A 72089-nucleotide genomic window follows, 5' to 3' on the forward strand; every position below is an offset into this window, starting at 1 on the left:
GGAACAACCGCCAGGATCGAAAGTTTGTACCACCGTCTCAGAATCGGCCCAAACACTCCGAGACAAAATACTATAATATGTAATCATTGCAAAAAACCTGGGCACTTAGTAAAAGATTGCTACAAATTCAAAGCCCGAGCAGACGCTGGGATAATCATACCCTATGCATCGGGACAATTAGGAAACCGAGCACGTCCTTCGGGAGAACGGGACAAGCCTCGAAGGAACGATGCTCCGAAGCATCAGAGTACAGGCGACAACAAGGAGGTCGGCGCCTACGGCAGTAAACAGAACGTGGGCAACGTTCCCCGCAAGACTGGCACCACAACCAACAAACAGTACATTAAAGCCATCGTGCAGTTGTGCAAGGAACAATCGGAAAACGTAGAGAGTCTACAACTAGAGAAAAAGAAAATACGAGACGAATCACCAAAGAAGAATCACCAAGAGTCGGACTTAGATTCGCACAATGACCTCTCCGAATTATTTCAATAAAGCTAAACGATCCTCCAAATACTCCAACTGCACGAATGGTCTCCCCAGACTCAAAAACAAAGACAAGTTTATTACTAGACACCCGGTCAGAAACCAATATTATTAAGAAACCTGCTTTATTCGATTCCTTTTCCGATTCCGATTTACTCGATTACGGCAACGAGCCTAATCACCCTAGGGCAGACAGTAATACAGGTTGCGGGCCGTCCAGTTTTTTTTTTTTTTCTTCATATAAGCCAACGCCCTGGCCGCGCTCAGTGCACTCGTTCCCGTCAGATCACGAAAGTTAAGCAGCGCCGGGCACGGATAGTACTTGGATGGGTGATCGCCTCGGACTCCGTGTGGCGTTGGCGAAACGCGCTGGGTCCGCCGCGCCTCCCGGTGGGGTTCGGACTGCCTGGCACGGGGGCTTCGGCGACGAAGGGCGGTGTGACATGGCCATCAGCGGTGGTATTGAGCGCAGGGGTGTCGCTTGCACCGGTTCCCAGACCTCTCTCGATCGCAGCCTGGACGGTCATCGTGGAGATTTTAGTCGGTTGGAGTCCGACACTACCACGCCGCTTTCCCCAGAAGCGGCCTGGCGTCCGTGCGGATTTCCTCCACGTAAATATATATATAAAAAAAAAGTTATTTTTCATGTAGTTTATGACTCACTGCTGATCGATCAAGACGGAATCTTAGAACCCGAATTTTTCGCAGGATGTAAAGCTCGTCTGGATTATGAGCGAAAGCACATTAAGTGGGGAGACATTTATATTCCCTTCGATACAAGAGAAAAGATAATCGTGCCGAAACGGAGTTCGGTACCATGTTCAATCAACATTGCAAATCCGGAGTTAAACGAGGGATTTATCCCAAAAATCGAGCCAATTAAGGGAGTCTATTTTGGTAATGCAATTGCCATAAGGGTCGTCCCTTAAATACCACATCGAGAAATTACGAATTTACCATACGTACAATGGTAATTAAAGAATTTGAAAACCTCACCTCGCTCCATAGCATGTCGTGCAATGTGATTTCGAAATCTAAAGAAACTAGGTTCGACAAAATAATTGAATTACTACGACTCGAACACTTGAACAAAGAGGAGAGAAAAAACGTCGAAGAATTAATTCGGAGGAATTAAGATAGATTTCATATTCCAGCAGATACGCTGGAAGGAACTGAGATTCTAGAGCATCGAATAATTACAACGGATGATATATCAATCAATATTAAACAGTATCGTTACCGACCTGCACATCGAGAAGAGATAAATCGTCAAATTGAAGAATTACTGGACATTGATATCGTAGAACCATCGACATCTCCGTTATGGATTGTGCCAAAGAAGCCAGACTCACAAGGAAACAAACGTTGAAGATTAGTTATTGATTATAGGAAGCTTAATGATAAAACGATCGGCGATGCTTATCCGCTTCCCAACATCACAGAAATATTGGATCAATTAGGAAGTGCAAAATATTTTTCCACGTTTGATTTGGCATCAGGCTTCCACCAGATCCGAATGGCACAGGAGAATGCCCACAAACCGGCATTTTCAACACCTTATAGACACTTTCAATTCAAAAGAATGCCGATTAAAAAATGCCCCAGCAACATTTCAACTCTTGATGAACTCAGTGCTATCAGGATTGCAAGGAGTAGAACTATTCGTCTATCTGGACGACATAGTACTTTATTCAAGATCTCTTCATGAACATGAAAGTAAATTTAACAAGTTAACGGAAAGATTAAGGCAAGCCAGGTTACGATTACAGCCTGACAAATGCGAATTCGTGCGACACGAAGTAAGTTATTTGGGACATATAATCAGAGAAGATGGTGTAAACCCAGATCCAAAGAAAATCGAGGCGGTATAGAAATTTCCACGACTAAAGAAAGCAAAGAATATCAAGCAATTTCTGGGACTAGCAGGATATTACAGAAGATTTATACCTACTTTCTCCAAAATAGCAAAACCATTAACGCAACTGTTGAAGAAAGACATCACCTTTAAATGGTCGGAAAATCAAGAAAATGCATTTAACAATTTAAAAACAGCATTAACAACAAAACCTATTGTTACGCCATGCGGCTTGCCATAGATTATATTCTTAACTGTCGGTCGCGGCACTATAATGTCGCAGACGGATCGTCGCGGCTGCCCGGCAAAACAAACATTGTAGTGGCAAGCGCATGGTTCATTAAGCAGGGCGACCTCCAGAAACGTCGATTCGTGGCCGTTATTTTATCTGGCGTAAAAGAATGTGGCGTGATCCGAAGGTAGTGGGGGTCGCCTTCCAGAAAAAATCAGAACGTTTCGAGAAGCCAAACAGTCAACACACATCTTATATCGCGCATTACGTAGTCACATTTTCTTTTTGTTGTTCCATTTATATCTTTCTAGTTAATAAGTTGTTGCAATAAACATTAATTTAGTTGTGTTAATTTTGTGAAATTTCATTAAACTACCCTTATTATCATAATCGAAATAAGGGAATCGATCAGTTCGTGGCGTCGATTGTTTAATCGTAACGAGAACTTACAACTCTCGTTGACGTGATATCTCGCGATCGCGTCTCTCCGCGAATGATCGAAACATTTTGGTCCTTCGAGCCGGATCACGTGCCAGTGAAGAGTGCACTTACCAGTGACCACACAGTGCCACGTGACTTTATCAAAACCAGCAGCGGAAGCAGGAGCATCCACTACAGCGAAACCAGTGACGTCAGGCGCGTCATCTTCGAAGAAGCACATCCCATTGGCAAGGGAACGCAACCACGCAGCCTTCCGTCGCAGCTGGACAATCATCAACGCAACGAATTTCACAACTTAACATACACGCGACCTCACGCCGCACGACAGTAAGGTAAGCTCGTTCCTTATTTCGACTATCTCCTATCCTCGGCAACGATGACGAGCGAAGACCAACTCATCTCCCTGCGTCGAAGACGAGGCTACTGTAGCGGCCGATTCACATATTTATCGAATCGACTGGACGAGTACGAGCAATCTGAGAGTCAGCAAAATTCCTTATTAAAGAATTACGAGAAACAACTGACCGAAGTTGCGAGTCAATTCGAAGCGATTCAACTCGAATTAGAAGTATTGGACGAGGGGGAACAAGCGCGCGGCTTCGAAATAAGGGATCAGTACGTCGCGGTAGACACAAGGCTACAAAATCTTCTGAGGAACGCGCAAACAGCTTCGCCGTCGACATCCATAAACCCTCCAACCTGTGCATCATCCGCAAGTTCAAATCCGATATCCATTAAATTACCAGATCTTCGGCTCCCTACCTTTGACGGAAGCTTAGAAAAATGGAACACGTTTTATGATACTTTTTCCTCCACTATCGATAAAAATCCTAGTCTCACTGACATACAGAAATTCCATTACCTGCAGTCCGCCCTGCAAGGAGAAGCAGCCGATTGTTTAAACGCGTTACCCCTTAGTAATGTAAACTACAGTCAGGCTATAGCCGTTCTCAAGGAAAGTTTCGAATGTCCACGATACACAGCTTTCAGTCACTGCATGGCAATAATTGATTATCCAAGGATAACCAAGGAGTCTCCAACGGAATTAAGGCGCTTAGTCCACACATTTAAACAACATATATATGCATTGAACAAATTAGGAGAGTCCTACCCCGATACGAGTGCTATGCTCAACAGCCTCATCCTCTCGAAAATACCACTAAGTATCCAAAAGCAATGGGAAATGACGCTGCCCAATAACGAGGTACCTCCGTACATTCATTTATTAAACTTCCTAGAGAGATTAGCACGAAGCTCTAGACCGATCACCACGGTCAAACAAACAAGAGAATCACCGGAACAAACTACTCCGGTCCGTCAACGCGCATCACGAGGGCATGCACTTACGGCGACACAGGTTACTCCAACATGCCCCACCTGTCAAGGACCACACCCCATTTGGAGATGTGACACCTTCAAAACCAAATCCCTTCGCGAACGCATTCGGGAGGTCAAAAGAGCATCACTATGCCTCAACTGCCTCGGGAAAGGGCACACAACGAAGCATTGTTTCGCAGGATCATGTCGCATATGTGGAGAACGACATCATACAATGCTGCATAGGACAAAACGCCATTCAGGGTCTCGTTCCAGCACGTCCAGCCCGAAATCTTCCCCATTAAATAGCCGATCCACAACACCTTCCTTGCCACCTTGCGTATCACCCACTCGCCGCAAAAAGCACGCAACAGACCACAGATCGGAAACACCACGAACAGCCGCGTCTCCAAGTCCACCGCCCAGTGACAGACGAACACACAACCAATGACGCCGACGATCGACGACTCCGTTGACGACCGAAAATACCAGACCAATAGCATCCGAATTACTGTCCAATGATCTAGTCATCACAGCGCAGATTAATATTTTGAATGATAAACAGCAACCAATCCGTTGTCGAGCGTTGCTCGACACCGGATCCAGTATGAACTTCATTACCGAGGAATTAGCAAAATCGTTAAAGATAAGGCAAAACAAATGTTCGGTCCCGATCGGAGCTCTAGACACCTTGACAACGACCTCTAAGCGACACATCACGACCACGATCACTTCCACTGACGGTACATACACGCGGACATTAACGTTCCTTATCATTCCAACCATATCAACCTTAATTCCCAGCGAACCCATCGATCGTTCGACACTTGAGATACCAAAAAATCTCAAATTGGCCGATCCACGATTTCATTTACCAGCTCCGATAGATGTACTACTAAGCTCAGGTTCAACACTCGCGTCGATGTGTGTGGGACAAGTCAACCTCACGCAGCCAGACGAGCCTGGACTGCGTCTGCAAAAGACGCGATTCGGATGGGTAATCGGGGGGAGTCCAACTTCCCAAACCGCTACAAACATATTTCACACATCCACGACGACTTTACAAGCAGACCTCGCGCGGTTTTGGGAAATCGATGAAGGACCCTCAATTAAACATATCTCAGAGGCAGATCGACGATGCGAAGAACACTTCCAAGCCCACACCCGACGCACCAGCGAAGGACGATACATCGTCGCTCTACCTTTCAACGATCAGCTTCAGTCACTCGGATCCTCTAAAACGCTGGCGAGTAAACGACTCGCCTCACTCAATCGCCGATTCCACCACGACAAACGCTTCGAATCAGAATATCGAACGGTAATACAGGAATACCTGGCGTTGGGACACATGACGAAGGTCAATGACAACCACTCCGACGACAACGGATACTATCTACCCCATCATGGCGTGACCAAAGCATCGAGTCAAACCACCAAACTCCGTGTAGTTTTCGACGGATCGGCACCAAGCACTACCGGAACCTCCTTAAACGACACACTTCACACAGGACCCAAGTTACAGGAAGATTTATTTTATATATTAATTAGATTCCGCTCTCATCAATACGTACTCACCGGCGACATCGAGAAAATGTATCGGCAATTCCTCGTACGACCAGAGGATCGGAAATATCAAAGGATATTATGGCGCAGCGCGAGTGGAGAAACAGAAACATATGAGCTTAACACTGTAACGTTCGGTTTATCCGCAGCCCCGTATCTAGCTATTCGGTGCCTCAAGCAACTGGCAGAGGACGAAGGACATCGATTTCCACGTGCAGCACAGGTACTGCAGCGGGATTTCTACGTCGACGACGCTCTCACCGGAGCTGAAACGAAGGACGAAGCCCTCACGCTCAGAACAGAACTCACCAATTTACTTCAACTGGCCGGCTTAAACATACGAAAATGGGCGTCAAACGATAAGGACTTATTACACGGACTTTCCTTAGAAGAAACAAATCACCAACATTTTTTGGGCGACTCGCAAACCTTGAAGACGCTGGGGGTGTTTTGGAATTCATCCGACGACTCTATTCTTTACTCGGTCGAAGTCAAACCCACGCCCTCTCGAGTCACGAAACGAATCATCAGCTCGGAGATTGCAAAAATTTACGATCCGCTCGGTCTGCTCGCACCGGTGATTGTTCGGGCCAAGATGCTACTTCAACGAATATGGTCGTCGAAAATCGATTGGGATGAATCACTTCCGATCGAGTTACATACAGAGTGGGAAAGGTACTATGCCCAATTACCCTTATTAAACAACGTCAGGTTCCCACGCAAGGCAATAATCGAGTCCGCAATGGAAATTGAACTGCATGGTTTCTGCGATGCCAGCGAAAAGGCTTACGGAGCCTGTGTTTATCTTCGAACCCTTAACACCAACGGCCGTGTTTGGACCCAGCTTTTAACCGCAAAATCGAAAGTCGCCCCACTCAAGTGCCAGACCACTCCTCGGCTCGAGCTGAGCGGAGCACTCCTTCTTACGTCCCTGATGTCAACAGTACAACAAGCCCTATCACACAAAATTACTCGAACTATCTATTGGACCGATTCCACTATCGTCCTCCATTGGCTCAATACATCACCTCACACCCTTAAAACATTCGTCGCTAACAGAGTCTCCGAAATTCAAACAAAAACCAGCATCCGCGATTGGCGCCACGTTCCTACCGACGACAACCCCGCGGACTTAATATCACGCGGCCAAACACCCGAAGAGTTTCTGCGCCCAACCATCTGGCAGCACGGTCCTGCATGGCTCTACCAGTCGGAAGGCTATTGGCCGACATGGGCGTTAACACCGCAAATTGAAGTACCGGAGCAGAAGGGGGCGATTTGTCTGTCCGCAAACCCCGCCGATTACAGTTTGTTGCAAAGATATTCATCCTGGCCCAAGTTGATACGAATCATAGCTCGTTGCCTCCGTTGGAAACAGAAAAGGAACCGAGCGGCACCCCTAACCGTTACTGAATTACGCATAACGCACAATAAACTGATAAAATTGTTGCAAAACATCCATTTCTCCGAGGAAATTCGTACACTCCAAAAAGATCGGAACGCGGCGATAAGGGGTAAGCTCACGCGACTCAATCCGTTCATAGACAAGGAAGGAATATTGCGAGTCGGGGGTCGACTCAGTCATTCGTCGATGACCTTCGCCCAGAAACATCCCATAGTATTACCTAAGTCATCCGTTACAACACGCATCATAGACCACGAGCACAAGATCCACATGCATTCCGGAACGCAGGCTACGTTATACGCAGTAAGACAAAGATACTGGCCCGTTGACGGTCGAAGTCAAGTATGGCGGGCGATCAAAGGCTGCGTCCGCTGCTGCCGCGCTCAACCACCGCCGGTAGAATACGTGATGGGTAATCTGCCGGAGGCGCGAGTAACGGAATCTCGCCCATTTACAAACGTCGGCGTCGATTACTGCGGGCCGTTCCACATCAAGGAAAAACGAGATCGTAACCGTCGTCAGATAAAAGTATACGTAGCCATTTTCGTATGCCTAGCAATTAAAGCGGTACACATCGAGCTCGTTGACGATCTCACTAGCGAAGCCTTCATCGCCGCTCTTCGCAGATTTATCGCTCGACGAGGGTATTGCTCCACCATCCATTCTGATAACGGCACCAACTTCAGAGGAGCAAGCAACGAATTACGAGAGCTTCACGATTTATTACAATCGGACGATCACAAGGAAAAAGTAACCGCATTTTTAGCCGACAAACAAATCGAATGGCGCTTCATTCCCCCTCATTCGCCGCATTTCGGTGGGCTATGGGAAGCAGCGGTGAAGTCATTTAAACGCCACCTCAGGCGTGTAGCCGGCAACGAGTTACTCACCTCTGAACAATTGAATACTCTTATCATAGAAATAGAAGCAGTCCTCAATTCCCGCCCGCTAACTCCTATCTCCACCGATCCAAATGATCTCCTAGTCCTCACTCCCGGACATTTTCTCATTGGCGATTCACTAATGTGCTTACGTGACCGAGATTTCAGAGACATTCCATCGAACCGACTCTCCAGATGGCAGCATATCCAACAGCTTAAACAGCATTTTTGGAACCGCTGGCATAAGGAGTATTTGAACGAGCTAACCAACCGCAATAAGTGGAGCAAGGGTGGACACGGCATCCAAAAAGGCACAATCGTCATCCTCAGAGAGGACAACGTTCCCTCCATGCATTGGCCTCTGGGCCGAGTTATCAAGGTTCATCCAGGCGCCGATGGTGTCATCCGGACAGCTACAGTTCAGACGGCAAAGAGCGTTTTGGATCGGGCCGTCAAAAGGCTTGTCCCACTGCCAATTCAACCCGATCTCGAGAAACCCGAACAACTAGCCACCGAGACGAACTAAGATGGGAACTTCAATCACATCTCGCTAATTTGATCGGTACCCTCTCAACGGGGGGAGGATGTTACGCCATGCGGCTTGCCATAGATTATATTCTTAACTGTCGGTCGCGGCACTATAATGTCGCAGACGGATCGTCGCGGCTGCCCGGCAAAACAAACATTGTAGTGGCAAGCGCATGGTTCATTAAGCAGGGCGACCTCCAGAAACGTCGATTCGTGGCCGTTATTTTATCTGGCGTAAAAGAATGTGGCGTGATCCGAAGGTAGTGGGGGTCGCCTTCCAGAAAAAATCAGAACGTTTCGAGAAGCCAAACAGTCAACACACATCTTATATCGCGCATTACGTAGTCACATTTTCTTTTTGTTGTTCCATTTATATCTTTCTAGTTAATAAGTTGTTGCAATAAACATTAATTTAGTTGTGTTAATTTTGTGAAATTTCATTAAACTACCCTTATTATCATAATCGAAATAAGGGAATCGATCAGTTCGTGGCGTCGATTGTTTAATCGTAACGAGAACTTACAACTCTCGTTGACGTGATATCTCGCGATCGCGTCTCTCCGCGAATGATCGAAACACCTATTCTGCAATATCCAGACTTTTCCCATCATTCAATCTCACGACAGACGCATCAGGATACGCAATAGGCGGAGTATTGAGACAGGGACCGATTAGAAAGGATTTGCCAATCGTGTACGCCTCCAGATTACTAAACTCCACCGAACAAAACTATTCCACCATAAAAAAAGAGTGTCTAGCAATCGTCTACTGCGCGATGCATTTCAGACCATACCTATATGGTAGAAAATTTACTATAGTAACGGACCACAAACCTTTAGTATGGATGAATTCCATTAAGGATCCCATATCGAGAATTTGGAAATGGAAACTGAAATTATCAGACTTCGAGTTCGATATCCAATACAAAGAAGGTCGAACAAATGCAAACGCAGATGCATTGACTAGAAACCCCCCAGTATGTGCCTGCCAATCAGCAAACGAGAAGAAGACTCGCCAGATCGATATCCACATTTAAAAAGATTTCATTTGGATACCTCAACCGAGGACTCTCCCATATTTCAAGTTAAACCACGCGAATTGTCGCAATACGATAAACCAGGAAAGCAAGGAAAAACTACTCGAAAGTATCTCACCATAGAAGAAACACCCGTAAGATATTTTGACCAAGCACTAGCAGAAATCGATGTAAACATATGAGGAAGTAGCCGATCGAGAAATAGAGGACATCGATAGAACAAATGAAGAAGAGCCTTCTATGGCAGACTCTGAACCAATTCAGCAACGAAGAGAAGACGCGAGACCTATGGTACTTTCGGAATTAAAAATTTCGGGAACGTGAGACTCACTTAGGAGAGTGAATGATCATAAAGTAATATTCGTCAATATACAGGGCACTCCGATGGATAAAGCAGCCTTAGAAATGAAGAAAGCAGGGAAACTACCCCATTATAAAGATCTAATGTTGGAAAGAGCAACATTGAATCAAGACTCCGGAAAATACATCGTATCCCTACCCGTAAAGGAAACATTCCTATAACAACAGAAAATTTACTAAATTCATTGAGATCCTTACTGGACGTAGTAAACGAAAAACAATTAACGTCCTTTAACATTAGTAAAGGAAATTTGAAAGAGATACCCTGGCGGCACACAATCAGGAAATTGAAGGAAGTATTTATGGAAAAAAACCATAACTATCACCATCTGCACTGGGGAAATAATCACACCACCAGTTGAAATGCGAAATAATATAATACGAGAGAAACACGAATCATCCGTAACGGGACACAAAAAAGTAACAAAGACTTATCAAAGAATACGACAACATTATTATTGGGAAAACATGAAAAAAGAAATCCAGGAATACGTGAGAACATATAGAGAATGCCACTTAAAGAAATTAACAAGAATAAAGACGAAACAACCGATGGTGCTCACAGACACACCAGGTAAAGCTTTCACAAAATTAGTATGGATATCGTCGGTCCATTGCCAAAGACACAAAAGAGAAATGAATATATATTTCGGAGATGAGAGAATACCGGAGACCTTCCCTCTGGAACTTCGGAAAATTCGTAAAATTGTAATTAAAGTTTACAGTTGTAATTAAGCGATTTGCCATCATTGTACTTGTTTGCGATTTGTGATAATAAACTTGGGCTCGAGGCGACAGCTAGTCGCCGAACGTAGCCGCGGTCACGGGATGAACGCTTTGTCTAACAAAGGTTTTTTTTTATTTTTTTATTTATTTATTTATTTATTAAAATTACAATCAATTCTCGCGTTGAGAATTTTCAGTAATTATTCTGGCGTGGCGCAGTGACATGGCTGATTATTTATAATAAGTTAATACTTATTATAGATAAGTATAATTTATAAGTATTATGAATAAGTGAATATTACTTAATTTAGATAACTAATTGAATCTAGCGTTTAGGTCTAGCGGGTAGTGCCTCTTTAACCTACGAATCTGGTCCGTCGTATCAAGTAGTCCAGTGATTAGGGGGTTTCGGTGTTTGTTGACTCTTTTGCTATATCTGTCGCTATATTTTGCTATTTCCTTTTTGACTGTGGGTATCTTGAGGTCGCGGTGTATTGTTTCATTGGTTACATACCAAGGTGCATCAATTAGGGATCTTAGCGTCTTCGATTGGAAGCGTTGAAGTATTTCAATGTTGGAGTTACTTGCTGTTCCCCATAGTTGGATTCCGTAGGTCCAGACAGGTTTTATTACGGTCTTGTAGAGGCTAATTTTGTTCTGTGTGCTTAGGTTGGAGCGTCGGCCAGTGAGCCAATAGAATTTCTTGAGTTTGTCCTTGAGTTGCTTTGTTTTGTCTGTGATGTGATTATTCCAAGTTAGCCTCCTGTCCAGGGTCATGCCCAGGTATTTGACTGAGTCCTTGCTAGGAATTATTGTGTTGTTAATGGTGACCTGGGGGCAGGTTTTTTTCAGGAGTGTGAAGGTTACATGTGTGGATTTTTTTTCGTTGACTTTGAAGCCCCATTTATGAAACCACTTTTCCATGGAGTCGAGACATCGTTGGAGAGTGGATGAGGCTATTACCGGGTCTGCGTGGGTAGCTAATAGCGCTGTGTCCTCTGCAAATGTTGCTATTGTTATCTCGTTTGATATAGGTAAGTCGGCAGTGAGAGTCGGCGGTAAGAGTACAGTAGGGGTCCGAGGACACTACCAAGCCCGTTCCCTTGGCAGTGGTTTCGCTAGAAAGTAGATACGGACAGAGGGAATCTCATTAATCCATTCATGCGCGTCACTAATTAGATGACCAGACATTTGGTTACAATCTATCTAGTATTTAAATAGTCTAGACTAAGGACAAGAAAGGATGTTCTATTTGAAGTGAATCCTCAATTAGCTTTTCCTCATTTAGCTTTGACGTGACCAAGGCATACACTCTCTCTCTCTCTCTTTCTCTCTTCTCCAGCACTCTTACGATTCTTAGTTTATACCTTAAATTTACAACTTATACTATCCCAAGAAAACTCGAACTTAAATATATGATAGAACAAATACCCCCCTTTTTTGATATTACATCTATGAAACACCAAATTATGGGAGATTTCATACTTCCGAGGTCCCCTCGTAGGATCTCTAAAGAAATTAAATAAACTGAAATTGATAATTGCGTCAATAAATAAATAGATAAATAAATAAATACGTAAATAAATAAATGTGTAAATAAGTAAATAATTAATTAATTGAATAAATAAGTTATTGAATAAATAAGTCAATAAATAAATAAAAAAAATTAGTAATACAATTGAGTGTGATATATTTTAAAACACGGTACGACACATAGACGCACGTCACAATTTTCACGCTCATAGCGTGGTAGTGTCTGTCAAATTGCTCTTAGTTTCCTATTTCATTCCGACATTTTGAGATTAAAGACTAAAAAATTATAAGGATATGGATCGGTATGTTAAAAAGAGCATCTAATAGTGGTATATTTATTTTAACAAAAAGCAACAATTGATACCTGACACTGGCGTATCAAAAATAAAAACTATATATTCTGTCTGTACATTGTTAACACAGTTATAAAATGTTGCAAGGACAAAAAAGGTGTGAAGCAAGACAAATGAAAAAGATCGTTTGGTTCAAACGGTGAGTGAATGAGTCAGTAGAGTGAGCCACTGTAGTGGCGCGTCATACCTAAGAGGTGAATCCACGTGTTGCCAATTTTATCTTTGATAAAGTCATTGACTCCTTGACCTTAACTTTTAAGTTCGGACCATAGTCTTATGTGGTGTCTTCTCAGTCTCATCTTGGCTTCTTCTATGTACGTGTATATTCTTTGTTTCTAGTACGGATGGTAATTTTACAGTTCTTATACATCTTATGGATCAGTTCTATCATTGGGATTGGAATATTGTTCCTTCCCAAACAAGGTTTTAGCGCAGTGCGGTATTGTGTCGACTTTTATATAATCCAACTCATAATCTACTTCATTTTCGATAATTGTTTCCACCTCACATAAGAATGAAATATCAATGAGTTAGATTTGAAGAATTATAACGCTAATGTCAAACAAATAAAGATATTAAATAATAAGGCAGACAGTCAATTCATACTAATCTTTATTAGTATAAACGACATAATTATTACCGTTATTTGAAATAGGAAACACCTCTACCATGATATTGAGAAAAACACTATTTGATTATCAAAATCATACTGCCGTCGAAACAATAGCTTTTGTAACATATATAGGTGAAAGTTGGCAATATATTTCGAGGTCATTGAAATTTTTCAGATTGTCCTCTTTGACAATAATCAGGAATACTTATAATAGATTTGGAATAATATGAGATATTCGTTCTTGTTCCGCACTCACGTAGAATTTCTTATACTTACGCCAGTTTTCTTATCAGTTATTTCAGCATTCCCCGTTTAATAAATCTGTATCTTTAGTGTCATCTTTGTCCTCACCTTGAGAGGATTGTAACGAAAGAAATAATTCGTCAGTGTTTCTCATAAACGGCTTTAATTTTTTATTTACCCTTTTCCACATACTGGAGATCAGTGGATTCGAAATCAATAAAAGCCTACCTATTTGTAATTAAAATATATGTGTAATAATCAATTGTTTGAATCAGTTACAATGACCAACAGCTTTATATTTAATCCTACCGCTCTTGTTGCAAACCATTCATGTTGCAATATTTGAAGATTTTCCGGCGTGATGCAAACGAAACGAATGAATATGTTTATCTCGTGTTTCTGTTCCTTCCTGAGACAATTGCCTGACAATTAGTAACAATGCTTTTTGCACGAATAGCCCATGAAATAATATTTTATGCACTATTGACGTCATTGGATATTCGAATATAAGTGGATATACATCTTTATTGTGTCTGTAGCATAATTTCCACATTTGTTGGAATCAATTTCGTAGCCGCTTCGTATAGCGTTCAAGGTGATTTTCAACTTCTGAATAACAGAAAAAATTGTTTTAAAAATATGAAACAAGGGTAGAAATTCTTTAAAATTAATATATTGTTCAACTATTTGAAAAAGAATATTGGGAAAGGTCGTACCTTTGCCATTTAGTTAATATGTACCTAGTTAATAATCGCAAGTCTAAACCAGTTACCTTAGCCGATAGTTCTTGAAAAATTTGCGGCTTGTGTTCCCACCATTAGTATTTCCTGAAACATTATATTATAAATAATGTTTTATGAATTTCTTTGTATAAAAATTTTCATTTTAATACTGATAAATAATCGTTTTCTGAAGTACTACCGTGTCATTGTTTCGATATATCAACTAACAATCCCACTTTATTTTTCTAAATTGATCTTGAATTTCCTGTTTTTTGGTACTATCTATTTTTTTGTCGGCTTCAATTTTAATTTGCCATTTCTTTACAGGAAGTTTGTACGCCTGGAGTAATAAATTTTCGAACAGACATATGACGACATCGTTTTATCAATTTTATGGCATCTGGTATTTTTTCATTTTGATAATATATGAAAATCTTCACATGTCGCAGCGCAGATGTAACATGTGATTAGAATATTAACACTCTATACTGTGTCCGTGATAACATTATACACTTTTGTATCGAGCATTACCAATATCATGGTGTGTTTTACCAATAATGAACTCTCGACAATTTGGAACAATTAAATTAAATTTTACTACCAATCAAGTATAATACAAAATTTATTTTATTTATATTTAAGTATATAAAAAAATTAATTATACCAACAATTAAGTTAAATTCTGCGATATTTCAGAGTTATTCAAATTGGTTTTTGATCACCTTCAACTTCAGTATTCTTCAACTTATTTATTTGTCGTTATATGTAGTGAGTCTGCTGATTCACTCTCAAATTGGAGGCGTATGGGACGATAATAACGAAGCTAGGACGGTGACGGGTTTTGTCATATAATGCATTTATCAAGCATTTTATGTTGAGAAATGTTAAGTTGGTATGATCGCTGCTTACTACAAGCTAAGTTGGTACGACTTCTAATAGACCACGTTGTTCTATTGACTTGGAGATTCCTGTGTGGTAAGACGTGTCAAAAGACTGAAATATATTGGAGAAAACGAATCTAAGTGAAACGTTATTTTATAAACCCAAAACCTTATTAAATAACATTTTAAAAGTTGAAAAACATATTAGAACTGTGGAAATGCTATTCCTTAACATCAACCGCAAGAAAAACATTGAACTTCGAAAACTCTTTACATCGCAATTTGCATCGTTTCCAAATGATTGCTTGCATTGCATTTGTTGTGATCCATCGCATCCCCATTTGCTTATAAATTCCGAAAAAGCACGTTTACTTCCATGTAAGCTTTCTACTGCTTTGCTTAATTATTGATAAAATATTCTAATAATATAAATACTTGACGTGTGGTGCAACATATCTTGTAAATTTATCTCTACACAAGTATCTGTTAAACGAAATGCTTCTGAAACTGAGTAATAGTCGTTCTTGCTGCTTAAATTATTAACTTCAGTTTTATGCGATTCTTAATTCTTTCGCTCTAGTCAGGGATGCTTTTATATCACAATCAATTTAGAGGCACCTAATTGCCCTGCTTCTCATAACTTAGATTCAGTAGCAAATCTCTTTCACCTTCAGAGTTTTCCTGATTTCTTGTGTTTTCTTTCTGCATTCGGTTAATTTAGTAAAAGATTTTTTGGGCCACCCCTCTTTACGTACTACTTTTGACAGATCCATAATTTGCGTAAGCCAGTATTGATTTTGGCTTACGAATAATTTGTTTTGCCGTTTTGCTCACTGTCATTTTATTACAAATTAACTGCTCAAACATTTTTATTTGTATCCTAAAATCTTCTCTTCTACAACCAAATAATCTTCATGACTTGTTAATACATGTTCCAAGAAATCTAGCTTCTCATCGAAAGTCTCATTCTCATGCTTGTGGATGATTTTATATAACTGTATTACTGTCGTTGTTCTGATTCCCGATAGACCTACTAGAATTTACAAATCCGTGAAATAAGATTTTGAAACAAAAATTGAAATATATCCAATAAAGTATAACATCAAATAGTTCAATGTTGCCGCAGTACGATTTTACTTACTTATTAAAATTTGTTACGTATTAAAATACGCACTTGGTTCGTTTAAATCCACCATTCTAATCACTTAATGTCACAAATAATATAATAATAAAGAATATTGTATAACAAAAAACCAAGTCTCGATATTTCTAATAAAAAGTGGACTTCAATAATTTGTTGCATCATCTGCTCCAACTCTCTTCATTTGTATATTTTACAAGACTAAACTCGAACTAATGCATGACTTCCGAAATGATCTATGACAATCAAGGAACCCCGCTTCTTGTTTTTCCCCCAAAATTCTAATTTTTCAATCAGCGTTGCAATTGGCCTTCTTCGCGTTAAATTGGAGAGGTTAGCAAGAATGTGTACGCGCTTGAATTGCAGCACTTTGAGGAGGCAGAGATATTTGTGCGGTTTTTAATTTACCCTTTGGAGATCCTAATTTACAGTATTTAGTGCAAACAAAATGTGAATTTTAAAAATCATTATTCGAAGAAATTTAATTACGGCAACCAGTATTGTATTGGAAATATTACTACAGAAGAACGTTGCAAATGTGTTGTAAACCAACGAGCAAAGATCTAAACACATCCTGCTTCAGTAAAACATTTACAGGTATTATTATCTTTTGCTATATTGACTTTATGGCTACATATCTTCGAAAAATTAAAATAATGGTTTTGTATATATAGAGATATATGAACATACATTTAAATATCGTCAATTTCGTATATACAGATTCCCAATAATATGGGAATAACTATTCATGGAAATAATTTCCCTCTCTTTCACATGTAAAGGTATTTCATTCATGTTCAACATGACAAGAAAATCGAATTTTGTGAAAAGGAGGCGTCTTATGTCCCTTTTCCCTTGTAATTACCTGAGTAGCTGTTAGTAGTAGCTAGTTACAGCAAATCTTTTTTATCAAAAGTGAGGCTTTTCCCTGTGCAACGCAATAGGGAAGAACACCGCACCTAGCTGCACAAATTTTAAAATAAACATTGAAAATGGAAAATTTAAAATGTTCGATCAGGCACAATCCCAAAAATAAAAAAAATATCAAATATCTAATTCCATCACAAATAATTCACATTAAGCAAACAATAAAAGTTATAAACAGTTTTAAAGAATTTCGAGATTGACTTCTTCAAATCCGTGTACATAGATCCTATAGAAGTTAACGAATGTGGAAAGAAATACTACATTACGCCCCCCTCCCCCCCAATGTAAACCTATTTTTTTTTTCACGTAAAGAAATCCTCATGAACACTCCGCTGCTGCTAATAATCGGTAACAGCAGAGTAGTGTCGGACTCTTACCGACTAAATCTTCAAGATGTCCATCCTACGCGTATGACAGGAGTGCTCCAGGAACTTCTTAAGAATTACCTTTTTGTTACACTCTCCTCCCGCGTCCTCTTGTTTGAGCCAGTCCTAAAAATTCCCTGACAGTAGGGGGGACCATTGCCCCTAGCGCCATCTCCTCTTCTAGTCGCAGTCCGTTGGGACGGCAATGAAGCGGCTCTAGGCCGCCTGATCGCCATCCCCTTCCATGAGTCGCTCAGGCGGGCGACTCTCTCGAGGGGCTTGCCAACCTCGTTCAGCAGGCATATCGGCCAGTACGCCGACGGCGAAGTTGTCACGTAAAATTAAACAGTTCCGCCCGAGCAGTCGAGCTAGACGGACGTAAAATATAGTGCCTCCGACATTGTGCGACAAAAGTAGAGCAACAGAACCAATCAAGGATGGAAAAAATACCATCAATAAGAATACTAAACAAAGGAGAAACATACACTATAAACAGGGCAGTAGACCAACAGAGACCAATTAAAACAACAAGTGAAGTACAGGACTGCTCAAATACAAAAGAAATAGAAATGGAAATAATACAAGAAGACGACGTAAAGAGCAATACCAACAAGGATCTACCACAACATAACGAAAGCTGGAAGACTGTAACTCCCAACAAAAAAAAGAAAAATAAATACAAACACAAATGATAGGAGGACTACAGAAACAGAAAGACAACAATGGCTACAAGAAATTCCTACACAAAACTCCTTTAGCTCACTGACAGAAGAGATGGACACAGACCCTACAGAAACACCAAGAACACACACTCCCAAGCCACCACCAATCTACATAGACGCTAAAATAATAGATCCCCTCATTGATCTGCTAAACAGCACGGCAGGAAAAGAAAACTACGCTATCAAACAGCTCAAACTGGACCAGGTAAAAGTACAAACTAATACCCCAGAAACCTACAGGAAAGTGACAAAAGCGCTAAAGGAAAAAACGCCGGGTATCACACTTACCAACCCACATCCGACAAAAGCTACAAAGCAGTAATCAGAGGTCTACACCCTAAAACAAATACAAACAAAATATGCGCGGAATTGGCCAAGATCGGACACCAGGTAAGGACGATCAACAATATAACCAGATTTGACACTAAGCAACCACTACCGCTATTCCTAATAGAGCCAGCACCGAAAAGCAACAACAAAGAAATATTTGAAATTAAAAAAATCTCAAACACAATAATCACAGTCGAGCCACCCAGACATAAAAAAGACATACCACAGTGCATGCGGTGTCAACAAGACGGACACACAAAAAACTACTGCAACAGAAACCCGGCGTGCGTCAAATGCGCAGGGAAGCGCCTAACAGTGAACTGCCCACTCACGGGAAAAATAAACGACGTAAAATGTCATAATTGCGGTGGAAATCACCCAGCCAGCTACAAAGGCTGTCTAGTAAGAAAGCAACTTCAAGGCAAACGTTTTCCGCCGCTTCGTAACAGGACACATAACAATCTTCACACGCAACAGGACAACACAGAACCTACGTCAACACCAAAAACATAGCACGCAAGGAACAATAACCGCACTAACACCAATACCGCTAGAAACCGAAGCTACGCGGAAGTAGTCAACCGGTCGTCACCCTTAGACAATCAAGAACAGAACAACCACAGCAACGACGCTATAAAAATCAAAGAGTTAATAAAACATTCCATAAAAAAACACCGAAATACTTACAAAAATGATAAGCGAACAGAACGAACTCCTCAGACAGCAAACACAGCAGATAACAGTCATGTTACAATTACTTACTAACATGATGAGCAAAAAATAAAAATAGACACGCTTAAAATAGCAGCCTGGAACTTTAACGGCCTACAACAAAGGGCCCTAGAAACTAAAACGTTCCTGTACAGCAATAACATCGATATACTACTCGTCTCAGAAACACACCTCACAATAAAAAGCTACATAAAAATACCGCACTACACCATATACGACACCAAGCATCCCTCAGGGAAAGCACACGGAGGGACGGCAGTAGTAATAAAAAACGACATTAAACATCACCTACACAGCCAGGTCAGTAAAGAACATATAGAAGCAACCACCGTTACCGTACAGACTAACAGCAACCAACTGCAGTTGTCAGCAGTATACGTACCGCCGCGACACAAAATCACAACGCAAATGTGGGAAGACTACTTCCGACACTTAGGTGACAAGTATATTGCAGCGGCAGACTATAACTCAAAGCACATACTATGGGGATCAGGAATCACCACACCTCGAGGCAGAACCTTGGAAAAATACATCAAAAATAATAACCTCAATATATTATCCACAGGAAGACCGACATACTGGCCGACAGACCCGAGCAAAATACCTGACCTGCTAGACTTTGCAGTTACAAAGGGACTAAACGCAAATAAACTAAACATAGCACCCAGCCTCGAGCTTACCTCCGACCATACACCCATAATAATTATATACAGAAACAAACCAATACTTTACAGCAGCACAGAGAAGCTATGCAATAAAACCACCAAATGGTAAATATTCAAAGAAATAATAGAGAGCAAAATCAGCTGCAACATCCCACTGAAAACACCTGAACACATCGATCAAGCACTAACAACACTCACAGAAACTATCCACGAAGCAGCAAGGGCAACCACTATACCTGAAACAACCAACAGACAAACAAAAACAGTTCCACTAGATATCCTCGAAAAAATTAGAGAAAAAAGAAAAGCGAAAGCAAAATGGCAAAAACACAGAACAAAAGAAAACAAAAAACACCTAAACAAGCTCACAAAAGAAATAAAAAACAAAATAAAAGAGCACAGCAACAACGAGTTCACAAAGTTCATCGAGTCACTATCTGCTCACGAGAACTACAAATACTCCCTATGGAAAGCCACAAAAAAAATAAAGAAGACAACAAAAATGGAACCAGCAATCAGAAGAGCAGACAACACATGGGCAAGAAGCAACGAAGAGCAAGCTGAAGAATTCTCCAACCATCTATGCAACACATTCACCCCAGATAACATCAACAACAGCAACCACAATAGTCATACGGACGAGGATGCGCTAACTACTAGTACACCAACTGACAATCACTACACCATACCCAAAGCAACAGCACAAGAAATCAGAAACATAATTGAGAAAATAAAAAATAATAAAGCACCAGGAATCGACCTAATTAACGGCAAAATCTTGAGAAACCTTCCGCCAAAGGCGATAAGACAAATCACAATAATAGTTAACACAATACTAAGAATACAATACTTTCCAAAAACTTGGAAACTGGCACAAATCATAATGATACCCAAACCAGGCAAGGACTCACACGAAACCAAATCCTATCAACCAATCTACTACTTCCGGTGTTCTCTAAGATACTAGAGAAAATAATTTACGACCGAATAAAATTCATAATAGAGAAGAATCAACTAATACCGGATCACCAATTCGGATTCGGAAACAAACACTCCACAATAGAACAAACGCACAGACTCGCCAATGTAATCTTACAGGCGCTGGAAACAAAGCAATACTGCACGGCACTCTTTATGGACATCGAAAAAGCATTCGATAAAATAAACCACACTAGCCTACTTCAATCAATCGGGAAACAGTTCCCGGGGCAGATATACCAATTAATCAAACCATACTTAAGCAGCAGAACCTTCATAGTAAAAATCAAAGACACATACTCTGAAGCTAAAGAAATCAAGGCAGGAGTTCCGCAAGGAAACGTCCTAAGACCAATTTTATACACATTATACACGGCCAACATACCAACAACTAACAATAGCAAAATACTGACATTCGCGGATGACACAGCTGTACTAGTCAGGCACACTAACCCTGCAACAGCAGTTACATTACTATAAGAACATATCACAAAAATAGAAAAGTGGCCTCAAGCAAAACAAATTGGAGCAAACCCCGATAAATGCAAACACATTACATTCACACTGCGAAAACAGAAACCACCAAACATTATACTAAACGGCACACACATAATACAAACAAGGCAAGTCAAATACCACTTAGATACACGACTCACGTGGAAACAGCATATTAAAGCAACAATAGACAAAATACAGATGGCAAGAAGACAAATGTACTGGCTAACAAGTCGAAAATCCAAACTAAGCATAGAAAACAAACTAAAAATATATAAAATGGTCATAAAACCAATCTGGACGTACGGAATAGCACTATGGGGAAACAGCAGTAATGAGCCATGTAACCAAAATAGAGGCAACGCAATCTAAAATACTCAGAGCAATAGTAAACGCGCCATGGTACGTTAGAAACGAGGACATTCGGAAAGACCTGGGAATACCAACGGTCAAGGAGGAGATTAACAGAAGTGCAAGAAGGTACGGAGAAAGAATAGCAACGCACCCAAACCGGCTGGCAGCGGAAACGGTCGACACGTCAAGCATAAAAAGAAGATTAAAAAGGAAACACCCAACAGATCTCACAAAGGACATAACCTAACAAACACGATGATGGTACCCCGCTGGGGGTAGCCACCCACATGCTATACTAGGATACCGCTATAATATTTTACCAAATGTCCTACTGGACAAATTGTAAAATTTAAATAAATAAATAATTAAAAAAAAACGTAAAATTAAGGCTTAGGTTTTAAATACAAGAAGGTTGACCCGTAACTCCACTTTATGTTTCTTTATTAAATAACACAAGTACAGTTTACGCGACTGATCGGAGAGATGTTGATTGATGAGAGTTTGTAGTTTTCAGTATCGAGGTGCTCTCGTATTATTACAGAGGAAAACTCGGCGCGGGCGTGTCCCTTTTAACTAACAACGCGGATTCATTGTTCACACTTTTCGTTAGGAAAAGTGAGGGTAACGATCCGCCATGCCAATTGGTTATAACGTTAATAAATGAAGATAGGAGGAGGTAGCCTCCTACTAACGTGGCTCATAGGTGACATTGTTTATGAGAAAAACCAGCATTTCCGTTAGCCAAATATTCGGTTTTCCCATTAGGTCTGTTGTGAATTGACGTTACAAAGTCGTCGGTCGGTCCTCTTTACGGAGCAAGACCAGCCTCGCCGTCCGCCATGCTCAGGGGTAGACTCCCTCTCTCAGACATCTCGTGTAGAGGCACCGATGTTTGGGGGGTCTGACCCTATCACTTCTCCCCAGATCCGGCCCGGGATTCCGTCCGGGCCCGGAAGTGTACAAAAGCTACTCAATGCCTTTGTCGAAAATTGTAAATTTTATCCACTGTCCGATTTTATAATCGCACTATTAATATGTATCATGTATTAGACACTAATTTTGATTTCTCGAAGAAAAATTAATGAAACATAGCATATTAATCATATAGAAAATTATATACTGTTACAACTTTTCGATCATACACGATCATATATGCCTAACAACTTCATTTATATAAAATAACAAAGACGAAAATAACAAAGACAATAATTTTTATTATAATACCGAAAATAAAAATTCCAATTTATTCACATTTTGTACAATTGTTTAAACTTTATAGATGTAAATTTTAAGGAAAATGGACCAACATTTTACAACAAAAATGAACAAAACTATGCTAACTTTTACTATATTTTTTATAAAAATAAATATATTTCCAATCTACAAGTTGGAAAGCTGTTTTCACCTGTCCAACATGAACGTCAATATGTAGAAGAAAACATATCAAATAGTTTTTCGAGAACTACATCATACATAACCATTATTAAAATTGGCGATTCACACTTAGCATGTTCCTTTGTAAGTGATATGGAATTGTAAGACGAAAAAATTCAGGTAGAAAAAAATCCAGATTCAGAGATGTGTCGTAATGACATTTACAATAATGCATAAAATGAACCTTCTCGCTAAAATTCAAACCTGATGAACTGATTTCTCGTATGCCGAAATTAAAGTTTGTTTGTGCTGTTTATAAATCATATACATTTGCATAATACATATAAAGAAAAGGATAAGCAATTCAAATCAGACTTATTATTATTTCATTCGCAGTATTAAAGGCGTTATAAGTAGTTAATTTCTCTCGCCAGTATGTACTTTGCCACACACTAACAATATGAATAAATTCTGAATTCAAAATCTGTTCTTTGTGATTGTATTAACCATATCAATAAAAATACAATTTTTACAGAAATGATCTTTTAATACTACTTACAATGAATAAATATTTTACATAATTTAAACACCAGAAAAGAACCTCTTTTACTTATTGTTTAAACAAACTTGTATACGTATATATATGTTTAAACTAATTTGAGTATATAATTTTTATATTATATTAAATCATTCTTTATATGTAATATTAGAAATATTATAAAAGTTATATGATAAATTAGGCGGTAAAAAGTTTTGCAGGGTTGCTGGTACTGCATTAAAGTATGTCCCACTCCTTTCTCGAAAAACTGTCTCTTGTACGGTGCTGGATACATCAGATTGAAAATTTTGGACAGTGCTAGATGGAACAGTTTGTACAACTATTGGTTGAGTTGCTGTATGTGAAACAGTTTGTATTACCTAAAGATGTTAAAAATAAATAAATACTCTGTGATTTTTACATGATTACTTTTTTAAGGAATAACTAAATTATAATTTAATTTAAGTATAAAATAACAATTATGTATGCTTAACCTTAATCAATGCAGTTAAATAATACTATACTATTCCAGTACTATTTATGATATTAAATAATATTATTTTCGTCAGAAATTCTTCTTTTAATTATGGTTTATATATAAGACATAATTTTATTTGTAGCATTTTTAATTAAGTGATTCCTCTAATTTTTTAAAACTCTACAATGGAATTTTATATATATGTACATGGAATTAATGAGATATAATATGTATTGTTAGTAAAATAACATTTATATATCAGTTTGATATTTTAATATCATTTGTGACTGATATTTTCATTCGAAACAATTTCTTGAACAAAGACATCTTTCTGATATGTTACCATTAGAAGTATTTAACTGCATTGAAGAGAATCACGTAGTGTAACATATGTGTACATATTTCAAAGCTACAATCAATATTTAAAGATAAATTCATAATTTCGATTTTGTCTTCTTTCAGTTTCAGTAAATATGTTTCAATATATTTCAATATATTTTAATATTTCTTCTAAAAATTTTAATTTTATTTAATTTTATAAGTAATATCTGTTACAGTAATATCGTAACTGACATTTGTTGAGAATTCTCAATATCTTCCAATATTATTCTTAAACGTTTTGTAGGTCAAACACGATAAAAGCATAGCACATTAACTCTACTACATTACATCTATTATTACAAAATTAACTAATATTCAAACATGCACACATACATATGTAGGGTAACATTTGAAGTTTCACACGCAATTAGCTGCTAAACTATTCCTTACTCAAAAAAGTTTACCAAGCGGAATTTACTTTGTTTCGACGAAGATTTTTGTAATGGTTACAAAACTCGTCTACGTGAACGTTGCTCTTACATTTCAAGATGATCCTTGTCTTTAGAAACGAAACCATATATTTTTACTTAGGTAGACGTATAGCCCTTTTCAAGTTGAATTTATCATCCTATAATATGAAAGCCTTTCAAAGTCATTCAAGATCATTTATTGCCGTTCAAAATTTACCTTTGTTGAATATGGCCAACATTTTCTTTGCTGAAATATATCGCCGATTCGACCCTAAACATAAATCACAATCGCACTAATAATGTAGTTTGTTGCTCTCAATGCCCTCAAAATAAAGTAAGTTCTGGTAGAAGCTTTTTTTTCAATAATTCGACAGATAATTGCATATAAATCTTCAAATGCAACACCCTATATATATGTGGGAAGCATCTGAATGTCCGACATTGCCAAAAAGCAGAAGGTTTTAAGTCATAGTCTCAATAAACCAGGAAATACAAGATGGAATGTATTGTTTAATTATCTAAAACACATATGAAAAACAAAAGCCAAAATGATGTTAAAATGATGTCTTTCATTAATTCTATATATAATATATAAAATTAATTATTTTTACAATATATCTCACAGTCACATAGAGTTTACATAACGATCTATAGATGAAGCAGATGGGAATTATCTTTTAGCGCGTAAAATATATCGATAATCGACCAGAAATAATAAAAGACCGCTGCATTCTGTGGAAATATCAGATCGCAGAGATTTCTAACGATTCGATAAATTCAATCAATCATTTCAGTTCGGATGAACGGATCCGTTAAATAATAAAAATATCATGTTGAACATGCTTTCTATCACTTAAAAAAACGATGCGTAATATTTAGGAAAACTTGGCCGAAATATAGAGATGTGAGTTCGGAGTTGCTTAAACAAGAATGTTGGCGTAGCCCTATAAAAACTGACGCGTAGCCATAGCTATATCGGAGGTATCTACGTGCTACAATTATAAATAAGATGAGTTCAAGAATTAATAGAAATTAGTTATTAATAGAAAGCAGTTAAATTACGACACTTTGGGAATCCTTTGGGATTTTTTACCTCTATGATGAGTAGAATATGATTCAATGAAAAAAAATTTGGCCTTGAAATTCAAGGTATCAATTCAATTTTGTGGCTATTCTTTACATATTTCCACCTATCCAGAAGTGTAAAATGGTACTGTCATGGTCAGGATAAATAATTTATTTATGCCGTGTACATTGACCACGGTATTCTTTAGAAAATATTTCTCTCGTACTTGTTAGCGGTATCATCTGACGAATGTATACAAAAATTATAAGCAGATCTGAAGAGGCATAAATTGACACATATTGATTGAGATATGACACTTCGTAGAAAGATGACCTACATATATAGTAGAAGAATCTTGATACAAATATTCCGAAGAAATCAACGATTCCTCTTCTCGGGATTACTCTAGCAGAACAATCGAATCGAACGACAGAAGAAGATTAATCTAATTATAACGTGTGAGAGGAGAGTATTAATGAAATTGTGTTCTAAGTTGTATCGAGTTTTTCTATTACGCTTCTTGCACTATAATTCGTAACAATACTTGCATTATATTATGAAAATATACAATGTTTTGAAACGATTATTACAAAGTAGTTTAGTATATTTATGCATATATTAAATTAATACGATTTCGCTTATTGAATCTCTGGTTTATAGATTCTTTTTAAAGATGGGAGTGATCAAGGTAATCTTCCAAACTAAAGCGGAAATCCCTGTAATCAAGGAGAAGTATAGAATGATTCGCAATGCTTGTGCGAATATGAAATTGCATGATATAAGAAAAATCGATTTCATCAATGCTTGGGCCCCTAGATGTTTGTAAACTATTGATTTTATTGAAATTGGGTATATTGATCGAAGGTAAAATCTGGAAAGACTACAGAGTGAGAGCTATAGACAGAACCAAAGAAAGATGCAAATAGATTCGTGGCCGATTCGACATCGGTTGAACCTACATTATCCATAGTAGTTTGAGAAACTTCAGTTGATTATTTATAACACTACAGAAAAATGAATATTATTCTTATCCAGCATTAATTTTTTAGGACTGTTTACATACTGGCTGTAGCACCTCTTTGATAATATTCGCGTTTGGTGCGAAATTTAAAGAAAAGGAGGTATAATCCGAATACTGCCTGGTGCGTTCGTTTATAAGCGTAGTGCGCACTTTTCTTCCGGCAAATAAGATCAATAAGAGAAGATAAACACTTCTTGGAAAAAGTAGTACTAATTATGCAGTATTTCGGCATAAAGAGATGTATCCCATAATAAAGGTGATCATATAGTATACAAACTGCATTATCAGGATTAGTGTTTTCAAAATATCGTCCGGAGATCGTACATTTAAGTAATATTATTTACTGACGTTGCGTAAACTGAAAAATTTACGTGAAATAGCATGGTCAAGGCAGGATGTTATAAATCGCATTGGAGTAAGGAATCTTTTGATGAGGATATCACAATATTATTACTGTTAAAAAAAATCCAAGTCGTGGCAAGAACCAATAAAGTTATATATGTGGTTCATCTGAACTAAATCGCATAGACAGATTGTCAACCAAATATTCCCCACGGATAATGCTTCATATAATCAGTTGATATTCAATGTAATATATTACTTAAGAATAAACAAATAAAAATAAATAATTAATGGGTTACTGAATGTTATAACTTCCTTAATTTAGATATTTAAATGCGAAAATACGTTTTTATAGATAATATATATATGGATAATATATAATTATATGTATATATATAATTATATATATATTATTATATATGATAATATATAAATATAAAATTTATATGGATAATATATAAATAATAGGGCAAAATTTTACAATTACTTGTATAGTTTATAGATAAGAATCGGCATGTATTTCAATTTAATATTATTATCACTATTACAATATTTTAACTGTTTCAAAAGGTCCGATGTGCTAGGAAATTAGAAAAATTTGATTGATGGGTTTTGATATTTTCTTGAAGCACACGGACTACTATCTCAAGAATATGTCCTGAAAGATTCAAGATGACTCTGTGTAAATTAAACAAAAAGTTTTTAAAAAGTTGGAATTTGGAACTTACACATTTTTGTCAAAATACGCATTTCCAAAGTCGGTACCCACGACTAATCGAAAACTAATCCGTTCCGAAACTTAAAGGCTTACGTTAGGTATAAAAATTTAATCTTTAGTCGATGAATTTCATTCTTAAATATTTAGTTTTTATTTTATGATCGAAAAATGAATATTTTTTAAAATGAAAATCAGTCATTTGACTTTCAACATCCGTCACTTTGTCCCAAATAAACTTCATGTAAAATGTTTCAATTAAAGATTAAATAAACTAATATATCAGCTATATCTTTCCGAAATTTTAATATCAGATGATTCAGTTTCCAGCAAGAGTGTTCACCGCAAACTACCTTTTTAAAAAGGCCTTCCAGGACATAATTCTTAAATAAACAAATACTTTTACATGCGAATTTAACAAGATTTCTTTAAATGTATCTTTATTAACCAAACCCTTCATGGAAATAAATATATACGCGTTTTCTTGAAAAATACTCCAAAAATCACTTTTTCTTCTCACAACCGCAGAAGGGCCCTTAAATATCAGATAAATATAAACGTTTCAGTAAAATATTAGACGAGTATTAAAAGTACTAGAAGATATGAAACATATACATGTGTGTGTGTATGTGCGCGCGCCCATGTGTATGTATGCAGATGACAGTACACATTTTCATGGTAGCCAGAGGAGGCAATTGCTCACCATCAAAATCATTTTTTCTTAGTGTTAAGCCCACCTCTAGAGTTGGGAACCCAAATATTGAGAAAACTGAAACACATCTATGCATCAAACTAATTGTACACCAGCAAACAACAGAATTAAAAGGCGAGTATCTAGGCGTCATTCTTGACACTAAAGATAATTGGAAATCAGCCATACACGACCGCATAAAAAACTATTTGTAACAATTAGAACTCTTCCTAATAGATAGAGAGAGTCCATTGTCAATCAAACACAAAATACTCCTATACAAAATCCTGACATATGGAACACAGGTCTGGTGTCCAGCGGCTAAAATACATACGCAAAATGATCAACAAACCCGAAACACAAAATACTCCTATACAAAATACGTACAAGATCCGTCGTGGCATACGAAACATAGGTCTGTAGTTCAGTAAAAAATCCAGGATAGATTCCTAAGGATAATCCTGAACAAACCAAGAGACTATAGCTCACGCAAACTACATGAAAAATCTGTCGTACCCAATCTCACTATGCACATCAAAGATCTTACACAAAGGACACTAAACTGACCACATGAAAACTCACTAATAAACTGAATTACCAATATACACGAAATCCCCATCAAATAGAAGAGCAACATCTCATGGTTTCCAAAAACCCTAATCCAGTCTACGTAACTCATGCAAACAGGTTTTTGAGATCTTCTCCTGCGTGACAATAACTGTTACGACCGTTCGCGGAGAGACGCGGTCGCGAGGAAAACGCGTCAGCGAGAGGCGTAAATTCTCGCTACGATTCGGTGAATCGACGCCGCGAAGTAGTCGTTCCCCTGTTTCGGTTAAGATAACAGAGGTGGTTAAATGAATATGACACAGTAGAGTAAGTTATATTTCACCGTTTATTCCAACAACTTATAACGAAGGCAGTTACGCTGGTGCGTATGTACGAGATGAATGAGTGGCTGATCTACGGGTGTGTATACCCGGTCAAGAGATGTTGACTGTTCGAAGGATGTAAAATTAGTACTGTCTTGGGAGACGATGCTGTGTCGGAAGAAAGCTAAGGATGGGTGTGTCTAGCGCACGGGACCATCGGATTTGTTGGTGACGATTTTAGTTAAGAGAGTGAGGGAAATAGGCTTCGTTGTTAATTGGTTAAACGAAGGGTCTTAACCGCCCTCAAGAGAAAGTGGTTAGTGGGAGGAAAGTTGCATCATACGTGAGAAAAACTAACTTTCCCTTGTCAAGCCGTGGTAGACAATAGTCTTTAGAAATTCTTCGGAAACAGACGTTTGTTTGGTTTGAAGGACCTTTACTAGGAAATTCCTGAGATTTATGGAAGATACTTGAGACTATTGAGGGTACGCAGTGAGTATCCGAAGACATCTGGTTGCCATCTTGCCCGCGGTGTGTGGCCTGGGCTAGGTAGAGTGTTACGCGACGTAACAATAACCAAAACGAACCAATAATGTTAGTTCTACTTACACAGGCATTAGGGATTCTAAATTGCCTCAGGCATCGCATTAAACGGACTTAACGGAAGAACCTCGGGAAAGAAACTAAAAACGGTAGTTTTTCTTTTCGTGTGCCTATGGGGTCGTGAATAGCACCTATGACATAAATTCTTAAAATTATGTTTAAAAGACTGTAACGTAATACTATAAATTTTCAATAAACTTTAGTCCATCTTGACCTATCTGAAGTGATTGCACGGCACGTGCAAGACTTGCCCGTTCATATTCATATGCATTGATATGATAATATTATGTGATAATACGTACCAAGTATATAAGCACTTATACATATCATTTCTAAATTACATCTCGAAAATATCAAATGCATAACACGTCTTTGATTAGTAGGCGTGAAAGAAATTGAAGATTCTATAAAGTACTAGTGATTATTGTTAATATTGTTCTTTTATGAACCTTCGAATAAAAAAACAACCACTTTTTATAATCAAGAAAAGGGATGAAGGAGATTGTCAGTTTATTTTGATGTCTAAGGACCCCATATCTTTTTAGCCGCTAAACTACATTCGACGTGACCCTCATCATCATCATTCATTTATTCTTTATACATATAATAATAATGGTATTGTAACAAGGACCCTCCGATATAACGATACGGAATTAAATCCGTTTAGTCTTTCACCTTAGCTACAAAACAAATACTACATATTTATAATAGTAATGATAATAGTATATATGTAATAATAGTATTTGTAACAGAAAAAAAACATTTGTTACTAATAGACACACTGTTTAGATATCAGAATATTCGCATAACAGAACGTTCAAATGTTAGGATATTCAAAGTTTCACTGTACGTGACATTTACACAAGACATTTTGTTGAAACATTAAGAGAACTTTCTTTTAAATATCCATTAAGTGATGTAATGTCAGTATGACAGTTTTCCAACATATTTCTGGCAGACAGGACAGGATTTCTGAAGGAAAAATTTCTAAACCGTTATATTAAGTACAATAAACCGAAATAGCAATTAGCTCATTGGTTCAATTTTGCTCGATTACTTCCTTTTTGTTATCAATAATTGATTTCTTTGCATTGCTACAAAAACTCACAATCTTGAAGATGTAACCGAATCTAAATTCATGAATCCAAGGTGTATCATTTCACAAGATCGTAACATATATGGTTCAACTCATCTTGACATCAGCTATAACACTGCGATAAAAATTATATGTAATTTAAAAGAAACATGCATTAAAAAAGTTTATTTATACCACCCTATTTACCAGCGTGAACAGTTCAACTTTTGTTTTGGACATTTCTTTTTACCTTTAATCCCAATAGAGATATTTACTATTTAATCGAACAGAAATAAAGTCTGTGGAAGCAGTTATAATAAAAAAGTAGGAAAGAGAGATTAGTAAAGTATCTTTAACTGTTGATCGGTCAATTGTAATATGAGATTCCTATGATCACAGATAATAGAGAATTTTGAAACCAATAGATTAGAGGTGTTCGAGAATTAGAAAATGACGAATTAGGTCGGATCGAAAAATTTTTAGGGATCGAGAGTCTGGTTCCTGAAAGTATCTCGAAAGTCGAGAAATTTCCAAGAATTTCAAAAACCTGAGTCACTTTTCGAGACTAATTTAGGATACGTATTCATCCTTGTTGTATTAGTACACTATTTTACTACAATATTACTACAATAGTCGAAACTCCTTTGGTAAAATAACTTTTTTTTTACGTTGATATTAAAATAACATGAAAAGATTACTTTTAATTTATCACACAAGTGTTTATAATAGTTTTAGGCAGTATGGGATTTGCGTAAACGAATCAAATTAAACATACAATGTCGCATGTGAAAGTCTTTTGTCATCTAGTAAATTGTAAGTGATAAATGACTGCTCATGAGAAGTGAAATCATTGATTACAAATGTCAATATAGTATTTGTCCATTCCATAACATGGACATATTCAACAAAACTAATTTCGAAACGTTGTTTGCATTCTTGAAATTTTTGGGAATCCCGATAGTAGGAGTCATGAGATAAAGAGGAGTGATAAACAATGCATACTCGCCTGTATCTCAAGAACGAAAACAGCTATAACGGTACGGGTGCACCTAGCTCGTAGCTACATCGCTCCATTATAATAATCCCAATTGACACAATGGCAAGGAGTATAAAACGAAGTTGAATATGAATGTAATATCAACGACATTCAAGCGATGTGCAACAATCGAATTTTTAACAGCGTAAAACACTGCGCTACCGAAAATTCATCGAATTTCCAACTTTTCCCTAAATTAAAGAAGGCCTTGAAAGGTATTTATTTTAATATGGAGGATGAAGTCAAGATAGCTGCGAAGCATTTTATCAGTAGAGTTCTTCGCTGACGGAGTGAAAAAACTTGTCACACATTGACGAAATGTAGTGGTTTATTGCCAATACATTATCGTTAACCCGACTTGATCTAATTCGTTCCAAGCAATGGGTTCCTGATATTTTCCTTTACAAAAAAACAATTCCTTCTAGATATACTGCTATACTGCAATAAACTGGTTCTGAACTAACATCAAATTATTGCTATCATCGAAAGTTGTAAATTTAATACCAATTCTATGATCTTCCATTCCCATTTCCAGTATATATTTCATTGCCGAATTTCTATCTCCTGGGAATCAATGGCTGAGCACTATCTAACGACCGTAACTAAATCTCGTCGATGTTGAAATAATAAAACCGCAAAATGAACAATCTAACCAAATTAATGTTAACATTGAACAAATTCTACGAACTTTTTACCTTCTACGCTGCACTAAAATAAGGATCGAAAATTGTTACGTGCAAAGAAACAAAATGGGACAAGGAAAAGACGTAACGGTGAAATGGCTGGAAGAAAATGTAACTAAACAGGAAATTCAATAAATTGCATAAAGAAAAGCGAAACGGAATGAAATGCAAAATACATGAGCCTTTTTACCCTATTCAAAGTTCTAACAAATGTCTATAAAATTATAGGAAAAGATGATAAATTACAAACGGTCTGGAGACTTTATTGTTAGTTACAGAGCAATAAATAATTGGATTATAAATAACTTGTAATTTTTTTACTTCGTTAGTTTATAATTTTTGTCACTTCCCATTATTTTGTTCGGTTCAGACTCATCTTTTTCCTTTTAATAATTGTCATATGAAATATGCCAAATAATAGTCAAAACAATAGTCAAAGAAGGATATGTACATATATCACATAAGTCTGATGTATGAACATGTCCTCATAATTGTGTCTTAATCTTTTCTTCTTTCCTTTGTATTAAACTTCTTTGAATGTAAATTTGAAAACTTATGTTTAGTTTTTACAGTGAAGTTACTAGATTTACGTTTACAGTATGGGCGCATGATATACTACTTTTGAGATGCTTTAGAAACTTTATGATTTAATCTGTTGCTCGTCGAAATCAGGAACAAGAAGCAAGAAATTATTTTATTGCTGCCGAATCCTATATCTACGGACCAGATGAATTGCTACATGCCCGTTTCTGAACATTGAATAGCAGTATCATAAACCCACAGCTCAGCACTTCGATGCATCGACAATCACGAAATTCCTCCTTGAGCCTGACCCGCATCCCCACCTTGTTAACTATTGCGACAACTTGGTGGATGAGTGCTTGTGGTCTAAGCGAACCATCCAAGGGACTAAAACCACAGTTGATTCGCCAATTGGGCCAACGTACACGTTTACCATATATTATCAAAATAAGAATACCTTAGAATATTCAAGTTTTTATACATATGACTCATGAAATTATTCCTACTAAAACTACTCCTAGAAACATTTTATGAACACTACCGTGCATGAATATTTAAACATTTCCAAATTATGTATTGCAAATATATAGGATATACTGTAAATAAAGACCTTTAATCTAATTTTTGCCTCTGATCTTATTGATAAAAACTATAGTTAATATTTATTAATGTAAATAAAATGAAACATTAACAATGGCTAGAGATTGAATTATGGCAAAATTAATTGAGATGTATTTCCAACCATATTCTAGAAGTTTATATAGATTTTCCGAGGTATTAGTTATTTGTTAGAAATAAATATGGATTTTCAATCAATTCAACAAAACTTCAATGTAACAAAACATTTGATCCGAGTTATGACAAGAAGTAAAAAATTAGCAAGTAGAGAAGCAATCTTCCATCATAATGTTGAAAATATAATAAAAATTTCAATGTTTTGGTTGAATTGCACCAAATATTCAAATATTTTTATATGGTAGCGTATAGAGGGTGCCCCAAGTTTCAATAATCAAATTTCCGCAGCGTTCTATGAGCAGAAATAAGAAAAAATGTTATATAGACAGATTCGCAAACACTTTATTATTACGTTTTATTACAGTGAAAAATTAATTTATGTTTTCATCTCAAAATGCCGTCTCCCGTTTCGAATACCAGTTTGATATCGTAGGGAAATTGAATTTTATTACTCTCCGATTTCATGTTTATCTTGCTTTAGTTCAGTAAATGCATCATTAATCCTTTCTACTTTTAATTCTTGTCTTTTCTTCTGCGATTTGACTTTTATACTATACACAATCACTTTCACTATTCCTCACTGATAAAAGTCTATTAATTTAAGATCTGGCGATCCCAACAACCTGGCGGTCCAAATGTGTCTTCCCCGACCAATCAATATTTTTGTTATAACTTTTTCCGAAAGCATTTGCCGTCCTATGTTTATATGACGTTTTTTCTTATTTACATTCACAGAACATACTGATCAAGTTCAATTGTTTAAATTTGGGACACCTTGTATGTTATACAAAGTATTTTAAAATTTTATTAACACTATAACGCAACGCGATTATGGTGATTACATTGGTATTTGAAACGAATCTGAAAATGTATATAGAAGTTACAAGATATTTATTAGGAGTAAATTATATATTTCGCAAAGATCACCAAAATATTTGAACAGTCAATTATTTGTTATATCAATAAGCCACATGTAATGAGACCATCTTTATCACTAATTTTATGTTTAAGACGACTACTCACACTATATACTAATTTTACATAAAATATATGTTCGCAATGAATGTCTAATAACTTCTATAAACTTTTTCGAACCAATTCCTCTTATTATTACAATCATGATGTGTGTTGTTGGTTCAAAAAATTTCGTATAATGCACATAATATATTCATTAAAAAATTCTATGGCGAGTATTCGAATACTTTCGGGAGTTACTGTAAATAAAATATCAAAAGGTTTTTTTTAAATATAATTTTCAAATAGTTCTCATTTCAATCCGTCTACGTTGCGACACACCGACTTTACGGTGAACTAATGTATTGCTTTTGTATCTTGTTAGTAAGATTGATCTTTCGAGAAAGTGTCATTCGTTATTCAGCACGTGCGTGCAAATATTATATAAGATCCCAACGATTATCAAATCGACCGTTTTCGGAGATTTTTAAAACCTAAAATTACATGATGACCACAAACTGATGTTTGAATGTAAGCAAGAAAGTGCAAGAAAATTAAGGCAAACGTATAGAAATAAGTACAATGGCTAATGAATTTAGTAATGCTGAGATAACGTTAATCGAAATCAGAAAGGCGATAAAATCGAGAAAAAAGCGAATATTTAAGAGATTGAAAAAATAATTGTTATAGTCAAAGGATTTATATATGTTTATATACCTTATATTGCCTTTAATTGAATGTATAGGATGCAAGGAAAATAAGTGTCGGAACCATCGCAATGTGATCCTGCACTCTTGGTTTGGTGGAGATTAATGTAAAAAAATTGCCGCAAAATTGATTTTGATCTTGACTTAGAATTTCAAGATCAAACAGTTACATTTTCTGTTTGTATCGTATTACCAACTTTGCAAAAGGAACCATGAGTCATAAATTAATCGTACTCTTGAAAAATTATATTAAAGTTCTATTGGTTTTTGCGGTGACGTTATTTACAATATATTTACATTTCGCAGTCAGATAAGAAATAAATAACGTGATATTAATGCAGAAACAGGGAATTCCTTAGCGCATGAAGTAGCCAACCATAAATAGAATGAAGCAACTAGCTTCATAATTTTACATTATTATAAAAGATATACGATATTATAAAACAAGAGTTGCATGGCCTCGAAAAGGACACGACATGAAGTTATTAGTTTCTTTGCGCGTGGACACGTAGAGTTTTTTAATTCCAAGTTTTTTTAAAATAATCACATTTCTCTATGCGTTGGTTAATGCATCTCGTTTGGCATAAGCAACTTAGTACTTTTTTATATGAAATAATGTGATACAAGGACCAATCCATAGAGAAATGTGATTAACTATTATGATTGTTACAACTATCATGATTATATTGATAAAATTTTAAACGATTCTAAAAATGCAAAAGTTGCAAGATATTTTAGTACAAGTGTATATTTTGCAAAGGTCACAAAAGTATTTAAAAATACAATCATCCACAGTATTACTAAATCTCAGTATTCAATGGGACCATCCTTAACACTCATATGGTTATGGCGAACTATTCATACACATGGTATACTAATTTTTTACTAAGTATTAATTTGCAGCCAACTTACAGATTAGATATGCTAAGTAAATCGAAATTGCATTGACTTAGAAGATTGGGCCATTAGAATATTGTATACCCCATTACTTAGATTTGTAAATGGATATTGGATACATATCCAACAATCCAGCATCTGCATCAGTTCATAAAATGACCAATTTGTAAGAAAGGTGTCTCATCACTGATTTTGATGGGACTTCTTTTTAATTTCCTCGTTTATACGTATAATCAGTGAGAAAAATAGAAGATATAGACGGTCGGATCTCAGTGACCTTGAAAAAAAAATAAAAACGTCTTAAAAATGGGAATAAAGAAAAATAATTTTAGGTATAGTACTTAATATTGTTTATAAAAACATACTATACTTTTAATTGAATTGCTTATTAAAGCATACGTATTTGGGTTTGAAGATATTATTTCAATTAGGACAACAAATAGATCAATGATATTTAAAAACACTTTAGCACTCAATAAATGATATTAACACATTGTTACTACTCCGAACTACTTACTACTTCTACACATTGTTAACTACATTGTACTTCTCTATATTTGTATCATAATTTCTCCCCTTTCTCTTTCGCGGTATGTCTCTCCACGCTGCAGTTTCATATTTTTTTAAAGAATCCGACATTCTCTAATTTCCTCCTATTGTTCCCCAAAATCTAACCTTTTTCGATAATAATTTAGAAGTCAAAGTTACACTGTTGTAAAAACTATCTGCATACACATGATGCCATTCTTTCCGATATTGATCCATTTGATTTATACCATAATAGTATTCTCCAAAATAATACTCTTTTCACAATAAAGGAAAGAATGTAAATATATCGTGTCTTCGATTCGCCAATTATTCTATTGAAAATGCCATATTTTATACTTTTGCTCGGATTGTAAACTCGGAGTCGAAGTCTTCCTCTCTATGGGATTATGCCTTCATTAAGTGATAGATATGATTTTAAATTTATTACAAAATAATCTATAGTTTCCTGTACTTTTATTAGCCTGTTGTCATTTGGACGGATAACTGTGTTATTAAAGAAACGGAGGAAAATACAAATTTGCAAAAACCGACGTCTACTCATAATATTGCCAAAAACTGGAATTTCTATAAGTGAATTTGTGGACCAATCTTATTTTTCCTAATTTCCATAATTATTATGAGGGCAAATACTTTCTTCATTTCCGGAACTGTGACCATCGATTCATTTAGATCTATGTGCAAAATTTTTATATCTGTGGCTATTTACATTATGATAACGATTTATTTCGAGGACAATTTTTTCAAATAAATTATGTCCAACGAATAAAGACGTGACATCTGTAACAATTTGAGGATTATCTGGAAAGATTTTCACTCCAGCGACACCTTCGAATTGTTCGTTATGTTTTTCTGGATCAAGTTCGGATCAATCCAATCAATTATTCTCTCCTATTTCTGTTTCTTCTTTATTTGATAGTAACGATGAAAGCACGTGTAACAGATGCACTTCTCGTCGTACCGGTCCAATATCAGAGTCTTCACTGTTATATTCATCATCAGCGAATTCTGATAAAATCTTCATATCATTTTCTTCGAAAGTAATTCTTCCTCCATTTAAGGATTTTTAATAAAACATAAGAAATAAAATTTTTACTATTCAAACACAGGAAACCACAGGCTGTTGAGAAACACATGCAATAGTTGCGGAGTCCAAAGAAAGACTAACAAATTTTACTCTCGTCCTATCGATGCATAGTCATTTCATCAACCATAAAGAAATATCTTTTATCGTGTTATAAACATAGTTATTACGGTCTAAAGTCCAACCGTCGAATCCGTACTTTATCTCTCTACCGTATACATAAGTCTTAGTATCAATCATCGCGACACATAACAGAAAGTTAAATCCATAAACAATTTTTTCAATTCGTGAGACATCTAACATAGCCTCTTCTAAAGGAAATTGGACCATTTATAATATCTTATAAATTTATTTTGAGACAAATATACGAAGATATTTGATGACATGTTTTCGCATCATCCGTACCCAAGTATAGAACTTGAATAATGCATTTATACTATGATGTATCATTCGTCGCCAATGTGTTAACAAATTAAATTATAATTTAAGGATTTTACAATTCTATAATCCATGATGTTACCCTGCTATGTATTTCTGTCCCTCTTGTTTTTCCTCCTTTTAGCAATAAACTATTTTCTTTCTTCCTTGATGATGACATTAAACCATTTGAATTTGATAGCAAAAATGGTTTTAATTTACTACAAATTGAATGTCGACATGAGTATATAGTTTCACTGAAATGTTGATTTCAAAAAGAAAGGTACAAATTCTACAACCTCTGCCTCAAGTCCATTTTAAAGAAGGGTATAAATGTTAATCTAGATTTGATAAAATTGCAATCAGCAACTCCATCGTATAATGAAGAACCGCAGGTATCAAGAAATACATGGAAAGGTACAAATTACCTTATTCCCATCTTTATCTTGAGTTATATAGGTTTTACTCTTTTAGCAACAACATGCACACGTAATGTGTAAGTTCCGATCAACAATCTCCTTGTGACACACATCAGTTAATATAATACTATTGTCGGGGGCACACATACACGCAACATGACTCACAATATATGTTAATATATATAAAAATATATTAGTTAATAAATAATAACTATACTAATATAATTTAACTATACTATATCTTGCAATAACGTTGCCGGTTGCGGATTTATTTACTTCTAACTAACGCTTTCTATATTACTCTTTTAATCCAGCTGGAGATGAGACTTGCACAATCTGTGGCGTCTTCTTCAAGACCGATATTTCCATAAGAATGACATATTTGCATTCACCATAATTTACATCAAAAATACAATAGGTTTCTATAAGCCACTAACTTCTTAAAGTTTTCCTACCTCCTTCCATTTTTAAAAAGGTTTCCTATTTTTGTCAAGATTACCACTAGTCTTTTTATATTTCCCATTGTTTATATATCTACAAGGTAATTAAAAAATCCCATTAAAATCAGTGATAAGTCACTTTTCCTGTAAATTGCGACTGTTATTGATGTGAACTTTATTTTTTGTTACCTCCTTTCAAATCGCTCTATTTAAAAAAAATGTTTTACATAAAGAGATTTAAAGAATTAAAGGACAGTTTTTTTCAAATCAATCCAAAAGTGAGCTTTAGCCTTTTCATGTGGATTAAAATGACGATATGTTGTATTAACTATGTTGTAAAATTTGAAAAAAGGATTGTTTTACCATTTTAGTAAATTTTTGATATAATTTTTTAGTTAATTAATATTTACGTCTCGTATGGTACATGTATCATTGTAGCAATTATAAATCTTAACAATTTTTAGTTTTCGGCCCGTACGAGATCCACAATGAAAGAGTTGATATTAGAGGTGTACAGATCGTCCCAAGTATCGGGATCCGAAACTTCGAGGCGGGCCGATAGAAATTCGAACAGAATCAGCCCCGATCTATGTAAATTCATGTTGCTCCAACTCCCAAAAGTTTTGGGATCCCAAGTCATGACTCGGGTAAAAGCTTGAACGAACAGTCAAACTTTGGATCGGCTCGATAAGAGTCCAACTATTAAGAAGAAATAGATAGGAATGCTTCTTGCATGCTAATTTAACACTATAAAACATTGAATTTTTTGGTGAATCTGTGAAACAGCTACGTCCTTTACGGTTTCCATAATGTTTTAATATATTGAAAAGCTCAAAATTTTAGACAATTTTTTCCTGTACATATAACTGTCGGTTGATCATAGTTTCGAAATATTCGCAAAAAATTATCAATACCACTAGAGTAAATTGTGCTTATAATTGTACGTCCATAACGGCGTACGTGTTAGTATTGATTGCTGACCGCCCCTCTTTTTTTTATATAGTTTATATAAGCAAAGATTAAGCCATAAAGTGCTGTGCACAACTGCATATGTGAGACTGTAAGAAATATCTGCTATTATTTAATTAAAAATGAATATCATCAATCTATTGTGTGTTGGACTTGGGTTACTTTTTTCAATCCAACCGCCATGAGGCGTTCAGTAACGCTAGCGCAAACAATAACAATTTTTCTAGTTCGTAAAATAATATCAGTTATTTACCCCCTATTACTTTTATAATTAGTTTATTATCATTTTATGCAAGCGTTCCCGGTAGCCACACAGCGGGCGGATTGAAAAACCTACCCTAAAACCAAACCTAATATAGTGATGATATTCACTTTTATTTGAGGTATAACAAACTTTTCTTTCAGTCTCACATATGGAGTTGTGCAGAAGACGTTAAACTAAAAAAACAGAAGAGGTTCAACCAGTGTATCTTTAGTTGTTTATATTTTTCTCTTTTTTATTTTAACTTTGTCGTCTATGTAAAGTTATTAAAGAATTTTACAATTAATTTAAAAATATTATCAAAATAAAAATAATCCTTCTTTCAAATTTTGAATCTGGTGTTTATTCATCTAAGGCTTATCATCACCATTTTTTATATATATTCTCTTAATAGTTTTATTTGGGGCTTTCAAACCAATTCCATCTGACCTTTGTCGAGTCGATGTAAATTTTGATCGGTTTCCACACCCCTCGAAAATGAGAATGAGAAACATTGAACGAGTATGAAATAGTCAAGGAATGTACTTTAAATTCGTTCAGATATAGTCATGTTTAGTGTCACATTCATCAAAAAACATAAGCAATTTCATTGATGTATATGACGTCATAATTCTAAATTTAAAAGCATAAAAATTTTATTTTTTATAATCTGATGATTCAGTAGTACCTAGTAATGACTAGCAGTTAGAGATAACACGCTTGCTCTCTCCCAAGGAGCAGTTCTAAGAATTCATAGGGCAACTATAACCCTATGCCTACTAAGATAAAAATACATCTATTAATCGAGAATTATTACATATTATATACAGGGCGGTTGGTAACTGGTGGTACAAGCGGAAAGGGGGTGATCCTACGCGAAAAAAGAAGTCGAAAATATAGAATAAAAGTTTTTCGTTTCAGGCTTTGTTTTCGAGAAAATCGACTTTGAATTTTCGCTCGGTACGCGTGCACTTTATCACGTCTCGTTATAACGGATCTCACTGTAGATCGTTGTCTCGATGGATATTATCGCAGTTTAAGTTTGTTTTTGCCGTAACGGAAAATTAGGAATACATAATGAAATAATATGAAGTAATCATAAAGTTTATTATTACAAAAATTGCTGAAAATATTGCCCATTCTGCCGAACACATACTTCTGCTCTTCTAATTAAATTTGTATGAACACTTTCTAACGTATTCGATTGTTTTAAAGTATGAAAGGCTACAATAATCTTTTCTTTCAATTGCTCGCAACTTGCGATTTCTTTAGAATACACAATTGATTTAATATGGCTCCATAAATAAAAGTCAAGCGGAGTTAAGTTAGGAGAGCGTGGTAGCCAAGCTATTGTTCCAGCACTACCAATCCAGCCTTGGTAATGTTGGTTTAAAAAATCTCTCACATGAGGACTAAAATGTAGCGGTGCACCGTCTTGTTGAGAAATTAAACTTCCTCTAGTTCTCAGCGGTACATCTTCTAATAATTCCGATAATAATTCCGGTGTTTTGTAAGAAATCGAAATATGCTGCTGACCTCACATTTCCTTCGAAAAAATATAGCCCAATAATTAGATGTCCCATTATGCCAGCCCAGACGTTTACGTTCCATCTTACTTGAAAATGTGTTTCAAGAATAGAGTGAGGATTCTCATTTTGTCAATTATGCATGTTATGGACATTAAACATGCCGTCCCTTGTAAATTTCGCTTCATCGGTCCATAAAATTTTTAACAGAAATTCTGCATCGTTGGCATGCTGTTAAAGCAACCAATGACAAAATGCCTTTCGCGAAATCTTATCATGAGGTATGAGTCCTTGTACTCTGGTGATATGATAAGCATGTAAGTTGTTTTTGTGTAGAATTCGAAGAATCGTGAAGCAACTAAGATTATACCGCAAAGAAAGGTTTCTTGCACTTATGTCAGGATGTCCCAAAACATCCTTTAGTATTTGCCCTTCAACATTTACACTAACGCGTCGTCGACGACCACCATGTCGTCTAAGTTTTTCAAAAGAACCATATTCGCCGAGGGTTCGTTCTGCTCTTTGAATAACACGTCTGTCAGGATGTCAACGGTTGGGATACCGGTGTCTGTAATGATCAGCTGCGGTTGATGCGTTACCACCACACGCACCTAACGAAGGTATCATGTCCGTATATTCCCGATTGCTGTATGTAGACATGATGGTAGACTAATAGGTGCTGATAGTGGATAGCGATAAAAGTCGGATAGTAAGTTAATAGGTAGGAAAACACTTCGGTCACATTGGAAGTGTTCATCAACATAACGTCAATCGAGACAATGATCTACAGTGAGATCCGTTCTAACGAGACGTGATAAAGTGCACGCGTACCGAGCGAAAATTCAAAGTCGATTTTCTCGAAAACAAAGCCTGAAACGAAAAATTTTTATTCTATATTTTCGACTTCTTTTTTCGCGTAGAATCACCCCCTTTCCGCTTGTACCACCAGTTACCAACCACCCTATATATATATATTACATATATTATTACAAATATATATGTAATATATAATACATATGCATATGTTACATATACATATTATATGCTATGGGTTACATATATATATATATATATATATATATATCATATTACATACTATATGTTACATATATATTACATATTATATAATATGTATATATATATTATATACTAAATATTACATATATATATATATGTGCGTGTATATATTTATATACCATCTATGTCCTACATAGGAACAATATCTACTTCAAATGACAAATCACATAATTGATATGAGATTATTCATATCAGGGATGCAGCAGCATCCGCTTTCGAGTTAACTAGCAAAAGAATTAATCTGTATTTAGGAATAATATCCCTTTATCTTTATAATGATGTTCAGAATAAAGTGTTATTTTCAAATAGAGTTCAAATATGATAGTGAAAAGATAACATGTTGCTTCACTTTAATACATTTTCTAAAGCTTTAACACTAAAATATCTTTGGAAACTATCCAAAAGATAGAAATTAAATTAAATTTTTATTTGTTTAGTTTTTCAATTCAATTTTTAATTCTTGTATGATTTGTCAGTAAGTGAATATGTCTAAAATTTAGAATAAGTAGCGGATTTAAATTGTTATCATTTAAATAAACTCATACTTTAACCCTTTGCACTCGAAGCCATCTTGGACGTTACCTACCAGCAATTCGACGCCACTTTATTGCGAAAACGTGAACCTAAGAATCAGTATATTATATAGTATAACTTTGGAACCAAGTATTGTAATGATATTTGATTTACATAAATTTGTAGACGTTGAGGATCATATTTTTTGCCACAAAATGAAAATTTTATTTCTTATAATTTTCTAAAGTATGATAAATTTTGAAGCAATTCGCAGTATGCACTGCAGATTGGTTTATACATGTTTCACAATAATAAGTTGTTTGACGTCTTCCACGGTGTTTTCCTATCAGAACAAACAATACAGTCCAGTTTTTTTTCTCCTACACTGGGAATATGTAATTTGTTGTTAAGTCTATTATCCGACAAAGATGTGAGTGGATATGTTTTTAATTCCCGAAAATTACCTCTCAACTGATTTATAAGACTTTTGACGAACTTGTAATGTCTCATTGATTTTTTATTTTTTCTTCCTTCTGAGGTAAATTAAGAAACCACAAAATTAAATTTACCAAAAGAATATTACTTTTTCGATTTCCTGACTTATTAATACAGGGATCTATCCGTAACGCTCGACGCTTCAATATGAACTGAGTTCAGCTTTGAAAATCTTTTTGTCCAGTTTTAAACTTGTTTACTTATATCCTCAAATTTCACTATACAATGCCAGGTATACTTGTATACCAACCTTTCTTCTACAAGTCATCCTTAACGCTCTTTTCAAGTGGAGTAGAGACGCGCTCGAACCGTCGTGAATGCACTTCTCACGTTCTCTTCTGACGTAAAACCTACTGATATTTTCTTCATATATCTTGACAATTATACCATATTTTGATTTGCTTCCTTGTGCCATTTCAACAGAAAACTTCAGGGAAACATGCATTTCTCAGAAAGTTGCGGTGGAATGAGTTCATCCTTCGTAATCACTAATAAGCTTTGATATCCTCTCAGATAAGACATCCGAGTGGTATGTGAGACTTACGATGTCCCCTTTGAAAAGACATCCGAGTGCAAAGGGTTAAGAATTGAATTTCAAAATTTATAATGCTTATATCATAAAAACGAAACTTCAGACTACAAAATGGAATAAAAATCAAGGCTTAGTTTTTTTTTCTCATAATCCTTAATGTTTATAAATTGTTGAGGATACTCCATTAAAAATGTAATGAAATGTGTTGCACATTTATATCAATTTGTAATATCATTTTAAATTCATCTTTGAAATAAGTTTCATATGTTACATAATGCCACATATATTTTTATACTATGAACTATAATACTAGATCAAATACAATAATTCCTTACATGTACAGCTGATGATTCCACAGGGGATATAGAAAGTGAATGTTCTGAAGCATTTGAGTGATCTGCTTGTGACTGTTCTGATTGCTGCTCTGGTAATTGCTGCTGTAATTGTATCTGTTGAGATTGTGACAAATGCTTTGCATGAGATGTATTAATTCCATGCCTACGTTTCATATGCTTATTATAATTTGGCCAATTTGTAAAATGATGTTGACATTCTAAACAACTATATGGACGTTCGCCAGTATGTTGTCTTCTGTGTGTCTGAAAATAAATTTTAAAATGATATTACTTTTTGCTTTTTAAATAATACTGTATTAGTCATTTAATTAACTTACAGTTAATATTCCTTTAAATCGAAAACATTTACCGCAAAATTCACATGTAAATGGCATTGCACCAGTATGTATTCTGTGATGTTCCCTTAAGGTACCTTTTTCTCTAAAAGTTCTTCCACATACAGCACATTGATGTGGTTTAGCACCTGTATGAACTGTCTCATGTTTTTTCAACTGTAGTGGTGTTTTGAAACTGCAAATAACATTAAATATGTAAACATAGTTACAAGTAAGTTATAAATTACATTTTTTTAATAAACATACGCTTTTGAGCATTGACTGCAATTATATGGCTTATCTGCAGAGTGAGTTAAAAAATGAGCTTCTAGATTTCCTTTTTGAATAAAGCTCTTGCCACACTGATCACATGTAAAATTTCTAACACCAGAATGGATACGTTTATGTGTGACTAAATTTGGTTTTGTTGAAAATCTGAAAAACTTCTTTTATTACTCGCATACTACTTAAACTTTACTTATATATCACCCAAGTATAATGCTAAAATTCATGAGGTACTAAAATTATAATCTTGAAGTTTAAGGCCAAACTTTTTGTTATTGTATTCTCACAAAAAGGATAATATGTATTACAATAAAAAATAATTTGGTATTTACAGCTTAATTAACTCTTGGACTGACAATATTTACAATATTATTATTTATATTTTGTCAGCTTACTTTTATTAAAGCAATTCGGAAGATAAAAATTTAGACAAGTTTATGTACATTCAAGAATTAAAATATAGAATAAAGCAACTCCTTTCAAATGTAAGCTTCAATCAACATCAAAACTTTGTGAAAAATTTCATTATGGTTATAAAAATCAGATTATAAGAATATTTACAGCATAATGGTTGCAACATAAAAGCATGTATATGGACAAGTTCATAAAGAAATATTCCTAAGAATAATTATTTTATACATTTGAAAGAGATATAAAAGCTGAAGAAATTAAATATATTGTAAATATAATATTGAATTTATAAAATAGTCACATCAGAAAAACTTGTGTAATGCTAAAATAATATTTAAGATAATATCAGATTATGACACATGGCTTTTTTGATATTTCTTCTTAAAATTTAGACTTGAATTCTAAAATTAAAGTCAATTTTACAATGTACTTCTTTAGCAAATCTTCATTAATTTAGAGATGTTGATTGAGTCAATCATAATCTGTGTAATATTTTAGTATAGTACATAGGAGATATTTTTAACAAAATAAAATATGAAATTATCAAATGACATATTTTAATCAGTACTTATAAATATTCACAATATAAACTATAAACGTGTGCGTGCGCGCATACACATACAAAGAATATACATTATAAAGTGATATACAAATAAATAAATTTATATCAATAAACAAAAACAAAATTAATATATATATACATATGTATATATATAAAGTTATACCTTTTGTCACACTGATCACATGGAAATCTATTTTTCATAGTATCTGGTAAATGACACCGACTATGAATATATAATGCACTTTGTTGTTTAAATGCTTTCCCACAGGTTTGGCATACATGAGATCGTTCCTTACTATGAATTGCTTTATGAGAATCTAACACCTTTTTATGTACAAATGATTTTCCACAATCTTCACAACTTTATAACATATATTAAATAGTTTCATTAGAAGATTATGTATATTAAACAGTTTATACATAACTTAATAAACCTGAATTTTACCTGAATTTTGTCTTGTTTTTGTGTCGTTTGACATGAGTAAGAAAACCATAATATTTATCATAAACTTTACAACATAAAACACACATATATTTTGCTTGTTGATTGTGAATAGTTTCATGATGTTCTTCTAACTTTTCTAAACTAGGCAATTTATCATTACAATCAGTGCAAAGCCATGGATACCTATTTAAACTTTCTTCTCTTTTGCGTTTTAATATTTCTACTGTATGTGCTTCTATAATTTCTAAGTCTGTATCAGTACCTATATTTAAAAATTACAGTATAAATATAATTTTTCCAATATACTGTCTGATATAATTAACATAACTTTTCAGTATAGACATACACAATTAGAACTTCACTTAAGCATATATTAAAATATACATGATACTAATTACTATTTAGTAAAAATAATATATAAAAAATTCGGGACTTAAATATTAGTACATATTAAAGTAACAAAAAAACATCAGAGACTGACACCATATCTTCAATTATTCATTAGACCAATTTAAGAATTTTGCTGTATTTTCTTGGTGTAATTTTTTTACTATATACAGGAAATTAGCCTTTTCATCCAAATCACGCCTTCTATTTAACTGCTCATATAATACACAAGGTATCAAAAAATTATACCGTTTCTAAAGACTTATAAATCTGTGTGAAAAACGGCATTTAATTTCGTTCAAATGAAAAGGACTTTTATTGATAGATGTAATTATTGTAAATATTGTGTCTAATATTGTCGTTTTAGTTTTGTGTATTTCATGGGTTGGTTGTTATTTCTGCCATTAATTACAAGGTTTATAAAAATTGAAATAACATTAGTTTCATCTATACATTGTACACAATATTTTTTTATAAAATAAAACACATCAGTTCATTACAATCATATGATAGATAGAGTATTTACTGTTATTTATTATTATTTTATACTATATTTACCACTTATAGGTCCAGTATTGACACTGTGAGTGAGAAGATGCTAGAAATACAGAAATAGCAATTGGAAATGATACAAGTATAAAATCGAAGGCAGTTATATGTTATAATACTCTCTATTCTATAATACTCAACTCTATTTGTCTGAAGCATATAACTGTACTTCATATAATAGGAGCTGACCAATTTTCCTCATTTATTGTCTTTTGTTGATATGACAGAAGCTTGTGTTCAGATAAGTGAATTCGACTAACAAGAGTTAATTAGGCATTATTAGGCAAATAATTAGGCATTAACTAAAATTTCGTTCCAATAAATGAAGATTATATAAATGGAGATTTACTGTACTAATATTTCAATAGGGTAGAAAAAAGACTGTTTTCATCTCTTTATTTTATTTTAGAAAAATCAAGTAATATAGGCAATTCGAACCTAAAGTAAAGAAAGATTTATTCAAATTCTAATGTTCATTAGCGACATTTTTTGCTTCGTAATCTGGCAAATTAATGATCAACTGCTCTAAAACTTCATTTATAGAAGTATTCTTGACAAATATAAGATCTTGAACATTGCTACTAGATTCATGAAATGAATGCTGTCCAAGATTCTTACACCTTTTCCTACAAGAAAAAGAGATATTTTTTCTCATGATATTAAAGAAACAATGATAGAAAAAGTGCCGCCTCCAGACTCTGGCCTTACATGTTCTCAGTTTTGGAAATATTCCATATGGAAATATTGTGTGAGAACTTTGTCCGTTCAAGTCATTTTACTGAATTATAATATTATAAAACTATAATCTCTTATATGTAATCAGCTTTTTTCTTCTAGATTTTGGAATTCATTTAAACATTCGTGGCATAAAAGTTGATATCTAGAGAAAGGAACCTTTCATTCCCAAAATCTGATAGATTGTTGTTTTACAATGCAGGATGATAAAACTCATTGGTGAAATGTATGAGGAGGATTTTTACTTCGATATGCTTGGCATATAAAGAGTATTTATATTTCAAGCATGTTTTCTCAGAACATCGCTATTGTAACAATTACATTGAATAAACTTACTGTTATCGTTTTATATATAATTATACTATATATATAATATAAATAAATAAATAAATATATTTATAAACACTGGAGTACTAATTATAAATAAATAAATAAATATATTTATTTATTTATAATAAATAATAATTTAATTTATTTATAATAAATAAATATATTTATTTATTTATTTATAATTAGTACTCCAGTGTTTCGAAATATATATATATATATATTTCTTTTTGAAATAATTAAATTAATTGAAACGACAGGCAGTATACGAAATGCACAAAATAAGAGTAACGATATTATGGATGGAATAGTTACGATAATTACATATTGTTGGACATCGCTGAATTGAGGATAAATAAAAGCCCTTACTCATCTGAAAAAGATTAAAATATCTCAAAAAAAAAGGAGAGGTGGAATTTAATTTTCTTAAACAATTGATTTATTTCGAAACATTTTCACACAGATCTATAGATCTTTAGAAAGGTCTCTTGTCCTCTTTTAAAAAATACAGCAAAATTTTTAAGTTCAGCTAATGACAATTATGCACAGTTTTAGCAAAATCTGCATGCGTTAGTTACCGATGTTTCATTTTAAATAAATAAAGCTTTAATAGAACCCTATAATTCAATAATTCTTTAATTAAATATAAGAAAGTTACGGAAGTACAGGGACCAGCTGAATAACATGTACAAGCGAGCATGAAATGATCTCTTATGAAAAAATAAGGAAAAAATATAGAACGAAAATTTTTCATATGACGTTTACGAAAAAAAGGAGTCTAAAAATTGAATAATATTTGAAGATTAATTCCGTTAATTCCAGACTGGACAGGAGTAAATAGTCAACAGGAAATTATTCAACATTTGAGAGTACGTTGAAAATGTATAATAAAATTTATTCACAAAATGCGTTGTTTTTCAGAAAAATAAATTTGAAAATTGATCATACGCGTATATTCTTAACTAAACATATCCAAACTCTATTTTCTCGAAAATAAAGCCTTAAATGACAAAATTTTATTGCGCATTTTTTACTTACTTTCGTATGTAGAATTATTTTTTTGTAACCAGTCGATAATTAATCAAATTCAAGCATACCTGACAAATTTTTAAACTCGATTTTCTCGAAAACTAACCGCAGACGGAAAAATTTTATTCTATACTTTCTTTTTACTGTTTTATAACTAGTCACCTTATATTCGCTTGTACATGTTATTTGACCGATGACATGTATGATAGATTCTGGATATCTGCGACATTTGCAATATTTGCAATTCTGTAAGAAGATATTAAGCATAGATGCTAGTAAAAGAAAATTGTGGCAAAAATTTTTAGGTAATCCTCTGTTTTCATATTTCATGCGATACGTTAAAACCGAAATGTCAGTTACATTATTATAGTAGTGTTTTATAAAATTATTTTAACTTAAAAACTGTTTATTGATGATTCTTTAGTCTATTTAAATACTATTTATCATATAAATTCTCAACTCTTTTTGCAATCCTTGTTCAATAATGTGAAGACACGCGATAAATTGAAATAAATAATATAGATATACATATAAGTATTATATAACAAATAATAGAAATGCTATTATAAAATGTTGTAAAACGCAATGTGGTAAATAATGTATGACATATATGTTTTCAGTATATTCCTGATTATTCTGTTCCATTCAATCGGCCACAACTTTATCGAGATGAAAACAATTAGCTACCATTCTTTTATATTCTTAATTTGTAATGAAATATTCCAGTAAGTTCAGTTAAAGCGGGCACACTACATATGTAAATGATGTAAACATTATAGATATATATGCACACTTTTTTTAATTAATGCTGGATAATTGATAATTGTTTCGTTGTGACTACTAATATTATGAAAAAATATTTGAACAAAAGTTATTCAATACTCAATTGGAAATAAATTACGGTAATAAAGTTAATAAAATTACCAAGAAAAGGTTATTCAATAAAAATTCAAATTTGACTAAGTAAGATCGAAACGAATATCATACACAGTTGCCTTCCTCCAATTAAAAAAATCAGCTTGAAGTGTGATAAATTTTTTGTTGCATCGAACCGGATATCAGTTTCTATATGTTTCCAATTCACCGTCTTGCGTGATTTCTTTTATAATCACCATATAACATATCAACTTCATGGAATTAAAAAAATATTTCATTCCTGTAGTAGATAGACATATTAAGATTCGTTTATATATATTTCCTTATTTTTTTATATTATTATATTTATCTATATTTCCATGAATATACCATGAATACGAGACTCAATTTATGACAAGTATTATCATTTATGTTCAGAAAGCTTACTGAATATTTTCATATTTATATGATTATATTTGATTTACGCATTAATAAGGAAATTTATTATACAGGGTAATAAGGTAATTTATTATACAACAGTTTGATTTAACAAGAAAAAATAAGATGAAAATATAGAATAGAACTTTTTCATATAACGCTCCGTTTCCGAGAAGATTTAGTATAAATATTTGACAAGTATAACTAAACTAGACTGAACAAGAGTAAGAATTAAACTATAAATAAACCAAAAATGTACAAAAGACTCTTTCTAACATGCGTTGTTTTCGAGAAAAATGAATTTGAAAATGTATCATGCGCGTGTATCAAACCAGTATTTAATTGAACATATTCAAACTTTATTTGCTTGAAAATAAGGCCTTAAACGTTTTTGACTTATCTTCATACGTATAATAACCACCTGCTGATGTTGATAAATTTTCAAAAAAATTTTCTCTATTCTCAACTTATCTTTTTGGGGCGAACTACCCTGTATCCACTAGAACTACTCACCAGTTGCTGGTCACCATGTATTTTAAGTTGATTTTTATTAAGAAATTATTGGGAAACAGCAACTGTTTATGGCATCGCTGAATTTGTATAAGTGTCAATTTTGACACTGCATAAAAAGCAATATATGGTGTCATTTAAGAATGTCATGATGATCTTGATTTTTTATTCAATACAACATTTTTTTGATATTATTATTGCAATTTTTTGCCAAATGAATACTAATTACTTTATTATTCTTTTCGTCACATTAGCGGAAATGCTTGAAAAATCGTGCCAACCATTACAGAGAACAGACTGTATACTTTCGGATGAACCGACCATTTATTTATTTGATCATAAATCATAAGTCTGACACATAGGAGTCGGTTAGACAGAAGTCCACTACAAGACAAAAAAGTAGGGACTTTTAACATTTTTAAATATTAAGAATATTATTTGAAAATCTTATTTCAAGAAATTCTTATTTAATGAATATTATTTGAAATTACTTGAAAATCTCTATATATGACTTCTATGTAAAATATTTTTCTCATCATTATATTAAATACATTAAATAATATTTGCGATTATTTGTGTAGTTATGACTGAGCACAGATATTCATAATAAGAATAAATTGTCTTTATATATTCATTTAATTTCAAAATAAATTATAAAAATTAAATTAATATTTCTAACGTTTTTTAACAGTACATTTATTAAAAATTATACTGTTTTATATATCAAGAAACAATACATGCAGGCCAATCAGATTATATATATAAAATTCGCAAAATGATTTTCGTTATGTACTTTGTACTAATGCTTTTCTGATATTCATCTCTTTAAGTTATCTGCATCTATCAACAAAATAACATAAACGATAGATTTAAGGTGGTTTCATAAGAAATCTAAAGATCGCATGTTGCCCAAACACCCTTTAATAATTGCAAAATTACGAGCTGGAGCTCGGTCTTAATGAAAATACATATCCGTGGTGACGAATAACGTTTCCCAATAATCTTAAAAATGTATATATAAAGTTCAGGTTATTTTCATTTAAAGTATTGTTGTAAAGATGAACGCCTAATAATATGTTAGTTTTGACTTTGAATTTTAAGGTCAATTTTTTTTACTTGCATCGTATTCTATTCATTACGGGGACTAAACTTATTAAAAGAACCATGGGTTACAACTCAGCTGTTCTCCTAAAAAATGATGTTAAAGTTGTACTTACACTTATATTGACAGTATTTACAATGTTTACATTTCGTCCCTTTGGTTCACTGTTTTATCTGCAGTTTGTAAATCGAAAAAATTGAGTTGGAAGTTTATGAAGTTTAAATTGTTTTATGAAGTTAGGATTAAAAAAACTTAAAAGAATATTTGTTGCTTTCTAAGTAGAATTTTCATCATATAGTCATAGATTTATATTCTTTATACGAATGAGACATATATACATGAACTGATTAAGTACATTTTTTTGAAAAATGGAGTTACAACAGTTAAAATTTAGGATGACAGTAAGATGACATTAGGATGAAAGTAAATAGCATTGTATTAATGAGGAAACAGGAAATATTCTTTAACACATGAAATACCTCGCTTTCAATAAAGTGAAATACCTAACTTCATGATTTCAAATTATTACAAAATTACTTGCTGCATAAAGACTTCCAACAAGAGCTCAATGGTGCCAAAGAAGCGATTTGATATTATTAGATTTTTGCAGCTGAGGGCGTGAAAGACTACTAAGACACTAAGTGGGCTTTACCAAAAATGTTTATACACCCTACACATTATTCTACAACGTTATAGTTCACTTTCGTTTAATAATTGCGCAATTAAAGACTTAAAACATATGTATCTATGTAATTCCAAAATTTTATATACAGAATCTATTGAAATATTACATAACGTAGTTACTTTCTGCATTAAAATAAACGGATTTTCTTCAAAATGCAAAAAAAAATTGTGTTTATTTTAGTACCTATGTTGCTTTTTCGAATGTATGGTTTCTTCCTACAAATACTTCCATCTTAGTATGGTTTTCGATTGAAATTGCTTATCATTAAGATAGAATCTATGTGAATGTTTTTTTGTATATAGTAATGAATTAGTTGTTCTATTCTTATTTGATTTATAATAAATACACAATATATCCATTTTATCTTCAGTTACATAATGATACACTGTGTGCAACAATGATTTAATTAATAAGTAAGACAAATACAAATAATACTTTTAATAATAAACAGAAAATGAATTCAACACAATTGTTACACATTACTTTTTTTTATATGGGTTTTAACTATGAATATTTGCAATATATCAACAATCATATATATAGGTATATATAGGTTGTATTTGTCTAATTTCCATGAATATATAAACAACAATGAAATAATCTGATTATTGATTGGACTACATGTGCAATTAAAAGTGCTTTTTAATACAAAGAATTTCATTCTTAAAATAGAATTTTATAACTTTATCTAATAAATGTAGCACTACAAAATATTTTATTAATTTTCGTATTTTAATAAACTTGAACTCAATTATGTTGCAGACTATTGGTTTGTTTCAATAACATAACATAATAATATAACATAATAATATTATACATATAACATAATAATATTATACATACATTAATAATCATTTTATTATTATGTGGAGACCATAAACAATTTAAAAATATATTCCAGCTATCATATTGTAAAATAGTAAAAGTTTATCTTTCTTCATTTTAATCGTAAATGTCTCTCTTTTAACCAACTATGAGAAAAATGCTGGGAGTTAAAATGGTGTGAACATCCTGTGTATATATGTATATATTCAAAACTTTTTGGTAAACAATAAATAATTTAGAGATATTATATGTGTCAAATAGAAATTACACTTCTTTGGTGTCGTTTTCACAGAATAGATCAAACATGTATAGTATTATGAACTGTTTTCTTAGAGACTACTGTAAAGAGAGATATTGACTTTACTTGTTTTTACTTCAGTGGATTACATGGGTTAATCATTAATATGCAAATAAACTTTTCCAGAGTAACTATTAGAGTGACTAGTATGGTAGAAGAGGTAGAAGACCTCTAATAAAATGTAACTACTCTGTAATGAAACACACCTAAAATGAGAAGTATTTATCTTAAATGAAATGTGATATTAATTTTTATTTATCAGAATAATTATTATCCTAATGGATAGTATTTATTTGAAGCATTCTTTTACATTCTCTATAAACAAAGTCGTATAATGAAAAACAAAATTGGATTCTAAGTACAATTATAAGCAATTATTTTAATTATTTTGATTCCATTTACAAGCATGTTCTTCTATTTGCTTTGTAACTGAGAGAAGTCTTTGAAAAATTGAATATGAATCAATCATCCTCCTTCATCATCATTCTTTGAAAATGAATAAGGTTAGTCTTGTTTAAATCTTCCAGATAAGTAAACAAACAGTTCTGTTCAATTAATAGGATTATGTAAAGCACAAAGCTTTGTATAAACAATGAAGAAAATATGAAGTATATATGAATGGAAACAAAATAATAACGAAGGAAATATAAAAGTAGGAATACATATAGTATATCTATCAATTACTTCATTAACTGTTCTTAAATGTTTAAACCAGTATTTATGAAAAACCTACTAATTGTTTACAAGACCAAAGGCATCATTTCGGATATTTAATAGAATGATTCTCAATGTAAAATGTGTTTTGTTTTCCTTTCCTTTTTTCACATAAAGTTTCTCTTTAGATAAGCATCTTTTGTCAAAACTTTTTAATTATTAGAATTTATCAGTATGAAAGAAAATGTTTCAAGTAAATGTTATTCAGTCTAATAAAAACTATCCATAAATGGCAAGAAATTAACGCCTTATTCTGCTTAATATAAATAAGGGGATTCATTTTGTTTCACCAGTAGACATCCTAGAAAAATGTATTACCATTATACCATTATCTACCACAATCTATTTAATTAAAAAAAATAATGTTTATATCTATAAGTTTTTGTACGCAGACGATGGTTTTTGAGTATATGTTTTAGATCCTTGTAACTTTGGTTATACTTGTATTAATATTAATATTTTTATTAAAATCATTAATATCTACTTTCATTCATCTTACTATAAGGTAATAAATTTTTAAGATATTTTAAAGTCTTTATAGATAGTTTTTATACGTGTATATTACTTGCTATTATAATGATTATATTTACCTGTCATATAATTATCTGGAATTTTAATATTTGTTTTCATATCTATATTTTTATGTTCTTTTTTTAAATCAGCACTTATGTATACGTCTGGGTCCTCCATTTTTTGACTTTTTCGTTTTAATTTTTTTCTAGTTTGTTTAAGCGGCGTTTTTTTAAATTGAATTTTACATTTTTTTTGTTTCACATTATCTTGAGGTTCTTCATTTTCATATTTTTGATGGCTATCATTTTTATTTTCTTCAATAAAGTAATTACGTGAAGCATTAGATGTATCATGGATATAATTTGATAAATGACATTCAACAATTCCTTCGCCAATTTCTTCTTTTGGAAATGCAATAGTTTTATCAATATAATTTATATTTGATTCTAATGATTGTGGCTCAACTTTAGGATCTAGAAGTAATTGTCTTAAAGACACTTGCGCTTGATTGGTTTTCTCAAAAAATTCACTACACTGATTCAATAAAATACAACAATCTATACAAACTGTAAGTGGTAATCCATCATTAGTTAATACCTGTAAGCAGTATTTTAGTTTAAATATTACTACAATATACATATATATTCATAAATATAGACATTAATCCAATAATACTAAAACGTAATATCAGATTAAAAGTCGAAAGAAATTATATTTCATTAGGATAAACAAAAAAATAGAAAGAATTATTAAATTTATTGCATTAAAAAGAATTATAAAAAAAAGGGAGCTATTTTTACCTGAATTTGTAAACATTTAGCAATTTTAGCTTCTATGGCTAATTTTTGTCCTTCTGCTTCGTAAATTCCAATAAAATTCTCTTTGGTTTCGGCGCAGAGCCGGCAAAGTTCCGACTCTGTCATGATTCACAAACAAAATTCGAGAACAAGTTCCGCAATACAGTACATTATTAAACAAACAATTAATGCAATCACATCATCTCACATTTATATTGTAATATGTGATAAATAGAAAATTGTGAACGCCAAAAAGGATAGTGGACATATTGTTTCTTTGCACAAGAAAAACAAGTTATTTTGTAATACACGTACAGAGTTTGTTAGTTAATTACATTTATGGAGAATCATAACAAATTTTTATGAAATAATTTAATCGGTGTGTGTAATAGATTGTTCATTACATTATATATGAATGAAGTACACAGTTGTTTCATTACATTCCTTGAAAAAAAGTACATTTGTATATATAAGCGTGTTTATAGCATTGCTAGGGATTTTAAGGTCGTACCACACGTCAATATATAAAATTTCGATCACTGGTCAATCCTAATATTTTATCTTATAGATTTCTTTCTGAGGGCTGTGAATGATACATATTTGTAACAATATTCTAAGCTTATACTATGTATTTTTATATATTAATAAAATATATAACGTTTTTTTCATACTATGTGGGCAATACATATATATATATATAAATACATATAGGTACATATTAACCTTATTTTCTCCATGTAAAAAATATTTTTAATTCTTTTTATGCACCTATAATATATTCTATGTCTATTAAGGATGTGCGAAATCACCAACAATGATTTATCACATCGATCGCGATTTTTATATTTTGAGTGAATTTACTCATTGTGATCGTAATTCACGACCTTGAGTGAATTATTTTTTATGAAATACTGCAATATAGTTTTGCATAAAAATATCTATATATACTGTAAATTTAAAATGACGTCACGTCTTCCTCATATAACGTAAATTTACTTTATTGAATATTAAAAATAGAAAATAATTAAATTTTCTTTCCTTTATCTTATTTCATTATTTTAATAAGAATTAATTCTTTGGTAAATGTACAGATAGAACTGAACTTCTCCGATTCTGATGCATTTTTATACATTATATTTATATATTATACATTACTTATATTTTTAATATGTAGTGGGAAGCATGATTCTGAACAACTTTTTTTCTAAATATGTTACTGGCGATTGGTCTTAATTTTTAAGATATTTGCAAAACAACTTGCTGCTACTACAGAAAATTGGGCGTCTGTGGTAGCATATGTATCTACATTAGTTGCCAGCAACCGGATAAAATAACCCGATCGAAATCTTCTGCTTATATTCTTCTGTTTAATATTCGAGATGAAGGTTTGTGCACGCCTATATATGAAGCTGTAAAAATCTCTGTATAACTCAATTAAAAATGATTGTCATCAGTGTACATATTAAGTTTGGGTTTGGATAAATATGTTCAATCCAGCCACCGCGGGGCAGTCAGCAACGCTTACATAAAATGTATATGTAAATGTAATAAGTATTCTATTTCGAAAAATAACATCGATTACATATTCACTCATTAATTATGTCTATAATTAATTTCTTATTATTTTGTACAAGCGGTGACCGGACTGAAAAATCTAGTTCAAAAACAAACCAATACAGTGATGATATTTATTTTTAATTGAGTTATAAAATATTTTTTGTTGCCTTGTATATGCAATTATGTATGGGGCATTTAAACTCGCCCAACTCTCGTTTATAAACAGAAGATAAGCAGCTGGTGGCCGACAACTAAATTGACGTATGCGCTGCTACAGATGCACAACTATAAACAAAATTCACTGTAGTGATACTGACTGTTTCTGTGACTATCTCGGAGAAAAATTTATCTTGAAGGCAATTAATCTCAGGAAAACTTTTTTTTTAATGTACATGAAATGATCTCAGAAATCGATAGAAACAAATTCCACTACAGCAGAATGAGAAAGCGAAAGGTATTGCATTTTACAACTAAGCAAAACTGATTATGTCTATACTTTAGTCAAGCGCCTGAATGAAAAATAAGCTTTTCATTTGGACATCAAAATATAAATCTTCCAGAAAGCGTACAAGCTTGGAAGATAAACTGAGATAAGCTCATACATTTATATTATACAAATTATACAAATTTAAGATTTCCCGTTTCGTAAGTTAACAAATTGATTGTGCGGAAGCTAACAGACGGATCAATTCGAAATCTGGCATATTATTCTGGTATGACTAGTACTGACTTATCACAGAGTCTTGATATTCTAATTATAGAATTCTAACTAAAGTTGTAAACGATTTAAAAAAAAAAACTTATTAGCAATGACTTTCTATTGATACGTTTTATGTATGATTAATAGGTTGTAAAACAAAGCGAAATGTAAAAAGATGTCGTATGTTGTACGTTTACTTGATATTTTGTTTATGACAAGGTGGAGGCAATTTATTTTAACGTCGCTCGTACCGTTCCGAATCAGATTGTGCGAAAACATTTCTACGATTTGTTCCCGAAATCACTTTTTTTTAGACTTAATTCGATTGGATTAAAAGAATTTTGTGTCATTCAAGTATAGATACAGATAAAAAAAATTGTCATTTTTTATATATCTGTTCTATTCTATGACGTCTCCTCTCTCGTGTTTTTAGATAATATATGCTTCAGGTAACTTTTTTAAGGAAAAGAAACAACGCCAGCTTCGACAGAGACATCTTGAAAACTGACGATTCGATAGTCGGGCTACAACTCAACAGTGTCGCTTTCGAACGACTGATCGGCCTCGGTTAACTGTATGGATGAACACTGTCGCATTGTGAACCGATATTTGTCATACGATGTTATACGAATATTATTTGCGATAATCAGATTTTTTACATGTCTCTGTCAAAGTCGGCACTGTTTTTTTTTAATGAATATAGTTTTATGAAGTATACATATATTATTAATCGACTGTGGATATTTATGCAAATTCATATTTCATGTTTATCAAGACTTATTTCACCTACTAAATATTACAACACGTGTGCTTTATTTCGTATGTCTGATACATATTTTAATATTACACACATTCTGCCAATTTTTTCTCTTCCAAATTTTGCATTAATGTATAAACATTCACAATTTAATTATTAAGAAATACACGGAAAAGAATATCATATAGTAGAACAGATATACGACAGAATAAAATTCTACGAATTTCATCACTTTTATTGTCAGCTACGAGACAATGACAATTTTATGATATTTTAATAAAATGAAACTGTGCAATAACCGACTTTTAACAAATAGAGTTTTTTAAAGTGTCACATGTGTGGGCTGCAGAACAGTCTATTAAAGAAATTGCTGAATGAAGAATTAATGGATTAAGAATACATGACGTTTGACCGTATCATGAAGTCAATCCATCGGCCTCCCTAATATTTATCAGGGATGGTTAAGAGTAACCAATCCCAACGAACACTCAATAAAGCATAAACGCAGTATGAAGTTAATTTATAAAAGTATCCTATAATTAAAAAAATTTTTTAACAAATAATTGAACATAATTAGAACTTAGTACATTAGTTTATATAAATAGATATGAAATAGTAAAAGTTACAATAAGTTCATAAGATAAACTGAAATAAGAAATAGAACAATGGATTTTTAAATCATTAAAATAGGTTTGTTAGGTAGTTCTGAAATAACATAAACAAAAATTTTTATAATTGTATTGTATTAAATTTGATGTGATTTCAAACAGGTATTCGGTTTTATCGATGACTTACCCTGTATATTCCTATGAATGTATATTCCTATGTATATACATAAATATGTGTATCCTGAATGAAAAATAAAAATAAGGGATAAATGTATGATTTCAGTCAGAAAATGTTTTTTACTGTGTTTGGGACGCAGTGCGATGTTCTTGAGTACCCGGGATCAGGTCAATGTTTTTAGAATCAGTCATAAAACAGTCATTAAGCCCGTACGTCCTGTGTGCGATACAGCAAAATAAACTAGTTTTAGTTCCATCAGACTCATATCTGTCGGTACAACAATGCTGTTGTTAACAAGATATTGAATAGTAATAGCTACTGGCTAGTTTTCAAGATATCTTTGTCTATAGCATTTACTAATTAATTAGATTCAAGTATATTAAATTTGGTATTACTTTGTAGTTTCTCTTTCATATACGAGGAAGACTTTAAAAAGAGATCTACAAATCTCTACAAAAATTGTATACTATAAAAATGAAACGTACCTTATAAATACGCTTCATTGGAAAATAAGAGTATGTGCAAATAGTTTTTGTGGCCGCTATCGTCCTTTTTGTACTTAAGAAATTAATAAAATATGACTTCTACTACGGAAGTATACATTCTAGATATTGTGCGTGTATGCGATAAAGGTTCGAAATTCAAACAATGTGATCGATAAATACGACAGTGTCGCATATTGCACGCATTGTAAATTTGAATGCGCTCATAGAACGTGCTTCGTTTGTTGATGTCGTGTTGGTCGGCGGAACCACTTATACTATACAACATTCAGTTAAGACATATATAGGTTAAAAGTATGTACTTACATTGCAGTTTAATCAGTTCGTCCGTACAATCTTACCGTGGTGTATCTTGGATCATTCTAATGTCTACAACGTACTTTTCATCTAAAGAGCAATAGAATTACAATGGGGAATTATATATCAACTTTTAAGCGATCCTCGCACAGGAAACATTTTTATCTTCGTATTTATCATATGATAATTTGAGTTGTCAACAAAATTTCTAAATTCCGCAGAAATGTTCAATTTTGTAAAATTTTAAGGAAGAAAACCACCTTCACTTTTCCTTTCCGCTTGCTAGCATCTAAGAGTAAGCCTAGCAAGGTGAAAGTAGAGATTTCGCCCTCCAAAATGATCCCAGACATGTTATTGTACGATTTTTTTTAATAAAATTGTAATAGTTCAAAAATTTATAATTTATCGATGGAAATTTATGATTCACTGATTCGTTTTAATTTTGTTGCTGAGTGTAATATTACTTCACTTTCCAAAACGTTTTTTCTTCTTTTTAACGAATTATTAGAAAGAATAAATAATTCAAACAGTTTTCATCAATAACATTATCTATTTGTGTATATATATGCATGCATATGTTATGTATGTATTGTAAGTATTATATATATATGTATTATATATATATATATATGCATATATAATATATATATATATATATATATATATATATATATATATATATATATATATATGCATATATAATACATATATATATATATATATATGTATTATATATGCATATATAATATATATTATATATATAATGTATTACTTATATATCTTTCATTATAATTTTTGTAAGACGACTTAAATGATTTTTAATATTTATGGCAATTCTTCAAATTTCAATCGTATTATTAACATGTTGCGATTTTTCCCGACGTTTCGTAAACATTCCGGTTTACATCATGACAATTTAAAATTAAAAATTTTTATGTTTATATTTAATATTTTTTTACTTGTGTATATCTTTATAATATAACACAATGATTTTCTCATTTAATGATTTTATCTTTAAATGTGGTAGTACATATAATAGATAATATATAGCATAGATCTGTTAAACTTACTGAATCAAAATTATTTCATGAATAACAACTTTATTTCTACAATTTAAAGAAATATTTAAATAATGCATTAAATAATACATTTTACTTTATTCTTAAATAATTCTTCATATTCACAATCAAAGTCGCATTCGGTCAATCGGTATAGCATGCTTTTTGGGTTTTCAGGTCACCTACATTACCTCTTAAAATTATTTTCTAACGGTACCTGTAATGTTCGTTATTATGAAGATAAAGGTATTTTGAAAATTGTAACTAAAAAGAAATGGAAGTCTTCCTTATTGATATTTGACCAAATATTTTGAAATTTAATTATACATAATTATTAACTAATCTATCAACATTTGTAATAATAAATTTTTTATCGAAATTTATTTATTGGGAAAGAAAGAATCATTAAGAAAAAAATATATCATTAATTTACAAAGGAAAATTCTACAAGTATGTTACCTAATAACAATTATATTGTTTCATTGTCAAACATTGAATATAAGAAGAATATTTAGGAAATGTTTATGTTCAAAATATTCTTATGTAACTTAATATTATACACACATATTTAATTCATCATGATTAAAAACTAATAAATAATATATATTTACAATTCGTTTTTGTTTGCATACCAAAAGATACACAATAAATGAAGTGTTTATCAGCATGATTTTAATTATAAATCTTATGTCAAAGCATGTTTGATTTGGTTATTACCAAAGATATGTATAATTTTATCCGTATTATATTTTGCATTATTAATATTTATATTCGTAATTCTTATACAGTATGTGTGTGAGTGTGCGTGATGTGCTAGGAGGGGGGACAAGAATATTTATTCATTGCTCCAAATTAATTAATAGTTTACAATAATATTATTAATAAATAATAAATAGTATTATTTGTTAATAAAATATCGAATCATCTTATTGATAGATTGTTACATATTATATTTTATATTAAAGTACTTCATATTTTGAATTAATACTTCAATATAATACTTCAATTAATAGATTTATAATATTAATAGATAATATAATCTATTGTTTTGGAATATGTACTTTATATACAGAAGAAAGTATAATATGTTCCAAATCGTGTTAGCACTTCTCCAAAAATACTTGTGCAATCGCAAAAGTATTGACGCCATGTCCCCATTATATATATATATATATATATATATATATATGTATATATGTATATATATATATAGGGGTGCTTCTGAAGAAAGCATCGCAGTTCTTCGGAGAACGTCTATAGGTAAGCATCGTTGACTTTTCATGGAAAGAAATCTTCAAAAAATATTTAGCTGATTAACTGATTGTAAATACTTTTATTTAAATACTTTACATAAAATACATAAATTTTTACTTACAAATAGTTTGCAGTCTTTATTATTCACAGTGTTTTTGATTATATGATTCAGTACATTAACAATGATTTCCATATTTTTATTTTTATTCAAAGATACCGAGGTATATATGTAGAAAATATGTATGACTATAAGAATAATCTGATTTTAACAGAGCAATTCACATTAATAATAAAAATAATTAATTAATTAATTAAGTTTGATTAAATTTGTGCTGGTTTTATACTTTTGGTTTTATACTGTAAAATAAAAATGTTTATGAATATGAATTATGTGATAATATTAATTTATCAAATTTATCATTAAATTATTATTTAATTAACATTAATTAACATTTAGATAGAACTGACCTGTTTAAAGTAACATAATATTTTATTTTATCAAACTTAACTAAACATTAAATATTCTTGCTAATACTAATATTTCTAAAGAATATTTTTGCATCTAATGATACTGATTTAAAGAGACCAATATTATCCTCATCTGTACCCTTGTCTAACATCATTAGTATTTTTATTGAAAAAGATTGGATATATTTTGTAACATCACTGATGTTTTATAAAGCGGATTGTGTCTTTATTAATGTTTTTATAGTTAGTAATAAATAAAGGAAATTATATACATAGGTTTATATTAAAGTAATCAGTCAAAATAATTTGTCATAATGGAAATTATAGAATTACATTAAAATAATATATACTATGATAGCGGTTCTAAGCATCTCATATCATTATATGAACGTAACATGAATGCATTATAAAATTCTATAAATTTTTCATAGTTAATTAAAAAATTAAAATATATTTTCTTTCCAACAAATTTTTGTAATGTTCATATGTCGATAAATTTATTTATTGGAAGATACAAAATTATGATATAGTAATTAAATTATGATTATTATATTATAATATTAAAACTATCATTGAAAACTATTTATAATTTTGGTATCATCGGGAAAAATTCTTAAATTAGTTTGATCTTTTAATATGATATCCAAATTAATTTAATGTACCGTATATATAATGTATACGTAGCATAAAAGTATTTACGAAATTTATTAAAAATGTAAATGAATGTAATATATTAAGTAAGATGTTAAAATAAATTATATGATTTTGATACTTATGTTCTCATTTATAAAACTGATATTTATATCTTAAAATTTCAGCTATAAAAATGATGCGATTTGTTATACTTGGAACATTGATTGTTTTATCTACGGCTCAGTTTCAATCTACTAGAAGAATTTTAGAAGCACCAATCGCTGCGCTTTGTTCACAAAGTAAGTAATAGATTGATTTTTTATAAATGCTTTTTATTATATTTATTTTTCCTGTCAATATTAACAATACTGAGTCTTACATTTTGTGTTTTTTCTGAATTCGTATTATTATAGATATCGTATTAATAATAGAATAATAAAAATCCAATTTTCGATAGTTAATACATCTATAAAATGACAGGAAGCAATTAATTTTTTATATTGCAAAATATATATATGTATATATATATATATATATATATATATATATATATATATATATATATATATATATATATATACACACATATATATATATATATATATATATATATATATATACACATGTCTACTTTTGATTAAAATTTATGTTTAAAGTTAACAATAAAAGAATGTTTATTTGTAATTATTTATCTCGTTTTTATATTTTATAAAATTAATTATAATTTTATAGGTGTAATTCTTTTGATAAATATTTTTTCCTATTTGAAGATTTTGAATTTACGCAATGTTAGAAATTTATTACTTCTCATTTTCCACTTTTGATCTTTTCATATTATCATATCTTTTGTTTAATATATTGACACAGCAAATCATGTGCTAATCGAATTAAAAACACTAAATATTTATATAGATATATATTATATATATTCTTTAAGATTTTTAGTAAAAGAAGAATGAAATTACACAAATTACAAAGACTTTATCAACCAGTACTATAATTTACACTTTTCAATATAGACATTCGTATTTATTTATTTGTAAATACAAAATATCATTTTACGATATATTTGGAAAATATATATTAAGAAACAAATTATACCAATTAATACTAAATAAAAACATGTCTTGCAATATAAGAATTTGTTCATAAAAATTGCTTATCTACAAAATATACATGTATTTTTAAATCTTTTAAATATAAAAACTAAGATGACTTTTCCATGCGCATAGAAGAAATTCTAATAGCATTATAAATTTTTATTTGCAGAATTATACATATGATTTGTATATCTTTATTTCCTATTGAATGTTATCTAATTAATTTTATTTTTTATTGTCTTAGACTTTTCTGTCTATTGTATTGTCTCTGGAATGCATTCTCATTATACTACGTACAACCGAACTTTCTTTCTGTCATTTGAGAAAGTAGCTTGTATAATTAACATACCAATCCAACATTTAAGTCGTGACTGAAATACATATTTAAAATCGTGAGTGTCACTGGTGTAACTTTCTCTTCAAAGGAAACAATGAACAAGAATGGAACTTATGAATTTCAAAGTATTTGATTAGCTTGATAAACATATTTCATACATTATTAAAAGTCAATCATTTGGTATTATACATTTTATTTCAATTATAAAAGGTACGGGAAGTGTCTCACATAACTGGGACAAACTATATCCTGGAAACGGTAAAAGATAGAAAAGAATTTCATTAAGGGAAATTAAGCGGTTTCGGATGATGTATGATCTGAAATAGGTGCCCACTTTGAAAGTGGCCTCTATTTTTAATTAATTATTAAAATTAGTTAAATAATTAACTATTTAATAATATCACCTTCATTTTTAATTAATTAATTTAAAAAATCACCTCCATTTTTAATTAATCAGTTAAAAAAATCACCTTTACTTCTAATTAATTAGTTTAAAAATATGTTAACTTTAATTGCAATGCAATGGATATATTTATGTTTATGTTTTCCTTGTCCTTCATTCGTTCAATTTGATAAAGTTAAAATATTTACAAATATCTTTTAAAGTTAAGCATTTTCAGATTATTATATTATAGAACTATTTTAATACATTTGTGCAAAGAGTTAAAAACACATTAATTAATATATGAAATTTATAAATAAATCTACAAAAATACGGGTGGTGTAAAAATTTTTGAAATGTCATCACTTCCAGAATGAATATACACACCAGTAGATAATGTATTATTTGGATCTATTTAATTTTACTCAATAATGTTTTATATCTTCTACTGTCACTGAAGTAGGTATAGCCTGTCCCAGTTACGTGGGATAATCATATATGTATGTACAGTAGATATGTTAATTTAGATGTATGTACAAACACAATTATCTTTTTACTTTCTTGAAAATCAAAAATATTTTCGATATTTATTACGAAAACTATGTAATATAACCAAGAAACAATTTTCAAATTGTTTCAAATTCTTTTGAAATAAAACTATATATTCTTACTATACTTAGATTTTTACGTATTTCAACAAGTATTCAGCAATGTACAAAATTTGTATGAAAGTAGTTTAATTACTATTTTATATTTATGGTATATAAGCATGTGTACAAGTTTTAAAGTAAAATACCAATTAACAATTGATTTTAGATACGTGTTCGATATTTCAATCAACTGAATTCAAAAATCATTTTTCTTAAAATGATAATTATTTTAAAAAATATAAAATATTATAAAGTAAATATTTAATAGTAAATGTATTTACGTGAATTTTCCAAAAACTGCAAATTGTTTTGACTGTATAAAAGCTGACGTGTAATATTCTAAATTAGATTGTAATATTTTGATCACAAAAATGTAATATTAGTAATTTTACATCAATGCATATAAGAAATCCATTACATTATATGTTTTAGGGGTTATTCATGAACGTTTCAATGGCAAAGGTTATTACTATTCATGGGCTGATCCAAGAACAAATGGACAAGAACTTGATTGGTTAGCAGGTAGAAATTTCTGTAGGCAACGATGTATGGACCTTGTTTCCCTGGAGACTTCTGCCGAAAATGAGTTTATTAAAAGTCGCATTGTGCAAAGTACTGAAATACTTAATATTTAATATATTTTTCGGCAAAAGCAATAAAGTATGAGTAAAAAAAAATATGATTTCTAGATAATGTGAAATATATTTGGACATCTGGTCGGCTTTGTGATTTCAAAGGATGCGATAGACCTGATCTTCAACCTCTTCATATTAATGGTTGGTTCTGGACTGCAGAATTACAAAAGCTTGCGCCTGCTAATGATCGCGCTAATAATGATTGGTCCGAAAGTGGAGGGTAAATATAATTATTTATTTTCTTTAAAAGTTCATCAAATATTAATGGTTATATTAATAATACCGCTTAGTGGTTAGTAATAGGTAAAAATCAGGAACATCAAAAGATTAAGGATATTCACTTCAAAAGATATTAAAAATAAAAATACGTAATCTTCATATGTATGTATTATTTAAGATATGCATTATTTATGCTTCGATTTAAGGGATATGAAAATTATTGATTTTTCTCTGCCATTTAATAGTTTTTGACGCGTAGAATCCATAAATGTAAGTCTTAACTTTAGGAATCTAGTAGTTCAAAAGGTAGGTAAAGTTGAATGTTTTTGACGTATTTTACACGTTACTTTGACGCCGCGTTGATTTCTATCCATGATTCGTCCAATAGAATCAATAGCTGTACGCAAATGCACATAAATGGCGACCATTTTGCGAAGGGATTTTAAATCGTGAGTATTGGTTACCCTTACGTTACCATTATTTTTAGAATATTCTTTAGGTTATTCGACCGACGTGAGGCTAGGTTAAGCTAATATAACTAAATTTAACAAAGTTCAGTTTAATGCTCATCTGTGCGGAGTGCGGAGTATGATCAACCATGGAGTACAGAAGACCAATCAGATGATAGGTAGAAGCAATATGGTGTTATACTACATATGAAAGCAAAAAATGATGTTTTACATATGCATAATTCTTGAACCGATAAATTTCAAAAGTCAAGGCTTGTATTTTTTGATTCTATGCGTCGAAAGCTATTAAATGATAAGAAAAAATCAATAATTTCCATGCCCCTTAAACCAAAGTTGAACCCGTTTTATATCTTACCGGTACGACAGTGACTAATATAAAGGGAGACAGCAAAAAAGAAAGCAAAATAGAACTTTAAAATATTTAAGCAAAATAAATAGAATAGTTTTATAATAATATCGTGTTTTATTCTAATCAGAAAAATTTCATCACTGCATCACTCTTGTCTCATTGATGTAAAAGCAAGACGGATTTTGAAAGAAAAGCTGGAATTTATAATGTGGTCTTCTCCAAGGAAATTTTATATAGAAAACCTTTAATGCATTTTATTTTAATTCATTTTTCTTAGAGAAATATACTTGCTTTGAACCATATTACGAATTATTTTGTATTTTCTATATCGAATATAGTGAAAAATAAATTTATTGGTCTTGTAAAAGAACAATTTAAATAAATTATCATAATATATCAAATTAGTAATTAATAAATAGTATGATTTATTTTAGTATTGGAAAACCACAACCTGATAATCGTGAAGCTATACAACAAGGAGGTGCACCAGAAAATTGTTTAGCAGTATTAAATCAGTTTTATAATGATGGAGTAAATTGGCACGATGTTGCTTGTCATCATAAGAAACCATGGGTGTGTGAAGATAATGATTCTTTACTGAGATATGTTCACTTCACCAATCCTAATATTCGTACTTAAAATATGTAAGGTATAATTTATAGTTTTATAATAAATTATATAATTATAATTATTCAATACTTTTTATATGAATTTCTACCTTTTATATCTGTTTCTCATATATCTCAAGGAAAGTATATATTATAATATAATTTAAAATAAGAAGTACAATATACAGGATGTTAATTTTAAATTAATTATTTAAACTATTTCTGTTATTAATAATGATAAAAAAATAACTAAACAGAATTTAAATGGTTTCAAGGCACACATTTAGTGGTGATAAAAAAGTCTTATGAAATCATCTTGGCAGTTTTTCTAAAGTCATTGACATTTTTTTAAGTAAGACAACATGTTTTGTTGTGCATTGATCCATGTGCTTTTTTATTCTGTACAAAAAAATACTGAGATAATTGTATCTAAAAGTTATTAGTTTAAAGGATATTTTAACTTTAATTCTGTTAAGCTTATAATATGGAAGATAAAGGAAGATGCAAAACATTATTCCTGTGTTCATATCTTCCTTATCTATTATATGTAAACTCAACAAAATTGAAGTTAAAATATTTTCGAAATTAATCAGTTTCAGACATAATTATCTTAATACTTTTTTGTAAAAAATAAAAAAGCACATTGACAAAGCATTGGTGTATAAAAAAATATGTAGATCTACTTTAGAAAGTATCTATCTGGAAAAAGCTATCAAGATGATTTCTATAAGTCGTTTTTCTAGCAGCACTGGATGCATACCTTGAAACCATTTAAATCCCTACAATTAGTTATTTTTTCTCATTTTTATTAATAATGGAAATAATTTAAATGTTCAATTTAAAATTAATATCCTATATGAATAACATTTTGCTTAATATACAGAATAATGTAAAAAATGTATGGCATTTCAATCTTGTTTGTTGCACTATTTTTTAAAACTATTAAATATATTTATAAATATAAAATTTATATACATATACATATTACCTATTTATTAAAATAAAGAAATACAGTTGCCTCTTTTGTTCCATATATAAAGTGTTATGTATTTTATTGTTGTAGTATGACACTACTAAACTGCGAATTTTTATGTATTGATGGGAAATTTGAAACTCCAAATTTGTACAGAATGCACACAATATGACAGAATATATAAAATATTCAAAGCACAGTGCTTTTCATATTATTTGGTACATAAAAGAATTGTCAACCACGGTTTTATTTTCTTCATAATATTCTCAAAAATTATTTCCAGGTAATTTGCATAAAAATCTGTAGCCTATATATTATTATAAGTTAGAAAGAATAATATATAGTATATTGCACAAACATTAAACATTTATTTCACAAACACGCACTCATGAACTTTTTTATGAAAATACAAATTATTTGTAATTGCTTAAGTTGAATGTATATTTATACATTAAATATATAGTATTATGCATATTTATAAATTATTCATTTTTTACCTTCTACCATTATAATATGATAACCAAATTTTGATTTGACTGGTGGATCTGTGTAGATTGGAGAACTAATAGAAGAGATTGGTAATGCAAATGCAGCTTCTTGAAAGGGCCCAACCATTGATCCTCTAGGCATCCACCCAAGGTCACCCTTTTTTAAAAATTTATTTTCAAAATTATAAATTGAAAATGTCTTTTTTTATTTTCAGAAATAATATAAATATATATAAAGAATGTTCACACAATTGTTAGTAAAATTTTTCTCATAAATGCTAAGTATATGAAAAACATTTCTTTCATTGAAAGAACACAAATTTTTTACATGCATATAAATTTTAGGTACACATATTTTTATACAATTTAAAAGCACATATCAAGACAAATCCACACATATGATAAAATGATTTTCTAGTTTACACAAGATTAGAAATCAGAAAACTACATTTTGTATTGTTTGTATTTGCTAATGTTTTTTATTG

At 32.3% G+C, this 72089-nt stretch overlaps 4 protein-coding genes and 1 pseudogene across 15 annotated transcripts in view; 3 read left to right on the forward strand and 2 right to left on the reverse strand.

Annotated features, from left to right (window-relative positions):
* Window positions 1-730: 730 nt before the first annotated feature.
* Window positions 731-848, forward strand: LOC126867208 (5S ribosomal RNA; annotated as a pseudogene).
* A 4090-nt stretch (window positions 849-4938) lies between these two features.
* On the forward strand, window positions 4939-8224 carry LOC126866752 (uncharacterized). Its single transcript, XM_050620688.1, has 3 exons — window positions 4939-5074; window positions 6044-8136; window positions 8219-8224. The coding sequence occupies exons 1-3, from the start codon at window positions 4939-4941 to the stop codon at window positions 8222-8224; spliced, it is 2235 nt and encodes a 744-aa protein (XP_050476645.1).
* A 14992-nt stretch (window positions 8225-23216) lies between these two features.
* Window positions 23217-57840, reverse strand: LOC126866937 (zinc finger protein 260-like). 8 transcript variants are annotated; one of them, XR_007690095.1, is made up of 9 exons: window positions 57384-57839; window positions 56661-57180; window positions 47617-47878; window positions 47335-47532; window positions 46181-46348; window positions 45917-46109; window positions 45579-45842; window positions 36098-37261; window positions 24031-24176 (listed from the first exon to the last, which is right to left on the reverse strand). XR_007690095.1 is itself a non-coding variant. In XM_050620965.1 (8 exons), exons 1-8 carry the CDS (start codon window positions 57397-57399, stop codon window positions 23946-23948), a joined length of 1728 nt encoding a protein of 575 aa, XP_050476922.1. In that variant the 5' UTR covers window positions 57400-57840; the 3' UTR covers window positions 23217-23945. The 8 variants fall into 8 exon arrangements, 5 of the variants coding, with proteins under 5 accessions (XP_050476922.1, XP_050476919.1, XP_050476920.1 ...); XR_007690096.1 differs by having other exon boundaries at window positions 24041-24176; window positions 37000-37261; XR_007690098.1 differs by lacking the exons at window positions 24031-24176; window positions 36098-37261 and adding exons at window positions 37268-39984; window positions 40301-40589.
* A 6369-nt stretch (window positions 57841-64209) lies between these two features.
* On the forward strand, window positions 64210-71510 carry LOC126866975 (uncharacterized). 3 transcript variants are annotated; one of them, XM_050621040.1, is made up of 6 exons: window positions 64210-64298; window positions 65579-65692; window positions 68295-68474; window positions 68552-68717; window positions 69970-70184; window positions 71207-71510. In XM_050621040.1, the coding sequence occupies exons 1-5, from the start codon at window positions 64226-64228 to the stop codon at window positions 70172-70174; spliced, it is 738 nt and encodes a 245-aa protein (XP_050476997.1). In that variant the 5' UTR covers window positions 64210-64225; the 3' UTR covers window positions 70175-70184; window positions 71207-71510. The 3 variants fall into 3 exon arrangements, with proteins under 3 accessions (XP_050476997.1, XP_050476998.1, XP_050476996.1); XM_050621041.1 differs by having other exon boundaries at window positions 69970-70179; XM_050621039.1 differs by lacking the exon at window positions 71207-71510 and having other exon boundaries at window positions 64211-64298; window positions 69970-70226.
* Window positions 64302-72089, reverse strand: part of LOC126866988 (peptidyl-prolyl cis-trans isomerase NIMA-interacting 4) — an 11114-nt gene continuing 3326 nt past the window's right edge. The window contains exons 4-5 of one of the 3 annotated variants that reach the window (XM_050621060.1): window positions 71614-71761; window positions 64302-64330 (exon numbers count right to left, since the gene is read on the reverse strand). In XM_050621060.1, the coding sequence (XP_050477017.1) occupies window positions 64317-64330; window positions 71614-71761 (162 nt within the window). In that variant the 3' untranslated portion in view covers window positions 64302-64316. Of the gene's footprint in view, window positions 64331-71121; window positions 71424-71462; window positions 71762-72089 lie in introns of those variants that run through there. The other 2 variants (XM_050621059.1, XM_050621061.1) reach the window with 2 other exon arrangements.

The sequence above is a fragment of the Bombus huntii genome, chromosome 6, assembly GCF_024542735.1.
Source record: "Bombus huntii isolate Logan2020A chromosome 6, iyBomHunt1.1, whole genome shotgun sequence".
NCBI classification, from domain to species: domain Eukaryota; kingdom Metazoa; phylum Arthropoda; class Insecta; order Hymenoptera; family Apidae; genus Bombus; species Bombus huntii.

Coding starts and splice junctions, on each gene's coding strand:
- LOC126866937 (XM_050620962.1), bottom strand. CDS start 57,506: ATGACAGAGTCGGAACTTTGCCGGCTCTGCGCCGAAACCAAAGAGAAT. Junction 57,181..57,383: donor CTAAATGTTTACAAATTCAG/GTAAAAATAGCT, acceptor TACTGCTTACAG/GTATTAACTAATGATGGATT. Junction 47,533..47,616: donor AAAAACAAGACAAAATTCAG/GTAAAATTCAGG, acceptor TATGTTATAAAG/TTGTGAAGATTGTGGAAAAT.
- LOC126866975 (XM_050621040.1), top strand. CDS start 64,226: ATGTATATATGTATATATATATATAGGGGTGCTTCTGAAGAAAGCATC. Junction 64,299..65,578: donor TCTTCGGAGAACGTCTATAG/GTAAGCATCGTT, acceptor TTAAAATTTCAG/CTATAAAAATGATGCGATTT. Junction 65,693..68,294: donor CGCTGCGCTTTGTTCACAAA/GTAAGTAATAGA, acceptor TATATGTTTTAG/GGGTTATTCATGAACGTTTC.
- LOC126866752 (XM_050620688.1), top strand. CDS start 4,939: ATGAACTTCATTACCGAGGAATTAGCAAAATCGTTAAAGATAAGGCAA. Junction 5,075..6,043: donor CACGATCACTTCCACTGACG/GTACATACACGC, acceptor GTTTATCCGCAG/CCCCGTATCTAGCTATTCGG.